The sequence below is a fragment of the Podarcis vaucheri genome (genome assembly GCF_965113315.1).
Source record: "Podarcis vaucheri genome assembly, chromosome: 12".
Lineage (NCBI taxonomy): Eukaryota > Metazoa > Chordata > Lepidosauria > Squamata > Lacertidae > Podarcis > Podarcis vaucheri.
In genome coordinates this window covers 53189119-53259315 of record NC_138750.1, presented here as the reverse complement: position 1 = coordinate 53259315, position 70197 = coordinate 53189119, and the positions used below count along the sequence as shown (strand labels likewise).

Genomic DNA, 70197 nt, shown 5'->3' with positions numbered 1-70197 from the left:
GGAGGAGGAAAAGGAAGCACCAGGAGGGTAACAGCTGACAGACACAGTGTCTTTAGAAAGCATTCCAGACACTCCCGAACCCGGCGAGCCTTGAAAGTAGGAGAGCAAAGAGCTCAGAAGCAAAGAGCCCTCAGTGCAACCCATAGGGGGAGATGATAACAATGACGAATGAGGAAGTGGGAGAAAAGAGCAGAACAACGCCATTATCCCAAGAGGCTTTGTTCCAAGCCTCTCTCTGTAAATATTGAATAAAAAGCAGAAGAACTTTTCCTTATCTTGTACATTCCTGGCAACTGGCCGTGGGAGTTGCTTACTGCCACCTGACCTAGCATAGCCTATTGCAGGAGGCCACATTGAGTGAGTTGAATATTGCATGGGCGCTATTACAGCATGCATCCATCACATTTTGGGGATCGGTGGAAGTTATGGGCACATGGTGATTGAATCCAGGAAAGAGCAGTCAATTGGCAGTTGAGTCTAGTGGTTCCAGGAAACCTTAAGGGAATAAATATAGACTCCTTCCAAGTATAGAAACTCAATTTAGCACCAAATCGAGATACGTTGTTGTTGTTGTATTACATATAGAAAGCTAATAGCTTTGTACTGAGAAAGCCATCTAAGCTGGGGGACACACTACAATCACATGCCAAAATGCCTGGCTTTGAATTAGGGGATGCAGTACCATCAATTTACTGGACACAACAATTTCAGAACGAAAGGAAGGAGTGACAGAACCTCCTGACCCAAATCCTGCCACAAGGCGGGTCCCGTCCACAGGATCAAAAAATGCAACCATTCCTCGTGTTGGTTTTGACCATTTGGCAAAACCCACAGCCTTTTTGATAAAGAGAAACACACTGAGTTGTTAAGCTGAAGAAGACAGTTAAAAATATCTAGCCAATCCCAACAGGAGGACTGGGGCCCTGTTACTGTAAAGCACGAGAGCCAGTGTGATATACTGGATGGGATACCAGACTCTAGGAATGGGGAGATCTAGGTTCCAACCACTGCTCAGCCATCACACTCACTAGGTACCCTCGGACCACTCACTCCATGGCACCCTAACTTAGCTCACAGGATAGTTGCAATGATAAAATGCAAGGGGAGAACCATCTATGCCACCTCAAGCATAGGAAGAGTTGCAAAGAAGCTACTTACGGCAGAGGTCAAAAAAGGCAACACCCACAGATGTTCCCTTTTCTGCCCTACTTCTCTTGGTCCTATCACAAGGCAGAGAGAAGCAACCTCCCCAGGCATCTGATTTGGGGCATCATGGTTTGCAAGGTTAAGTTAGTGCATATTTCTGCTGATCGGGAGGAGAGGTGGCTGTGGGGTTTCTGCTTCAGATGCCCAAATAAAGGTGGCTGACCTTAGACAGAAGGCACCTTGGAGGTTGGCACCATTTGCTACTCAGCCTCCAGCAGCAAAATGTCTGGAGATGCCCTGCTAGTCAGTCACCCTGCTTAGGAGAGGTAGAGAGGTGAGAAAACCTGGAATAACAGGCCTGTGGTTGTCAAACTGTGTTCAGGTGACACCCAGGGGGTGCCTGGCAGGGGGAAGCTTATCAGAGCCTGCAGTTCCTCAGTGAGAAGACAGTAGAAACAGATATGCTCCTGTGAAAGACAGGCCACCTGTTTATTACCGAACCGCTGCAATACACAGGTGCAGAGGACCGTTGGCTGTGCTGCAGGGTAGATTTATAATTCATACAGAGCAAGTCTGGTGCCCAGAGCAAACTGAGTGTGTGCTGAAGAAACACGTCCTCCAGAACCTCACCCTTGGCAACAGGCCACAAATTTTGTGGCAGATGCTGGAAGGGGCTCACTGGCAGAGCAGAAAGTGTTCCCCGAAATCAGAAGGTTTGAAAACTGGACTAGGCAAGTTGGCTTCCTTATTTACACACACACACACACACACACACACACACACACACACACACACCCCTTCTTTTGTTGCCAGTGGCACACAGACGTTCTCATAGCTTCTCTACGCAGATAGGCTGGAAAACTTTTGACTATCATTTAACATTTGTTCCAGTTTCTTCCCCAGCTCTCCCTCATCAGGAATATTTTCTCTTGGTTTCTTACCACATTTCCCCATCTCTTTTGTGACTCATTTCCTTCGGCTTTGCTTCTCTGCCCCACTGTCAGCAAATAGAAGCCTTCTTTATTTTAAAGCTATGTTTCACTGTGAGCATTGTTTCGTCTGCATTGTTTTCGACATCTGCCTCGAATTGCTTTGTTTAGCGGAAGCCCCCTCTCTCCCCGCACCCCTTCTAGCTTAGCTCTGTGCTCATCTCAAGGACCGATTCTTTAGGGATGTTCCCTCCTCCTGCCTCATATGCTTCGGCTTTCACGTGATTGCTCGTTATCTCTGCAATTCAGTTTTCCTCTGTGTGCATTTTCTGCAGCAGAACATCTTCCTCTATCATTTGTAGCTTTGTGGAGTACTTATCCCCCTGCCCATTTGCAGGAAAGTTTACATTGTGGTTGTCAATACCCGTTTTTTCTCCCCCATCATCTTCTGCTTTTTATTCATCTGCTCCCATCCTATTTTTGGTCTCTTCTTATCACTCTGGAGTTATTTGTTCTCTTATTATAGTGCATTTCCAATCCTCATTTCTCTTTCCTCTCATTTTGAATCTTTTCCCCCCCATATATATTTTTTGCAGCATTTCTGTGAGTTTCAGTACTGTATTCAATCTCTTTAGCTGGAACACATTTATCTTTGATTGCCATCACACCTGAAAGAAGACTAGAGACAAACTTATGGGGAAACAGGTTATGTTTATTAAACGTAACAAATAGAGCATCTGCAATGAGCCAAATTAACCAGATGAGCCAGTTAACTTTGTTTGGGCAGATGAATTGTAATAAATGGTAGCGGATTCTGTCCCTCCCATATCCTGCACAGGTTTACAGCTAGATGCTAAAGACAGGTTTAGGAAGAATCCTCCCTCTCTGCTACATTCATCCTGGGGGTGTGAGCCTGACACACCCTCCATGGCCCCACCAGCCAGCGTTCACCCCTGTGAGATTGCCAGGCCTAAAGGGCATGTCCAGGACCCGCAAAGGCATTGACCAATGGTAGGTGATTAAGGAGAACCCTTGACTCCAAATGGCTCAGGTATTCAACCAACCATTTCTGAAATCCTGTCACCTGCCTGGACAAAATGCCAACTGGGCCAAATTAAGAGAAGTGTGAACCAGGCAAAAATAAAAAAAATTCCTTCCAGTAGCACCTTAAAGACCAACTAAGTTAGTTCTTGGTATGAGCTTTCGTGTGCTTATCTGAAGAAGTGTGCATGCACACGAAAGCTCATACCAAGAACTAACTTAGTTGGTCTTTAAGGTGCTACTGGAAGGAATTTTTTATTTTGACTATGGCAAACCAACACGGCTACCTATCTGTAACAGGCAAAAAGAGGTATTTCTTACTTTTTCACACTCTAAAAAGGCAACTTTCTAGGATTTAAAAGTAATCTGTGCCTCCCATTTTTGTTCAGGGAGAAGAAAGGCCTCTAAGCTCTATGTGAGAACTTACTTTGGAAGCCCTGCTCTACTCCTTATGCACGCCTCTATTTTTGTTTGCCGTACTCTAGAAATCCGCCATCATTGCTACTTCAAATGTTGCTGCTTGAAGGATGGAAACTGTTATTTTTGCTTTCAGATTGTTCCCATTTCTCTCCCTTGCCTGCTCTGTAATTCCTTTGTGCAAGGTTGACTGCATAGTTAATCAGCATTTCCTTACACAGCTGTCAAAAAATCCAGGATAGTGATCATCTTTAATCAGCGTACCAGGCTGGTCTATGTGGCAATAGAAACTGGAGGGGTTTTTAAGCATTAAAGAGTTGCATTCATGTAACGCAGTCACTGTGTGTTGCTGGGAGGTCCTGTGCGGCAGGGATGTTGACAGAGGTGGCAAAAGAATGACTGGCTGAAGAGGAAAAGATTGACAGCTTTGTCCTGTGTTCCTGCTTATCGGCTGGTAGTTCCGCTATTGAGAGCCTGTGCCTTAGAATCAGCCTCTCTTTTAAAGGAAAAGGCCTGTGGCTAAATTGCAGATAAGATGAGCACATGGTTCGCCTGCATAAGGTCCGGGTTCTATCCCGGATATTTCCAGGCTTTGTCAACTTGGCAGCCTCTGGAGGTCTTGGACCACAAGGCTCATCTCCCCAGCCAGCAAAGAGGTAGAAAACATCTACAGGACATATGAAAAGTTTAGAGGCAGGTGATGGGTGAGCTAATGAGTCACCAGTAGCCAGGGGTGGAATATCCCTAGAGCAGGCATAGCCAACACAGTGCTCTTGTTGATAGGAATGGTAGCTGGAGCAAGGGAAACCAGTAATGATCTGTATCTCTGGAGCATCAGCTCTACTGATAGGAGCTCAGCAACATACGGAAGGTCACATGTTCCTCCTTCTTAGTCCAGGCTGAGAGCACTTGGCTGATCCAGCAGTGAGAATGTAAATGGGACTTCCGGGGTTGGCGCGATCTGGGAATGGCGGATTCCCTCCGAGCTCCGGAGGGAATCGGCTCAGCGGGGGACGGGTCTTTGCCGTGCCGGCGACACGGGGACCCTTAAAACCGCAGGCGCGGAAGCCTGCGGACTGAAGACTCGGTGGGTGCCTTAAGCGCCCCCCCTGATTCGCGAAGAGCCTTTTTAAAGGCTGCGGAGGGGATACGGGGGTGGCGTGGCACTGAGAGTCCATCGCTACCTCCGCTGAGCGAAGCCGCGAGCCATGACCGGAGAGCGCTGACTTCCTTCCTTGAAATTCGGCTGAAAAAATAACCCGTGAGTAGATTGGAATTGGACTTTAAGAATTTCCTATTTGAATTTGAGACGACCGGGGGGTGTGCTAAAAGGAAGTCCGCACCCCCCCTCTTGCAGACGAGCTAAAGCAACGACGTAAGAACTAAACTGGAGAGCCTACCCTGCAAAGGGTGAGTTTTTTAAAAAGACTGTAACTTCCAAGATTGGGCAAAAAACAAGCAATTTTGCGCAGGAGAGTGGAGTTTTGGAGGTTTCTTCTTTAGTAAACAACCCTCCCCCCTGGGCCCGGGAGCGACCTACTTTGGAGCCTCTAAGCATAGAATCTGACAGCTGTCAAAGCTGTTAAATATACAGTTTACAGGAAAAAAAAACTGCTAAGTAAGATCCCTCAGGAATGAAAGGTGTTACAATTGAACTTAAATTGTTGGAAACAAAGTAATAAAAATAAGAAAGAGGACTGTTGGAGAAAACAACGTTAAGTAACCAGATTCCCTCTAGGGGGAATTCTGTGGAATTACAATGGCTGTGGATGGAAAGATACTGGCGGAAGTCGAGAGGATGTTCTATTTGGTGGGAATTTTACAAGAGCATATTTCGGAAATGAGTAAACATATGATGACCTTGACTCCTGAAACAAATAGCTCTGCTGACTGCAAGGAGGATTGGAATGAGAAAGAACCCACAGCTGAACCTGAAATGATAATTAAAGAAAAGGAGACAAAACAAGAGAAAGAGAAAGTAAAGCTGGAAAATACTAACCAGAATCTGACATCTGTGGAATACAAGCAAGGAGACTATTGGATTAAATCTACTACAAATCTACAAAAGATGCAAAAGACGAAAGTGGAGGCCCTGGAAGCTTATGGAATGCAAGAATTTAAAATAAAGAAATACAATTGGGGCCTCCACATTGACTTTGACTTTGATTATGATTTGAAAGATCCATGCCTTGTGGAAATTCTTCAGCAGTTGTACTTAAGAGACTATGGATGGATTGTGATAGATCTCTTTCGAGATTTGATGACCGACATAAAGGACTACCAACAAGACCGGCGGAGAGGGACTGAAAGAGACTTGAGAGCCTCGGACGTGTGGGACCCAGGCTAAGAACTGATATTTTGGACATATATTGAGAAGGGACACAAATCGGGGATGGGAGGGAGGGAAGGATGTAACTTTTAACAACACTCAGGACAATGGAAATTAATTAATATGACCAATATTAAAGACAAAACGGGAAATCGATGGAAGGGAACTGAGGTCCAACTTAGAACAACTGTTTTTCTTTTTAAAAGGACTATTATTGAGAAGGCTAGGATTTTGAGAAACGACAATTTGCTGATACAACTTTGGGAATAGGGATGCAAGGGAGGGGGTGGGGGGAAGTCAGAGACCAGGGTTATGAAAATAAGTCTTTTTTGAAACTTTATACCTTTTGTTTTTTGTTTTTGTGTCTTTTTTGTCTGTTTGTTTTTCTGTTTGTTTGTCTATAAAAAATGTGAAAACCCAATAATTTTTTTTTTAAAAAAAGAGAATGTAAATGAGGCACAGATGCCTAAGACTCTCTGTCTGATAATTTTCATGGAATCATAGAAGTGTAGAGTTGGAAGGGACCTGAACTGGTCCAAACCCCTGCTGCAAAGCAGGAATCTCAGCTAAAGCAATCATTACAGATGGCTGTCCAGCCTCTGTTCAAAAAGCTCCAAGGAGGGAGAGTTTTGTTTGGTTGTTTGTTTAACAAGATTTATATGCCATTTAATTATATATATATATATTTTAAAAAACACCTCAAAGTGGTTTACATAAAGCAGTATCATTATTGTGGGCCTTGATTTATTAATTGCCTTCCTAAAGGCAGTTTCCGTATAAGATACAGTGGTGCCCCGCAAGACGAATGCCTCGCAAGACGGAAAACTCGCTAGACAAAAGGGTTTTCCCTTTTTTGAGCTGCTTCGCAAGACAAATTTCCCTATGGGCTTGCTTTGCAAGACGAAAACGTCTTGCAAGTTTGTTTCCTTTTTCTTAACACCGTTAATACAGTTGCGACTTGACTTCGAGGAGCAACTCATAGAACGCAGTATGGTAGCCTTTTTTTGAGGTTTTTGAAGACTGGTGATTTTTGAAGCTTTTCCAAAACTTCTTTTAAACTTTTAAAACTTTTTTTTTTGGGGGGGGGTTGGATTTTGGGTTGGGGTGTTTGGAATTCAAGGACTTGGTGTTGGGGAGGGGTTTGCAAGAATCTGGAAGCTTGTGTGTTTTTTTCTGCATTTTTATGATTTTCTGTGACCATTGGGCCACTCTGCTTTTTTAAAAAAAAAAAATTCTGGATTTGAATTTCTGTGTGGTGGGCGGCTGGGGGAACAGTTAGGGAGGGGGCTCTTCAGCAAGAAGCAAAGAGTGGAAGAGGAACCTTCTTCGAGTTGTCCCCCAGAGTCTTAGAAAATGTACTGTACACTTTGTTGATTTTTAAATGTTTTTCTGTCATGTTTAGAAACTTAATTTATTGTTCCTTCAATTTTTGAAATGCTCTTTACAGTATGTGTGACTTTAAAGAGCACTTAATAAACTCTTGTTGTACCAAATTTGGCTTTGTTTGGACTTTTTTTGACCATAGGAACGCATTAATTGAATTTCAATGCATTCCTATGGGATTTCGTGCTTCGCAAGACAAAAAATTCGCTAGACGAAAAAACTTGCGGAACGAATTAATTTCGTCTTGCGAGGCACCACTGTAACTAAAAACATACGAAACAACAAATACATTTAAAACAACACTACAAAAATAGTCATTATAAAATACAGTTTTTAAAAACAAGGGGTCATAAAATTCATCATAATGTAGATAAAATTGCAAATATATGTAATAAATGTTACACTTCTGTGTAGGCTTTCCTGTTTTATTTATTAATCACTTAATAAGCACCCATAAGGCAGGCCCAAGGCATGTTGCTGACCCCATAAGCCCATGGCTTCTTCCTCGGAATCCTTGCAATGTCACAGGATACAGGATAACTTGCTCCAGGGCAGATGCTTGGAGCTATAGAAATAGTCTGCCCCTCCCTGTCTGTGAGCAATGCCTTTCCCCCTTGCCACTAAATCACAAATAGAACTGGATAAAATGGATGAAGGATATCTATCAATATAAGATGTGGAGGGGGCGGATTTATGAGCGACGTATTGCAATTGATAACTAGCACCATCTGTAAATGTGAAAAGCCATGAGTGCTTGGAATAAGTCAGCTAATGATATAATGGGATCGGTCATTATACATCAGCCACTTTTGCTCTCCATAAGGGCAGCCCTTCTTTCACACGGTAGCATTTTCTATTGCATCACTAAGCAACCCCGTAAAAATAGATCAGTTAGCAGGCAGATCTAAGCACAATAGTACTATTATTAAAGGTAACCAGAGCTTCAGAAATTATTTATTGACAATGATGACTGTTCCTTATGGGGGCGGGGAGAGAAACAAATCTTTCTACAACGATGAAATATAAACTTTTTGTTGCATTTATTGGAGGGTTCAGAAAGAGGAGCTGGGTCATTTTAAAGTTTTAGTGGCCCCATAAAATGAACCTCTGAGATTTGACTGTTCTCATCCATCAGTAGCTTTACTATCAAACCTGTTAACCTTTCTTAATAGCAGCACGGCCCAATTTCTCATACACAGATCACATCATAGAATGAGTGAGGCCTTTGCTTCTCACCATAAAGACCCAAAGTACCTTCGGTATGCTAAACCAAATCATCTATGGCTCACATCAAAGACTTCCTGAGGGTTGCTGCCCAAGCCTAGAAATCTTTCAAAATTATTCTAATAATCAGATATTTTTGCAGGACAGGATGACATAGGAAGGAAGGAAGGTTTCCCTCCACACTAAAAGTTGAGTCTGGAATTGTCAATGTCAGGGAACTGACATCGGAGCCAGAGGCGGAGGCAAGGCTCTCAAGTGATGCTGGAGAGGGACCCAGCAGGGAGAGAGGCAGCTCATCAGCTGGGGAAGGAAATCAGCGTAACACCAGGGATAAAGGGGGGCAGATGGGGAAATCGGTAAGGGGGCTCCAGGACTCCTCGCCGGAGACTAGCGGGGAGAGCACGGGTCCTCCACTACCCACACCCTCCCTGCGCAGAAGACTTCCGCGCAGGGAGAGTAGGAGGAGACTTGGGGTCAAACAGCTTTTATGCTGGAAAAGGTTTAAGAAATGCCCACTGACAGATTCTGCTAGCGACTGAGGCAGCCACGAAGTGAAGGGCTGTCCAGACAGAAAAGGCTTAACAAGGCAACATAGCCAGGAGTGGCGGCAACTTACGCACGAGCAACCCCTATATTCATTACAGTCAACCTTTGATCAATTGGTTTTTAAAGAGAATCTAGTCCATTGCATTCTAGTGATTCTTTATCTTTCATCTTTTTTTTTGTCTATGTAGTTCAGCATTGTCTACTACACTGACTGGCAATGACTCTGCAGCATTTAAACAGGGCTTCCTTCCAGCCCTACCTAGAGAAGTCCTACTCTACCCCCGAGCTGCAGCCCCCATTAGCCCATCTAGAGGGCTGCAGGTTCCTCATCCTTGGCTTAGACCCTTAGTTTTTGTAGCCAATGCCTCATTGTCCTGGTGGGTTCCTCCTGCTGTTTATGTTTCTAAAGCTACTTTCTCCTTCTAATCTCACTGATTTCCCACTTCTTCCCTGGCAGTTCCTGATCTATGCAGGGATCAATTTCCCAGCACATTATTCAGGTCAGAGAGAGGAGAAATATACAGGTCTATGCAGCGCTGGATTTAGGGCAGTGAATTTGGTTCTGCTGCACAGGGTACCGAGCTGAGGAGTCGCAAAATTGAGAAGACCCATAATGGAAAAGATCCAATTAGAGGCACCAAATTTTGGCCTTGCACAGTGCGACATATTACGAAAGACTACCCAAGTCCGCCCCTGGTTTATGCATCTCTCTCTATATCCTGTAGATTATGGTAGTCTTCGGGGAAGTTTCTCCTGCAGATTTCAAAGACCTCAGAAGCCTGCTCTGCTATAAGTCAGAGCAGAGCTTTCAACGTGGCTGCTCCTGTTCTGTGGAACCGCATTCCTGTTGAGATGAAACAGGCACCCACTATTTCCACTTTCTGGAAGAGAGTACTTCTTCACCAGGGCCGTCTTTAGCATATGTGCCACTGGGGTGCAAAGATCCACCCAGCTCCCCCAAGTTTAGTTTAGCTGCCCCCAAATTTCTTAGGGGGGGACGACTCAAAGTTGTTGAACTTTTTTGGAAATAACCAGTCCTTGGCTCAGCATGAAACAGCGGCCTGCAGCTTCAGAAGCTGGAGCACGCTCTAATCAGCAGAGTAATTAACACACTACAGAAGAGCAGATAGAGGCTGTGTAAAGCATATTTACACAGGACAAAGGAAAAAAAAACATGTCTTCTCCCTTTCGTGTCCAAGAGCAAGCAGCATCAGCAATAGCTATACACACAACCGGAAGTTCCCAGCAAGCTGTGCTGGAGTGTAAACAGACATGTGACATACAGCAATTCCACACGTCTGTTAAGGTGGAACGGAACATCAATATCCTAACACCTTGCACGCCCAGGTAAAGACGGCCCTGTTCTTCACACAGAGCTTAGTTAAACTATAGAACTAGCTCCCACATGAGGCAGCAATGTCCACCAACTTGGATGGCTTTAGGATTAGTCAAATTCATGGAGGACAGAGGGCTCTCAAAGGCTACTAGCCATGATGTCTACACTCTGCTTCCACAGTAGGAGGCATCAATGCTTCTGAATATCAGTTGCTAGAAGCGGCAGCAGGGGAAAGTGTGCTTATGTTCAGGTCCTGCTTGTAGGTTTCCTACAGGTCTTCTGGCTGGCCACTGCGGGAAAAGGATGCTTCCCTCGATGGGCTACTGGCCTGATCCAGCAGACTCGTCTTATGGAAACAACTGAAGACATTTTTCTTCCAACAGGCTTTTCCAGAGGGATGAATGGGTCCTTGCCATGGGCAAGTTTAGTTTTTAATGTTTCAGCTGTGTGTGGTTGTGTTTAGCAGTTTTTATGGTACATTTACCTGAGACAATTGTATAGAAGGTGAGTAATAAAAAAATCATCAGAATACTTTACATATTCCCGTGCAAGATTGTGTGCCTGCATATATGAAAATGTGGTGTAGGAATCCGACCTTGGTGCGAAGTCTTTCCATCAACTGGCTGAAAAAGAAAATAATTTTCTGTACTACTCACCCTTAATAAGCCACACAGCACAATTCTTTCTATGATAACCTAAACTATTGTTTTGGGATAATCTCTGCAACTAGACAGAACAATTGTCCTGTACCTGAAAGGCTTGTTCCATTATATATACACACAAGGACAAAAGTGATGTCCTTGAATCCTTTGTCCCATAATTTAGATCCAATCTTTTAAAAGAGGCTGGGCACCATTATACTATTGAAATCCTATTAGTCTGCAATGTCAAGGGTGAGATGGCGCTTAGATAGATTGTACAAACACAAATCTCCATTTTACTTAGTGCAATTAACTCCCCTACACTCCACCTTGCTGTGAAGAAGGCAAACGCCTTGATGAAGTACCAAGAAAATGCAACATTATTTAGCAGCCTTCATTGGCACGGAGGCATGGTCTGAAGGTGCAAAGTATATGGCAGCGTTTCTGAAACTAAGCAGTGTGGTCAGTGCCTGGGTGGAAGCTCAATGTATGTCCTATGCCTCCGGCAGCAAAAATCTTAGGCTAACCTTGGCTAATACACTCCTAGTCTTGCAGGTGGACCACCTCAAATTCTCCAGTCTGAATAAATGGTGTAAAAATGAGTTTTTTCTTTTCTTTTCATGCTAATTTGTTCCAGTTTGAAGGGTGTGATTTTATGTGGAATTTGTCTTCACAAAATCGTAGAATTGAAGAGTGAAGGGACCCCAAGGGTCATCGAGTTCAATCCCTGCAATGCAGGAATCTCAGCTAGATCATACAGGACAGTCAACCTCTACTTAGAAACCTCCAATGAAGTCCACAACCTCCCAAAGTTGCTGACCAGTTCTTACTGTCTGAAAGTTTTTTCTGTATGTTTAGTCAGAATCTCCTTTCTTGTAACTTGAAGCCATTGGTTCGACTACCCTCCAGGGCAGGAGACAACAAACATGCTGCCTCCTCCATATAAAAGCCCTTGAGATATTTGAAGATGGCTATCATATCTCCCCTCAGCCTCCTCTTTTCCAGGCGAAACATACACAGCTCCTTCAACCATTCCTCATAAGGCTTGGTTTCCAGACCCTTGATCATCTTGCTTGCCCTCCTCTGCACCCATGCCAGCTTGTCAACATTCTTCTTAAATTGTGGTGCCCAGAATTGGAAACAGTATTCCAGGTGTGGATTGACCAAGGAATAATAGAGTGGGACTATTGCTTCCCTTGATCTGGACACTAAGCTTTGCCACCTTCTGCAGTAGCACTGGGACTCCCACCTTCAGCACAACTGGACAAGGACATTAATCACAAACCCTTAAGCAGTGAGTGTAGTGGTTATAACATAACAGAAAACAATGTTACGGAATATCAGAACTATTCCGCCCACATTTATCATTAGGAAAGGGCCATGGATCAGGGTTAGAGCATCTTTCTTCCAAGCAGAACATTGCAGGTTCAATCCCTGGCATCTCCAGGTACGGCTGGGAGAGAACTCTGTCTGAGATCCTGGAGGTCCGCTGTCAGCCAGTGTAAATAATACCAAACTATATGGACTTTTTTGGGGGGGCGCAGGTGGTGCTGTGGGTTAAACCACAGAGCCTAGGGCTTGCCGATCAGAAGGTCGGAGGTTCGAATCCCCGCGATGGGGTGAGCTCCCGTTGCTCGGTCCCAGCTCCTGCCAACCCAGCAGTTCGAAATCACGTCAAAGTGCAAGTAGATAAATAGGTACCGCTCCGGCGGGAAGGTAAATGGCATTTCCGTGCGCCGCTCTGGTTCCCCAGAAGTGGTTTAGTCATGCTGGTCACACGACCTGGAAGCTGTATGCCGGCTCCTTCAGCCAATAAAGCGAGATGAGTGTTGCAGCCCCAGAGTCGGTCACGACTGCACCTAATGGTCAGGGGTCCCTTTACCTTACTATATGGACTTTACTTGTGATGATTAGTCATAAGTGGGACTCAGTAACTTTAGAATCTGTGCTGAGTAATGGGGATTTGAGGCTAATTCTGCCTTCTGGAAATTATGACTTAAATGGATTAACAATGTAATTCTCTGACCTCAAGCAGCACGATCCCTTAGCTCCATTACTTTCCTGTCTATAACTAGATTACTACAGTTGCACATGGTTCTGACAGTTATTGAACAGAGCTTCTTGTCTAATCAGTGCATCTGTTGCTACCCAAATGGAGTGATGTTTCACTAATTCTGAAAATTTTGACTTAAACATCAGTCTTACCAAGCCAGCCAGGCTTACTTAAAAATCAATGGATCAACAAGCAGACAGCATATTAATTTATTTTGAGAAGTATTTAATCTTGTCGCTGTACTATTGCCAGTGCAGAAAAGAAAAATGAGCTGTGTATCTTGGCTCCCATGAATGAAAAATGAAATTAAAAAGCAGCACTATTAGCCAATGCCAGAGACAAGCAACCTAGGACCCTATAGTTTTTATTATGACGATGATGATGATGATGATGATGATGATGCCATTTTTCTATAAAATACTGGCTTTAAAAAAATGGTGTTTGGCAACAGTCTAAATTTTAAAAGTTTTCATTTTCAAACGGTCACAGTTTGTCATAAGGTTATTTTGAGCACAAGAAAGTCGCATCAATCTTTAGGCATGTATGAGAGGCAAGTTTTTTTATACTGAATATTAATTGCATGGTCTCTGATTATTTGTAAATAGGAGTTTCACATCTGCCTGCTTCCACTTGGTTCTGCTTGAATATTTACAAATAAAACAAATATTACATATATTTATAATACTACCATAAATCTCCAGTGCTGTCTCATTCAAAAAGCAATTCTATACACATCTTCTCAGTTCAGTTTAATAGGACTTACTTGCAGGTAAGTGTGTTTAAAATAGCAGCTTGAACCCTTAATGGTTGTTGTTGGAACTTATCAGTGCTCTGTGAAATACGAAGCCTATCAGTATTCAGTATCTGATTATTTTCAATAGCTGGCTTAGAATGGTATTTAATTTATTAGTATTCATTACCTGACAGGATCTGAAAGATGACATGCAGTGGTATATAGTATTTGACAACTAACAGTTGCTGAGATTACCTGTTTATTGCCCACCAAAATCAAAACAATCAAGAGATACCAGCCAGTCTAAATTGCTTAGGTTTCGAAGTTAAATATTACATTAAATTTTGAAAATGGAAATTTGGGAAGGTATTTTTAAAAGTGAATGTTCTTTTCTAGTGGACCTTGCTTCAGGTTTGGTGGTAGTTCAGCATCTCTGTCCCTCTGTCTGTGTCGCTGTTGTTCCCTGATTCATTAATGCAAACCTGTAAGAGTTGGGGCTACTCATGATTAGCTCTGGGTGGGGGCAGAGTCTGCACCTTCCCCCTGCTCTGTTGTAAACACTTTACAGTTTCTTGGAAGGAGAAGGAGAAGAAAAATACGTGTTTTCATGTTGTGCAGAATCTTCTATGAAGTGGCTATCACAACTTCAAAAGTTTTAAATGTTCATTTCATGTTCACACCTAACTGACTATATCGGGATGAAATTTATCTCTGTAAAAACTGTGCAGTGATAAGTTGAGTTAATGTAACTACTCAAATTGATATATCATCATGAAATGTTCCTCAGATTAGAGATGATAGATAGATAGATAGATAGATAGATTATAGATATATATACCCTCCATATCTACATACATTCTCTTTCTTGCTACAGACTTTCTGCAAAGAAAGCTTGCATCCCTTTACCTTGATATAGAATTTGTGCAGCTCTCACAGCCATCATGACCATAAATCTCAGAATTATAACATCATGAATTAATTTCAGTTCCTGTGTAGAATTCTGGAGCACAAAATATTATGAAATAGACAAAACACAAAACCAAAAAACTGCTAATTGAATCAAGTTCCAAAGTACAGCACAGCATAGAGAACAAGCGTCCCCTTTACATACAAATTTAATTACATCTTGGTATTCTGCATAAAGGAATAGCTATTCAGTGAGTCTCACCTTTATAGCTTTCTAATACAATGAATCTCCAGTGTGAAATACTGTTAATGATTTGTGTAAAATTTCAATATTTTTAGTGCAGCGGTAAATCAAATTTTATTTTTGTACTTGAATTTCAGGGAAATATATTATTAACGGGTTGTAAAGTAGGCAGGATTTGAAGAGTCATTTCATTGGTCCATAATGAATTTTTGTGTCCATGACAACCCTGGTCGAAACTTATTAGCCAAAGTTCCCTCCCTCTTATCAAGGTGCTCATTAAATATTTTTACAATTTACTGGTTGGAAAGCTGTTTTGATTATTTTGCAAACGGCCATTTGAAAGACTGCAAGGCTGCAAAGATCAGTTATAGCTTAAAGTGATGATGGATTCATCCTTTGGAGTGGTTTACGGTCACCCTAAAGGACAGTCTTCTCTTCTGAAGGTACCCTCTGTTGGGGAACTATCCAGTCCAAGTCTAGATTAAAGGTAAGGAACCATAAGGCGGCAGAGGAGGAGCCTTGAAGCTATCCCTAAACCATTATTTTGCAGCACCAGATCCTCAGACTGAAGAGGCACATAGCTCATGCCTTCCCCACTGTAATGGAATTGCTTTCATTTCTACTTGAATTATAGTCCTTATTTCTACATTTGCATCTATACATATAAATTGTCATATATTCAAATTTTATGCAACTTGGTGTCCCATTTTGTCCTAATGTTTTCGTAATGTATACCCTCTTTTTTTTTGGCAATGCCATATGGAAATATGGAAGTGAGAGCTGGACCATAAAGAAGGCTGATTGCCGAAGAATTGATGCTTTTGAATTATGGTACTGGAGGAGACTCTTGAGAGTCCCATGGACTGCAAGAAGATCAAACGCATCCATTCATAAGGAAATCAGCCCTGAGTGCTCCCTGGAAGGACAGATCCTGAAGCTGAGGCTCCAATACTTTGGCCACCTCATGAGAAGAGAAGACTCCCTGGAAAAGACCCTGATGCTGGGAAAGATGGAGGGCACAAGGAGAAGGGGACGACAGAGGACGAGATGGTGGGACAGTGTTCTCAAAGCTACCAGCATGAGTTTGACCAAATTGCGGGAGGCAGTGGAAGACAGGAGTGCCTGGTGTGCTTTGGTCCATGGGGTCACGAAGAGTCGGACACGACTAAACGACTAAACAACAACAACCAGACACCATTGGGGCAGACTTGAAGGGCAACCTGCTCTCATTTTGAGATGAATAAGGTTGCGTGAATTTGAGCAAAATGTCTGCAGACCAACATTTCCTGTACTGGCTGTTGCTCCTCTGTCATTCCTGATCTTGCCATAACATAGCTGTGGAAAAGGCTGTGTGATGCAAACATGCGAGTGTTGGTTCTGAATGTGAGAAATCCAGCTTCAAAACTATGCAATTGCCTTGGCCAAGCATCGTCTTTCATCCTACCCTACCTCATAGGGTTCTTGAGGGACTAAAACAGTTATCCTATCTCCTTGGCGAAAGGGTGGGCAGATATATGTTAAGCAAGCAGATTTTATTTTTCTTTTCAAAGGCATGAGTTCCTGGGCTGCCTGGACCCTAGGAAGGCCACTCTGCAGCTCTCTGTGCCCAAGTAAATGGGTAACAAAATGATAGTAAATAATGATGAACTAGCCCAAAGCACAATCTGTCTCCTACCCCAAAGCACACCCCTGCTTCTTCCATGCAGATAAATCAGCTTAAATGTTCTTGCCCATGGCACCTTCACTTTACACATCGCCTCTTGCATTTTTCTATCACCATATGCTGGCCTGGCATGTTGCCCACTCAGAAGCTCCTCATATACCCTTGCCCCTAGGTAAGCAGCGTCTTCATATCGTAAGAAACATTCTGGTAGCTAGAGGTTACCTTTCCTCTCTGCCTTGCTGTTTTACATGTGGCTGGTTTTGCTGTAGGGAATGGAGGCAGATGTAATAGCTCCCCCCACCATAAAAAGTAAAAAAAGAATTGGGAGGTCACTGGTTATTTTCAGCATATAACTATTCTGCTCTCCTAAATTAAAACAAGAGCCATGTAAACACAGGTAGGGAAAACCATTGCAGCGATATTCTGCAAGCACAGTACCTGAACAAGTATTACTGGTTGTTGTTGAAGCTGCATTGAACCATTTTACAGGTATTTTTAAAAAAGGATTGGGTTGGGGGCAGAATTGGATGAAATTCACAGGAATGGTCACCTCTTCTGGGCATAAAAATCCTTTTAAAAACCAGCAGGATAGTGGCAATGATAATTCCACAAAGGCAGTCATTGCAGTTTTGGCATGGATGAAAAAGGAAGCTCATGTTTTGTGGGCAAATGGTCAGAAAACTGCAAAGATTGCAGACAAATAGGTCCAGGGACTTTTGTGCCAGACATCTTTAACGTTGATTTGGTAGGGTGGGGGAGCCTCAAAAGGAATTTGCAAGAGGTTTCCCCCCCCCCGCCCTCTCCCCACCTTGTTCTTCCTCCCCCATCCCTCCGCTCTGGTTAAGTGCTGAGAAATTTAGTTCTACTTTCAGGAGATACTTTTGCAGATTTATGGGTGCATCTAGAACCCCAAGGCAGTACAAAATGGTTTAGGGGTCCCCAGTTTGACTTCTGCCACCTCATATAGCAGCAGCTTCTTCTTCTTCTTCTTCTTCTTCTTCTTCTTCTTCTTCTTCTTCTTCTTCTTCTTCTTCTTCATTTTGCCCAGACACTGAGGTCCAGCGCCAAGGGCCTTCTGGCGGCTCCCTCGCTGCGAGAAGCCAAGTTACAGGGAACCAGGCAGAGGGCCTTCTTGGTAGTGGCGCCCGCCCTGTGGAAGGCCCTCCCACCAGATGTCAAAGAGAAAAATAACTTACCAAACTTTGAGAAGACATCTGAAGGCAGCCCTGTTAAGGGACGCTTGTAATGTTTAATAGGTTATTGTATTTTAGTGTTTTTGTTGGAAGCTGCCCAGAGTGGCTAGGGAAACCCAGCCAGATGGGCGGGGTATAAATAATAATAATAATAATAATAATAATAATAATAATAATAATCTTCTTCTTCTTCTTCTTCTTCTTCTTCTTCTTCTTCTTCTTCTTCTTCTATCACTCATAGCCAAGTAAGAGTGTCTTCCATAAACACGGTTTTAACAATGAGTCTGTAGGTGGCTGTGGAGGCCAATTCTGGATCCACACGTCCTTCCATAGTGGGGACATCCTGCTTTGCCACTGACAAAACTCCCAGTCCAGCTCAGCATTCATTCGAGCCAGATGTAAAATCCTCCTATTAACTATCTGGGATCGCACATGCATACAGAGTTTTAAATCAGGGTTTCTGAATCTCTACCAGTTTCTGAAGATTATTTCTCACAGATTAACGGACTATCCAAGAATAATGCAACAATGAATCAAACTGAAGCCAGAGAAGAAAAGCACACCAATGTCATTGCACTGCTGCTAAAGCCAGCTGTGCAGGAGAGCATGAGCTGAGTGAAATAATGTTTATGCGCTTTGATACTATAAATCCTCCTCAAGCTCTCCGGGAAAAACTGAATGTCATCCTTCCCATCTGTTACGGTCTGGTACAGAATGACCCAGTCCTCTAAGGGCTCCTGATTATCTGCCCCCAGTTGCAGCTGCTTCCTAGGAGACCTCCTTGATTTTGGCTATTTAGGCTAAATGAAACAGCGTTTCCATGCGCTGCTCTGGTTTGCCAGAAGCGGCTTAGTCATGCTGGCCACATGACCCGGAAGCTGTACGCCGGCTCCCTTGGCCAATAAAGCGAGATGAGCGCCACAACCCCAGAGTCGGTCACGACTGGACCTAACGGTCAGGGTCCCTTTACCTTTTAGGCTAAAAGAACCTTAAGAACAGGGCAAAACAATGTTTTAAGATCAGTGATTTTGTAGAGCAGCCCCTATGCAACAACAGGCAGAGGATTAAGGCTGCCACCTTTTCTCCATCCCTTTAAGAGCAGTTTGAGCTCAGCAAATTTGGGAGATGTGGTTTCCGATCTAGGCACTGACCAGAGTCAGCAAGGTGACAGACTCATGTGCTGCCAGATCACATAGCATATGATAGAGAATTGTGGTCCCAGGGTAGTCAGATGCTGATCATTCAGGAAAGTACAGGATGAACATGGAATCCACCCGGGAGATATAAAGCTTTCAGGGCTTGAGACTACTACTACTACTACTACTACTACTACTATTATTATTATTATCACCATCACCATCATTGTCATTGTCATTATTATTCTACTGATCTATTTAAAACTAAATACATATATAACATGTTACTTTAAAACATACAAATAATTACAATAAAATCAGCATGACACCACTCCTTTACTTAAAAGCAGTCAGTTCCCAAAAGCTTAGTCCATGCATAGGCAAACTCGGCCCTCCAGATGTTTTGGGACTACAATTCCCATCATCCCTAGCTAACAGGACCAGTGGTCAGGGATGATGGGAATTGTAGTCTCAAAACATCTGGAGGGCCAAGTTTGCCTATGCCTGGCTTAGTCATTCTCAGAGGGCCAGCCCTACTGTTGGACAGAGGAAGGAAGCTGCTGCAAGCTGCTGATTCACCCAGCAGTGTCACAAAAGACCCAGCATTGTCACGAAAGAGTTCTTTATTTTATTTATTTATTTTTACTGCCAGGGAGGGGAAGAGTCTTTCTGCCTCAGGTGCAATAATAGCTTGACCACTTTAGCTACTATAACCTTGAGTGGGGTGGGCAGGCCGAATGGTCATTTGCTGCTCCACTTCAGGCAACAAAACGTAGTTCTTGAGGGTAGTTCTACACTTCCTGTATTTGTCTTTATGGAAACGACTCGCTTGGTAAATCCTGTTTGCTGAAGACACTTTCTCTTTCTGCGCACGCAGAAGGCAAAAGGCAAAGCTGGCATCAAAATGAATGGGTCAGCCAGGCAGGTAAGATTCAATATAAGTTGCTTGTCTTTAGGATCTAAACGAGCTTTGCTTACAAGGGCTCATCTTCTATTTCCCCACGGCTGTCTCTGAATCCTTCCAAGGATTAGCATTAGGAGTGAAGCCAGGCAAACAGGGAAGGATGCAAATGGCTTAGCTGGGATTTCTCAAGCACAGCTCAGTGTCACTCAAAAGTGCCTTTAACCATCTCTGTTACAGGACTGAGATTTCCTGATCATATAGTGCGGGTGAGATTTATTTCTCTTTGAAACAATCTCTCACTTTACTGCGGATGTATCATTATAGATCTGGATAAAACTATTGATGAAAGGAACAACAACTTGCAGGGACAGCATGACTACAGTCTGGAGTCAGATAAGCATGGTGACCATTCTCAGTTGAAGCAGCTGGTGACAGCACAATCATCCTAGTCTTGCTATGGTAATTGACTCCTCCTAACGTGACTACTCTTCTGAATTGTCATTGTGCTTATCTTGAATACAATTAGGCTTGATAAAGACTCACTGAAATAAATGGACATAAGTTATTTTATTTATTTATTAAATTTCTATACTGTCCTTCACCCGAAGATCACAGTGTGGTTTATGATTTAACCCCCCCAACCAATACATAACACAGTACAAACAAAACAATACTTAAAAGCCTACCCTAGAGACCCACCAGGAAACAGAATTAAATAAAACTTTGGTTTTTATGCTCATGGGATTGTAAGGGACAAGGAGCATATCAGCAGATGTGATGGGTGTGTAATTATGTATGCAAGTTCTTGGAAGCAGGTTGTAATGGAGATTGACATTATTGTTGGCAAACTGATGACCTTTGATGCTAAGCATCTTATACATTTTTGATGGTGCCAATGTTGACCTTACTTCTCAACAATTATTTCTATATCTGTTGGTTGCTGCTCATCTAGTGATCTCTCAAGTGTGGAAAAAGTTCACATATTTATTTATTTATTCTTGCAATCTGCAATTCAGACTAAGTTTAGCAAAGTTAACTTCCATTGAAATCAATGGGACTTCATTTAGTCTTGACTAACTTGCCCCATTGATTTCAGTGAAACCTTAGCTTAGCTTGGATCCAACCCGATGTTTCAAAATCCCTGCACTGTTTGACATCCCTACCAAAGTTGAATAATATGAACACACCCCTTTCCCAAATTCTGACTATTGTTTGGTAGTATTAGATGAAGCCTTGCAGCGGGATAATGGACAGCCTACTGAGAGTTTGTGTTATGCTTTCTTTACATTAGGGTTGATTGATAAAGTTGCATAAGAACTCCAGATATGCTGCCAATTGTTTTATTGCTGCTTTAAATTTGGCTAAAGGCATGGGAGAAAGATGCTTTGCATGACAAGCCATTAATCTAAGCCATCACTCACCATGCAGAAACTCTTATTCTTTTTACACCAGCCTGCTGCAAACTCTCCCAAAATTAGTCACAATCAATGACCATGGGTGGGTAATAGACATGTCATCAATCAATGATTCTCCCAGGGGTAGACTATTGATGAAACTTAGTACTGTGTACCAGGTAGAGTTCTCACTTCTCTGATTTACCAAGGAAGTAAAACAATCGTGATGAATGAAGCAGTGGGGAGGACATTAGTGGCATTTGTCTATATGAACCCTATGGGTTCTTGGAAGGCCTGAAAGAAACTGTGAGACTGATACCGCCGGTAAGATAGCAAACACATAACAAAGACTTGAATATATTATTCCCAGGTGCATTTGATAGTAGAAAGTAAGTGTGTGTGATGTGTACATATGTATAGATGTGTGTGTGTGTGTGTGTGTGTGTGTGTGTGTGTGTCAGAGTGTGTGTTGATGTTGCCCTGATTGCTTTTTGCAACCATCATCTGGCCCTTGGAATCATGGCCATGCAAGAATATGGCCCTCAAGCTGACAAGGCTCCCCATCTCTGTTTGTGATTGTGGTAATGTAGGGCCCTGACCACAATGCGTCTGTGGAAGGCAGCAAAAGCATTTTAACATTTGTGGGTGTCCCCACCCTTAGCCACTAAGTTGTTTTTCCTAACCTATAAAAACCAAGGGCAGGCCAATGCTTCTGGCAATGCATTTCAGTTCCTTTGTGTGCGAAAAAGCCTGCCTTGGCTTTGGGAGGTAATAAATAAACAAATTGATACTTTGTCCCCTAAGCCTCCTCAAATATTTCCTTGGGAAGAAAATTACTTCCATCTGTTCTGAGTAGGTTGTTCTAGTGAAAGATAGACCCATTTGCATGAAAATAAGTGTCCTTGTTGTTGTGGCTAACCCTACTGAGAATCTTGTCTAATGCCACAGTTGAAGCAAAGTTCACGAGCGATTCTATGCAATGGCAGGGTTATGATTATCTCCGTAGAATTACCTATTTATTTATGAGCTTGGGTTATTTCATCTTAAGTAAATATACTTGACAGTTGCTGTTGTTTGTTTGGATTATAAAAAATCAATTTCTGCTGGTAAGGTGGATTCTGAGTTAATCCTGGAAGCCCTCAGAAGTTAATATTCTTAGTGTATTCCTTTCTTCACCAACTGCGCTCCCGGTCTTCTTGACACAGAGCTCACCCAGACATTTATAATGAAAGTTGTGCTTGACTGTCACAATCCTGTGCAAGCACAGAAAAATCACAGAATGTGGCACTGGGTGCAGAATGGAACTCTGGGGACATGGCAACATTTCCAACATTTCTATACAAATAGTCCCAATTTTCCCACTGGTAGCAATAATGAATTCTTCGTGTCACACCTAGAGAACTCCACTCCACTTGTTGATGTTATTCTCGAAATATCATCACATTCTTCTCTGTGCATCATCACAGCATATGCCAGAGAGTCGGCTTTGTTTTTAGTTAAGTTTCCCCCACCTTTTTAATCCAGTCCTCCACCGCAGATTTCTGTTTCAAAATAGAGAACAAATGCAGGTGTTAGAATCAGCATAGTTTATTAAACGTAAATGTTATGTGTGATTCATCTGTATAAACAAAGCTTGCAAGGAAAAATGTGGAAGGCTCCTGTGGGTGTTTTCATTTGTGAGATGCTAAGCTCTGAAGTTGTTCATTGTTTTCTACCTAGAAAAAGAAAAATGTAGTCTTTTACTTTAGGGCCAGGATAGGGACTCTCCAGATGTTTTTGAACTTCCAGCCGGCATGTTCAGTAGTCAAGAATGATAGGGGATTGAGTCTGACAGACCACTGATTCTCCACTCCGTGTGTGTGTGTGTTTTAATTAGTAAAGGCTGGGGTCAGTACTTTAGCCAGCTTGGTTGTACAGCTTGGCTAATCATATTACAAAATTCAGGATGCAAACTTTATAGTTTTCTTCCAAATTTATTTTGCTTTTTCTAGAATTTACTATTTTACTGCTTGAATGCTTCAGAAAACAGCTTACCACCTCAAGCACTTGTAATTACTCTCTGTATTTTATCCGCTTCTCTTATGTTACTTTCATATTCTTATCCATCACAAGCTAGGTTCTGGGGAGTAAGGAAACAACTCACACTTGCAGAGACACCAACTGTGAAGTTGTATATATATCAGGGCTAGCCAATAGGGTTTCCTCCAGATGTTGTTGAATTACAACCCCACACCACCATCCGTGGCCATTGGCCATGCTAGCGGGGGCTGCTAGGACTACCATGAGGCTACCCCAGAGAGGACTACCATGAGCTGTAAATCCTACTAGGTTTATTAGGGCTAACTTCCTGATAAGTCTGCATACGACTGCAGCCTAAAGCAGATTATAGGATCATTAAGGACAGTCTCTCTGAAGATAAGAAGATCATTAATCTCCAGAAATGAAATGCTTGGCCATTTGACCATACATTGCAGTGGGACGGGAACACTAATGCTTTTTTTTTTTTAATGGACACCACAAATGTCTGGACAATATATTTTTCTATATTGTTGCATGCCACCCATGAAGGGACGCGGGTGGCGCTGTGGGTAAAAGCCTCAGCGCCTAGGGCTTGCCGATCGAAAGGTCGGCGGTTTGAATCCCCGCGGCGGGGTGCGCTCCTGCTGCTCGGTCCCAGCGCCTGCCAACCTAGCAGTTCGAAAGCACCCCCGGGTGCAAGTAGATAAATAGGTACCGCTTACCAGCGGGAAGGTAAACGGCGTTCCGTGTGCTGCGCTGGCTCGCCAGATGCAGCTTTGTCACGCTGGCCACGTGACCCGGAAGTGTCTCCGGACAGCGCTGGCCCCCGGCCTCTTGAGTGAGATGGGCGCACAAACCCCAGAGTCTGTCAAGACTGGCCCGAACGGGCAGGGGTACCTTTACCTTTACCTTTACCCCAGTCTCTGAGCATTGCGAGATTCCATGGGTTCCAGGCGCTTACCGTGTTTCCTTCAGCATGAGACACAATGGAGGCTGTGGTGTCTTTAGGATACATGGTTTATTTACATATACAGTCGTACCTTGGAAGTCAAACAGCTTAGTTCTCGAATGTTTTGGCTCCCAAATGCCGCAAACCCAGAAGTGACTGTTCTGGTTTGCGAACTATTTTTGGAAGCCGAATGTCTGACGGGGCTTCCGGGGCTTCCGAATGGCTACAGGAGCTTCCTGCAGCCAATCAGAAGCAATGCTTTGGTTTCTGAACGTTTTGGAAGTTCCGTTCGACTTCCAGAATGGATTCCATTCGACTTCCAAGGTGCAACTGTATACACAACTCGATCCTATGATAGAGAGGCTCACAATGCACCCCAGTGTTGTTGTTGTTGTTGTTTGGGGGGGAATGGTGTCTTGTGAAAGATTGTGAAATGTGATGAGGACACCCAGTGGTCTGATTAGTTGGGATCCTTCGTGTGACCAGGACAGTAGGTATGGCCCTCACACTCTCAGTCAGCTTTGTTGTCCCTCAGTAAAGTTTTTACACAGCCCAATCTGCGATGCAGTGCTGTGATATCATCGCTTCCTCTGTGTTCCCTGATTGCCTGGGATCACATCAGGAAAGCAACCTAACTAGACGTGGGGTTGCCATATTCTGAAGAGCAAAAAAAGAGGACACATTTGCTGACTTCTACTTTTAACTATAGATCTCTATGACAACTCTCATTTTACATACCCATGAAAGAGAGGGTGTGTCCTGGAAAAAGAGGACATATGGCAACCCTATAAGGAGGACAAACAAACAGGCAAAAACAAACAAACAAGCAGATCTCACCACCATTAGGGAAGGAATTTTAGGTGAACATTTTAACTCCTCAGCAGCATATTTTCAACTCAAAAGGGGAGAATATTCTACGCAGCCCCTAATTTCAAATGCTTCTGTAATGAAATGGAAAACTACAAAGTACTCAGATATCCATTAAGCTCCCAACACAATTCTTCAGTTGCTAATTAAAATAATAAGAAGACACAGTCATGGAGCTGAAACGCATTAGCAGAGATCTTTAAAAATTATCTAGAGCTTGAAACAGAAAATCCCTTCTGTGCCTGCTTGTAAAAGACAGGCTGATAAATGTTTACAAGGAATCAACATGGGATGGACACCTTTGTTGCCATTGTTCATGCCACCATCATGTACAATGATGCTGGAATCCAGGTTTTTCCAGGTTTGTAAATTATGCTGGGCCCCAGCAGATGAGTATGAGCTTCACAATGGGACTCCAAAGTCATATCTTATATGGCAAATATAATTAAGGATGCATAAACACAGTGCAATTGGTCCTGGAATGAAGTATTGAGAACACGAATCACAGAACAAATATGCACAGGTGCTGATTGCCAAGAAAAGAGAATTGGGAGGAGGCAATGAAATCAAATCCTGTCTAGTGCTGAAGAGAGTTTCTGAAGCTTTATTAACGAAAGCACACCATTGAGCTCACCTAATATGCACTAAATCAAAGGAGATTATAATAAGCAGCACTGCTGTATAAAGGCACCGGTTCTAGGTCACCTAGAAAAACTCTCGCTTCGCAACACCTTGGAAATAATATACCATATTTTTCGCTCTATAAGACGCACCAGACCACAAGACGCACCTAGTTTTTGGAGGAGGAAAACAAGAAAAAAAATATTCTGAATCTCAGAAGCCAGAACAGCAAGAGGGATCGCTGCGCAGTGAAAGCAGCGATCCCTCTTGCTGTTCTGGTTCCTGTGATAGCTGCGCAGCCTGCATTCGCTCCATAAGACGCACACACATTTCCCCTTACTTTTTAGGAGGGAAAAAGTGACTCTTATAGAGCAAAAAATACAGTAGTTCACAGTTTGGCACAAGCAGGCACCTGAAACACTTGTGAATGTTGAACAAAGCAATTGAAAGGGAGTTGTGTGTAAGTGGTTATTATTATTATTATATCTTAATTGCCCCAAGACTGCATGGTTAATAAAGTTGAAGGGCTCTCTCCTCAATCAGTATTGATGAAACACCTCAAAACCAACAGTCCCTGTGGGCTCAATAACAGACAGGGGAAACGCATTCCATTCAGGAAGCTCTACTTCAAAGAGAAGCCTGAATTGCAGGAGAAGAAGATGGTGGAATCACTGCAAATAAAGATACGTCAGTTCTGCATGTTGCGTGTGAGAGAAGTGTGCAACTGGAGGTTCCCAACAGGGGACAGCTGGCGGTCATGCAACTGTGAAAAGCACACACCAGTGGTTGACAAACCACTGGACAAGGGAGATCAGCAGTGTGGAGACCCCAGAAACAGGAGGCAGGAACTGTGGGTAGGCGGGCATAGGGGTTGTGTTTTACTATTTTATCCAGGGTGCCCCGAAGCCTTCTGTTAACAGAGTCCAGTGGTTGGCCTTGTCCCCATTGCGCCATCCCACCTCAGAATGGGCGAAATCCCATGGGAGAGGCACCATTGGCCTTCCCCTTTGACGTCAGGGGCTGGCAGGATGCTGAGGAATGTGTAATGGGGAAAGGGGGGGCTGGAGTCAGACTCAGAGAAAGGGGGGCAGTGGTTTGCAGGGGCCTGTACCAGCCAAGAAGCAAGAGTTGGAGGCAGGGGAAGGTCAGAGCTAGAGGGTGGAGCAGAGGATAGGTTGGAAGAAGAGGAGGAAGAGGCAGGTTGGGCAAGTGAAGGGCCAGGTAATACCCCTGCCTTCTGCATCACTGTATCCCAGATCTAGGAGGGAACTGAAAAAAGGAAGTTTCCACACAGATGCAGTTTCTAGTTGCCTGTGGCGATCACACACAGGGTCCCTGGATGTTTGACGGTCTATTGACCCTGTGCCGCCACTGTGATTGCTTTTTCCACTGCCACTACCCCGTATTTCACGGGGACACATGGAGTCCAGTCAGTTGTTAACATAAACAAATAATTAAGTTTATTTTTAAATGCAGGAACAAGCTTATGGTTTCAGTTAATTTTTCTCTTGTCAGTTTCTTATTCTTAGTTCACAACAACTTCAAACTGATTATTCCCAACTATCTATCTGACTCCACCTAACAATTCCTCTCACTCTCTCACAATACAAATCTACCAGCCCACTGCCTATTCCTCCCTCTTACTTCTCCAACTTCCAAACTTCAACTCTCAACTCCCAAACCTCAACTGACTTTCAAAACCTCACACTCTAACTTTTACTCCCCCCTTGCATTCTCACTGGCCAATCACATCTCACCTATTTTAACCCTTTCCTTATGACCCATCCTTGGGTGGCGCTGTGGGTAAAACCTCAGTGCCTAGGATCTGCAGATCGTATGGTCGGTGGTTCGAATCCCCATGGCGGGGTGAGCTCCCGTCGTTCGGTCCCAGCTCCTGCCCACCTAGCAGTTCGAAAGCACCCTTAAGTGCAAGTAGATAAATAGGTACCGCTTTATAGTGGGAAGGTAACGGCATTTCCGTGCGCTGCGCTGGTGCTGGCTTGCCGGAGCAGCTTCGTCACGCTGGCCACGTGACCCGGAAGTGTCTCCAGACAGCGCTGGCTCCCGGCCTCTTAAGCGAGATGAGCACACAACCCCAGAGTCGGTCACGACTGGCCCATATGGGCAGGGGTACCTTTACCTTTATGACCCATCCTAGGAGGCAAACGCCACACTGCCCATCGAGTAAACTGGTGGGGGTGGGAATGGTCCCCTGTGGCTGCAACTGCTCCATAGAGCGTGGACCTGGGAATAGCTGCCTAGCTGTCAGATTGATGCATGTAGATACCCAGAGCTGTAGAAGCGGCTGTGTTGTTTTTGACAGTAAATACTTAACTATCTGCTGTGCGCATTCCTTTGACTGAGAAGCACCCTTGACAGTTGGGCTCAGATCACACATCTCTCGTATTGCAAAGGAGCCACTCTGCCATCCAGGTATCCTAGGAGAGGGATGGGGGGGGGAGTCGCTGTGGAGCATTTTTGGAAAATGCCTTTATCTGGCCGCAAAAGAGTAAAGTGAAGGAGCCTGCCTGACGTCAGTAGGCAGTGGGTTCCAGTTGGTGCAGCCACACTAAAATATCAGTTTCTTATGAATCCAGAACGAGTCTTCTGTGTCACCTGCAACCGTGCCAACCTGCAAGGCAATCTTGCAGGTCAACTGGTCCCAAGCTGTTAAGGGCTTTATATACTGATTGTAAAGGGATGCGGGTGGCGCTGTGGGTTAAACCACAGAGCCTAGGACTTGCGAATCAGAAGGTCGGTGGTTCAAATCCCCGCGACAGCGTGAGCTCCCATTGCTCGGTCCCTGCTCCTGCCAACCTAGCAGTTCGAGAGCATGTCAAAGTGCAAGTAGATAAATAGGTACCGCTCTGGCGGGAAGGTAAACAGCGTTTCCGTGTGCTGCTCTGGTTCGCCAGAAGCGGCTTAGTCATGCTGGCCACATGACCCGGAAGCTGTACGCCGGCTCCCCCGGCCAATAAAGCGAGATGAGCGCCGCAACCCCAGAGTCGACCATGACTGGACCTAATGGTACAATTTATACTAATTGTAACACCTTGAGCTTGGCATGGTAGCATAGCATAGGCGCCGACTCCATGGGGCTTGAGGGGGCTTGAGCCCCCTCAAAAAAAATTTTGGGGGGGCTCAGCCCCCCCAATAATCTCGGGCGCCGCCGCCGTCCCCCGCCTCCTCCCCACCTGCTCCCTCGCCAGCCAGCCAGCAGCGCGCCCAAGCCGGAGAGCCCCGGCCGTCCCCCGCGAGATTAGGGAATCCCCGGGGGCGGGGGCTCCTGCCTCTAGCCCCAGGTTTCCCGCATATCAGCTGTTCCGGAGCTGATAAATAGGCAGCACCACGCTCTCCCCTATTCGCTCACGAGGGGGCGGTGCCACTTTATTTGCATATTCATGAGCTTATTTGCATATTCATGAGCTTATTTGCATTTCACGAGCTTTCCCGGCCCCCCCAATATTTTTTATAAGTCCGCGTCCCTGTAGCATAGTAAACTGCCCCATGTCTAGTCAGATCATTGGTCCATCTAACTCAGTACTCTCTGCACGAACTGGCAGTAGCTCTCTGGGGTTTAAAAGAGGCGTCTTTCGCATCCCTAACTGGAGACGCCAGGAATTGAACCTGCACTGTGTTGCTGAGCCAAAACCCTTTCCCCAGTTGCACACTCCCTCATTAAGGGACCTGACTCCTCTTCTCAACCTCAGCGATATGTTCAGAAAGCAGACAAGTCTATTTGCGGGCTCATTCCCTAAGTATTCCCCATTCTTACTTTCTGGGTTCTAATTGCGTTTCAGATTGTGTGTATACATCACTAATATTCTGTATCTTCATTTTCTGGCCTGTGTAGTAATTGAGCGTTCAGTCATTGTTCTGCCCTCTTTTCTGTCAACACTTATTAAAATGAAGCAATTAGCTATTGTCTTAAATGGAGTTTAGAGGTACGGCTCATTAGTTTTAGGCTCATTACAATTAACTGGGATGATAAATGTAAAATCCCTTTATTGCGGGCCCCTGTGCAGGAAAGTTGCAAGGCTTGATTATCTTGCATAAATGTTAATTCAGCACAGAGTGCGCTGGAAGTATCATTTTCGGCTGGGCCTGCTTGCTTTATTGGGGGGGGGGGAATGGTTCTGTAACACAAATGCTATTAAAAGTACTAAATCTCAGGTCCTCCTAGCCAGGGCTAATGTGCACATGGCAACCAAACTTCCATGCTCTGTACTTGGGGACTGGGGAGAAATTCAGTCTAGTTTTAATTTTATTGTGAACCTCCTCACTTTCTGAAACGAGGCATGGGCCAAAAACACAGCTATCCTTCGAAACATGAACTTTCTTGGCTTTTGCAATGCACCTCTCTGGCCAAAAAAATATGTGAGTGCAAATATGTACCGTATTTTTCGCTCTATAACACGCACCCGACCATAACACACACATAGTTTTTAGAGGAGGAAAATCCGTAGGCATGCCACCCGTAGGCATTCCCTCCATAACACACACAGACATTTCCCCTTACTTTTTAGGAGGGAAAAAGTGAGTGTTATGGTGCAAAAAATATGGTATATAAGGGGAAAGGGAGCATTTTAAAAGATTATATTTGTGCGGTGGGGGGCACAGAAAAAAGCATTGCATTAGGGTATGGTTGCCATATTTCAAAAAGTGAAAATCCGGAAACAAATTCCGGTATGCCTGGAAGATCCTAGAGGTATGGCAGCCCAACATTAGGGGAAATTGCTTTCAAAAATCTCTATGCTAGGAGATATGACCACTAAAATCCTGTTGAAAATTTGTGAGGACTTTTAAAAAATAAAACAAAATTACAAACTAGTGAGGAAATGTGGTCGATGGAATTAAGACTGGAGAAATGAGAAACTGAGACAAAAACGACGGGCACATTTGCCCATTCCTAACTGCTAAGACTTATATTTGAGTGTTCTGGTGGCATTCAGTCTTTTTCATCTCCCACTTTATTCTTTGCTCTTAAGTACTCTGCATTCTATTTTCTGTTATTTTATTTTTTAAAAAACTGAATTATTTTGTAGTGTTGTTTTTTTTTTTTGCACTGTTCTTGCATAATATTGCAGGTTATTCGTTTGTAGGATTAAACTGGTTCCTGGGTATACCAGTGTGAAATGTCTACCTTGATCTCCTGAGTTATTTGGAGCAGATTAGCAAGTCTTTTTTGTCTCAATATTTTAAGTACTTACTACCCATTTTTGGAGTCTTCATTGAAAGCCTTTCTGGCTGAAGGGTCAGGATATAAATCCTGAAAGGAGAGAGAGAGAGAGAGAGAGAGAGAGAGAGAGAGAGAGAGAGAGAGACCTGTTCTCACAGTGGCCAACCAGATGCCTATAGAAAATCAGAAAGTGAATTAGTAATACCAGGCTGCTTTCCCCCCCTTTTCTAAACCAGACTGCTGTTCAAATGTGGTTTCAGATCTTGGTTAGCAAAGTGACATTAAGCCACAGTTCCCCATTTCAGATATAAGGTGGAAACTTGGCTTTAAAAGTCCAGGACAGGAGTGCCAAAGCTGGCGAACAAGCGGAGGATGGGGTAGAAAGTACAGTGGTACCTCAGGTTAAGTACTTAATTCGTTCCGGAGGTCCGTTCTTAACCTGAAACTGTTCTTAACCTAAAGCACCACTTTAGCTAATGGGGCCTCCTGCTGCCGCCGCGCCGCCGGAGCAAGATTTCTGTTCTCATGCTGAAGCAAAGTTCTTAACCTGAAGCACTATTTCTGGGTTTGCGGAGTCTGTAACCTGAAGTGTTTGTAACCCAAGGTACCACTGTATAGGTCCAGAGCTCAGACATTATGTCTGAAACAGAAGGAAGCAGGTAACTGACGGTATGTAAAGGATGCATATATTGATTTGCATAATTTATAGGGCTGCAACTCGATTAACTGAATATTCATGTGAGTTTTAGCTGGTGAATCTAGCACACCGTTCCCATCCATTTGCATACAGATAAAAACAGTATTCCTGAAATGAAAACGCATAGGAACCTAGGAAGCTGACGTATACTGAGTCAGATGACTGGTCCATCTATCTTAGTATTGTCTACACTGACTGGCAGAAGCTCTTCAGAACTTTCAGGCAAGGATCTTTCCCAGACTTACCTAGAGATGCCTTGGGCCCCCTCAAAATTTTCAAGGAGGGGCCCCACAGCAACGTGTACATGCTGTGCGTTCACACCACCCAACATGCTCACTTTGCTCACAAACGCTGCACAAGCCACAGTGTGCACACAACACGCAAGCACGCCTTGTGGCGTGTGCACATGATGTGAGCAAGTCGCATGGCGCAAGCCCCCTCAATCATGGGGGCATGCTGGTTTGCTTGTGTGTGTCATAGCTGTCAACTTACAGATTTGAAAATAAGGGACCAGCAGCCTCGAAAATAAGGGATCGGCAGCCAAAATAAGGGATCAACAATTACTTTGATAAAATACATATTTTGTTGCATGCAAATGTTTTTAGATACCTATTAGGTCCATTAATTACCATATAGCATATATTCAACAAAAAAACCCAGCAACAATTTGTTGTTGACAAAGGACAACTGGACATAGAAAGGGCCCCATTACCTTCAGTAGCTTATTTAAGGGACATCATCAATAAGGGACAGCAGCGGGACATGGTGCTGGGATAAGGGACTGTCCCGCCAAATAAGGGACGCTTGACAGCTATGGTGTGTGTGTGTGTGTGTGTGTACACACACTCCAATTTAATAGTCTTTATACTTATACTTAAAGTACTCTATCCCAATGCAACAAAATAGGCCTCTTAACTTGATTTTCTGAAAGAACTAAGCAGTGCTGAAGATGTGAATGAGATTTGCATATTTCCACATTAACGTTTCTGGCTGCAATCTTGCCTACATTAAGGCTTCCTAAATCCCAGCAAAGTCTCTGAGATTTAAGCAGGCAAACTGTGCTCTGGGTTACAACCAATTCCTCATTTCTATGGCACTGGTACAGTGCAATTCCGCTGCAGCTCCATAACAATCTCTGTGTGGTGCATTAAACCAGGAACGACAGTCACAAGGCCACCCACAAAGTTTAATTGCTGAGCATGGATTAGAGCCTAAGGCTGCAATCCTAAACACACTGATGGGAAAGTCAGACCCATTTGCATCCCTTATACCAGCTCAGACTCTCGGTCCTTTTGCCCAGTATTGTCTATCTTGGCTGGCGTCAGCAGCTACCCAGAGGCTCCATTAGAGAATAGTCTTTCCCAGCACCTGCTCCCTGCCTCTTTTAACTAGAGATGCCAGGGCTTAAATTTCTGCATGTGAAGGATGTGCTCTACTACTGAGTGTTGGCTGCTTCCCCTAACATGGGGTCCTTTCCCCCTAGTGCCTGGATTTGTCTGGAAATTGAATCCAGGACTTCTCCTGGATGTAGTGTAGTGGTTAAGAGCGATGGACTCGTAATCTGGTGAACTGGGTTCGCGTCTCCGCTCCTCCACCTGCAGCTGCTGGGTGATCTTGGGCTACTCACACTTCTCTGAAGTCTCTCAGCCCCACTCACCTCACAGAGTGTTTGTTGTGGGGGAGGAAGGGAAAGGAGATTGTTAGCTGCTTTGAGACTCCTTAAAGGGAGTGAAAGGCGGGATATCAAGTCCAAACTCTTCTCTTCTTCACATCCATAGTGAGTAGCATGCCCCTAAATCAGCCTTTCTCAACCTGTGGTTGTTGAACTACAACTACAACTCCCATCACCCCTAGCTAGCAAGGCCAGAGCTCAGGAATGATGGGAGTTGTAGTCCAACAACATCTGGGGACCCATAGGTCTGCTCTAGATGAACAAATGGGATTTACTTCTGAGTAGTAGGGTGGCCATGTGTCCTACTTTGCAGAGGACAGCCCTCTGTTTGAAGCCCTCCTCTCACGAGCAGGAGCCTGGCAATTGGCCATCAGTATGGTGAGAGAGAGATGACAGCTATTATTTCCAGTGCTATTTTTCTAGGAAATAGGATGGTGGAACTCACTATGAACACCTCCCTTGTTCTCTTATAATGGCACCCACCTGAGAGGTTCCAGAACAGCTGGTGACTCCCAGCTGACAAAAGGCCCTGGTTATTTCTAAGTTTGCCCAAAAAGCACTGGTTATTTCTAAAGTACCATGTGCAAATTTCTTGCAAATTGGTGACATCTTTTGTCTGCTTTTCTTTTGGTGGTAATAATCCTTTTTTTTTTGGGGGGGGGAGGCAATACAAAACCAGCCACCTTACTGAGTAGACAAGTATTTGATAGTTGCAATTCTTCAGCCAACGAAAACCAACATCCTTTATGTTCCATGTGATTTGCAGAAGATTCTGATCATGCTTTTCCGGATGTAATATTTGAGCTGTATTGAATAGACTCCACTTCAGAGCAGATATTAGCCATTTGAGCTGGTCAGATATCCCCCCCCCCCAAAGACAACTCTGTACAAATATTTACCTTTCAAAAGGTAAATTGCGTTGAGCACAATTGCTTTTCCTGGCTGCTGCATTGCTGGCACTTTTTCAAATGAGTGTTCCCACCCAAACAGGACTCACATAGTGAATGGGGTATTAATTGCAATGCTATGGAGAGTTCACTTGCACCACTCAACGTGTCACTGAGAGCAAGTGATGGCAATTGAAAGCAGGTGTAAGTGAGGGCAAAGTGATTGAAGCAGTGCAGAAAGTTCAAAAAACAGTAGAGAATAGTCACAATTCCTGCTAATGATGAATACTGGCTCTGCCAGAATTTGACCTTCCGTACCTAGTGAAAAGGCAGATTTAGACATATTTAGAGCATCAAAGCATCGTTGCGCTGTTTCAATTATGCATTAGCCTCGACTTTCTACAGGGTCCATTCAAGCACTCAGTACTGAAGTGGACAGCCTGATAGCTTTGAATTGCTATGTGCTTTTGTGAACTCCTAAGAGCTTGTCCCATAGGTATGTGTGCACAACAGTCTTCTAACAACATGTCTGTTTAATGCAGGCCTATGCCTGGGTTTGTTGCATCATTATCAGATAATGCTGTTTCTTGAGATGTGTATTGTCCATTTCAGTATTCTGTAGGCAAGACTAATGGAATGTAGCCCTGATGATGGGGGGTGTCCCCACACACTGGAAAGGAACTGGAACATGGTGGACATTTTAGAAAAACACATAACCGAAAGGCCCTTTTTATAGCCTTAAGTACCAGAGGTACTGAAAAATGATCTTGGTTGCTGGGATCCAACTGCTGCATCCTCACTGGAAACAAGATCCTTGAGTCGTTTAAGACCAGTAGTAGAAGCTGAGCCTTTGGTCATTCCCAAAACCAAAGGCATCATCTACTGCTTCATCACCTCCACAGCTGCCATTGGCTCCCACTTCTTCTAATGATAATAATTTGTGATTGGATTTTGTATATTCCTTATCCTTCTGATAAGGATCCTTTCCCAAGCTCTTCTAGCTCAAGCCAGTCCCAATGCTGATCATTTATGCTGAGCAAGTATGGACATCTCAGCCCCGATTCATCTGATCCTGTCCACCATAAAAAAATTAATGAGTGCCCCATTCCTCCCCTTATATAAAATGCAGACTAAATTGTTGGTACCTCTTTGATCCAGGATCAACCTCTGAAGCAATGCAGAACCCTTTCCTCTTTGCTGGGAATCCTCTTTGTACCAAGTGAACGAAAGTCCCCAGAGCCAGTTCCACCTGTAAGCTTCCACCTGACATGTCCTGTGTTGACTATAGAATGCATTTCTGAATGCCCTGGGAGTTCCTCCCTTCCCTGCCTCTCGCACAAGGTGACTAAGGAATGTATTTCAACAGATATAAACAAGAGCCTTCTTTTTAATTTTTCATTTCCGAAATATAAAGACAAAAACACAACACAGACAAATTTACAACATGTAACCGCTAACAGAAGGTAATGTTCTGGAAAAGAGGAGCCCTTGGCTCTGTGTGGGTGGCAAGAGATTTCAGGAAAAAGACTTATTGCACTCCTTCCAGAAAGGGAGCTGTGTTACATCAGTTGCAGCAGAAGCAAGAACACATTTATTATGGCCCAAGCTTTTATGGACTAAAGTCCATTTCATCAGATGCACGAAGTATTATCAGATGCATGAAGCAGTATCCTTGGTTATCCCTCTGGAGCAGTTTTAGGGGAGAGGGGCTCCAGCGGGGAGGAATCACTGAAAACCCGCTTCCCTCTCTACTACACTGATGGAAGTCTTACTGTCAGCCAAGTGACACTCCGGCACACAGTTCTTTATCCCAATTCAAGCCACATTCATATTATCCCTGCATAATATTTGCATGCCGCTTTCCCACAAAACCAAATCATGCTCAAAGGAAACAGGAAAGCATTTCAAACAAACATTGGAAAAACAACTTTGTAATAACATAGCAAAACAATAGCAAATTTAATAATGTGCAAAAAACCCACCCCACATCGTAATACTATTGATATAAATAACATGCTACATTCAATTGCTAAAATAACAAGGGAGCTTCGCAGTTTCCCCTTAATCCAAGAAACACCCTTCTTAAGATGTTGCTCACAGTCCCTTTCCTGCAGCAGCTACAGGTGCAAGCACTGAACCACTTGATGAATTGCAATTTGGTAGTTTATGGACACAAGGTGCACAAACCTTATGTTCTGATATATTTCAAGGCTGGGGAATTTCAGGCTCAGAAGCCAAATGCTGCCATCCAGGCTTCTATGCCTGCCCCTTGGGACTCTTCCCAGGCCATTCCACACCTGTCATGGGCCAGGCTCCACCTGCTTCTCCTTGAAATGTGATCATGCCTCTTACTTGAGGTGGTGTAGTGGTTAAGAGCGGTGGACTCGTAATCTGGTGAACCGGGTTCGCTTCCCCGCTCCTCCACATGCAGCTGCTGGGTGACCTTGGGCTAGTCACACTTCTCTGAAGTCTCTCAGCCCCACTCACCTCACAGAGTGTTTGTTGTGGGGGAGGAAGGGAAAGGAGAATGTTAGCCACTTTGAAACTCCTTCAGGTAGTGATAAAGCGGGATATCAAATCCAAACTCCTCTTCTACTTGGCAGATGGAGAGAAGTGTGTACAGAAACCTCTGGATTAAACATGGGGCGAATGTAGGTTACGTACAAAGGGAAGAATTGCACCTGTTGCTCCAGCTACTTCTTGCCTCTGGCTATACCCACTACAGGTATGTGGCCCCTAGAAGCTTGCCTATGTTGGAATGTGGCCCTTGAGCTGAGAAAGATTCCCCCCTTGATACATCTGTTAGTCATAAGATGTCACAAGACTCTTGCCAGATTTGCTGCACCAGGGCAACCCCCTGGAGATAATTCCTATAGATATTTATTTCACTCCTGAGAGTTTCTTTTCCTCGCACGTCTGCCTTATTCTTTTCTAGATGCAGATGCCAGGAACTACTTTGTTATTATAATAGCCCACATGTGCTGTATTTACAATATATCCCCATACAAATGGGATCCACTGATTTGCAGGATTAGATGGTGACCCTGCTTCATATCCCCTTCTAAACCAAGCGAGTGAAAATCATTACCGACTATCCGTGAGATGTCCAAAGGGAATTGAGTCTTAGCAGCCTCATCCGAGTCCCTAATGTACTCTAATCCCTAAACAGGAAGGTTGAGTTGCATTGATATGACGCAACGCTCTGGATAAGTAGGGAGATCACAGCGGCAGAGGACTTGCAGAGCAAATCCTACATCTCTTGTGGAATATATTTAATCAAATGAAGGAGAAAAGAAGCAGCAATAATTCACTTTTCCTGCAATGTTTCTGCAAACGGCCGTGATTGAAATAGAAGGGAATGTTGGCTTCTCCCCCCTCCCTCTTTTCTGATCTGACTCTCACAGGGCCATTTCACACTTTGCATAGTGCAAACCCGGGTCTGCCACAGTCAGCCAATCCTCGTTTCATAACAATTGTGTTTACGTGGCTGCGTATATGTGGCTGCGTACACATCACACATTTAATGCATATTTAAAGCACAACCCACCCACCCCCATCCTGGAAACTGTAGTTTGTAATTGTACTCTGTGGGAGTTAAACTACAGTTCCCAGGTTTATTTGCATGGTTATGAGCTTTGAGTGTGCTGTACAGTGTGTACACAGTCTATGTTGGTCTATAGACCCTTGCAGGTTATCTATTTATTAAGCATTTATTCTGATTTGCTTACAAAAGCTTATGGAGAGGTGAGATTATGTCTGATCTATTTTTCTTCTTCTTGATCATTCATTCGGCTTTGTTTGCATGGTGTTTATTTGACTAAGAGGCTGCATTTATCCCGATTTGCCTGTGGGGGGTGTTCACATATCTTCCTGTTAGTCATTCGCTCACCCTATAACTTTTCAATGCATTTCCACATCACTTTCCAAACTGCAAAAAGTCCAGCTTTTTAAAATGTTGATTTGTTGTGCTAGGACAACAGAGCACCTTAATCCACTTCAAATGCACAAACTGAAAGCTCTGGTGTACACTATTGCAAATATTAATATTGCACAGCTTGAAGCAACTGGATGCATTAAAAACTCACCGCTTTTGGACTGAAGCATTGTGCAGACCCATTAGATATTATTCAAAACTTTACTTGCAGAACTTTCTTCAAAACAGAGCACAAACATCAAAGATGCATCCAAATAATTCCATACAATTTCTTGTGCTGTCCAGCATAGGCTCAGCATCTTAAAAATAAAATAAAATTCCAAACACACCTATAAGCAAAGGTGTCTCTCCTTACAGCCTCCATTTTGCCTGAAGTTGCATGCTCTTGGAGTGAGTTCAGTTATCACATCTTACTCTCAGAGAGGCTGAGAACAAAGACTAAAGGCAACTGGAGATTTGCAACCAAATACCCTTGTTCCCTGATCTAAGGTTAAACACTCACATGTTATCTACCAGAGAACAACAACAGTTAGTTATCAACCCATTAAGGAACTCAGAGACCACTTCTTGCTTTTCTTTAGTTTCAAGGGTGTTTTCCAATGCCAAATCTTTCAGCAATACACATATATATTCCCCTTTCAGTGTCAGTTAAATAATTACACTTAACATGCGCTCGGATCCCTCCTGCAAAATATTGACAGTCGGATGGCACTATATGTTTGTCAGGATCTTTCCCCACCAACTCCTCTTTTCCAGGACTTTTGATAAACTATGATGATGTTGTCTTGCTGTCTGTGTGCTGCAGAGGCTTCCTTCTGCTGTTCTTGGAGTGGAGGGGAGACTTTGGTGCATTTTTCTAAATTCCATATATGTTTATGTGAAAGTGTCCATGTTATAATCTAATATTTACTTACTCTTATTCTTTTAAGATATGCTGCAAGTCACTTGTGTAACAAGCAAATAACTAGTTTTATAAACATATAAATAAATTTCAATGTTTGCCTTTTAAGATGGGCATTACATGCCACGTTTTTCATTATTTTATATTGCTCCTTAAAATATTGCTGTAAGCTGCCCTGAGCAGTGTGCATGCCGTGGGAGGGGAGGACATAAATAGTCTGAAACAGGCATTAAATAGTCTGTGAAGAGGCTCAAAAGCTTAAATTGAAAGAGAGAAGATGGCAGCAAACTGATCTAAATTTTCCCAAGTAAGGCTAGCAAAATATCTCAGCAGGGAAGAGGGAGTTGTTCACATATCGCAATCTGGGACCCACTGAAAACATGGAGGTTCTTTCCATAGTCACGGCTAGGCTCTTATCATTCCCTTCCTCCTTCCTACCACCACTGGGTTTATATTTGAGAGTCCGCTGCTGGTGAAGAAATTATCCATATCGTGTGAACAGCTGGCGTGCCCTTCTGGAACTAGAGATGCTGCTAGCACCTAAAGGGGAATTTGGAAGCAAATTTAGATGCACCTGCTTAAGGAAAAACACCCCAGGATTTGCAGGGTTTGGGGCATTCCACTAAAATTAATGGAAATTTTCAGGAAGTTCTGCATATCTCTTTGACTATACAGGAACGCTCCAGCATTAATGATTTTTTCCCCTGCATTCTTTTCCTATAATTGTTGCCTGTTTCTCTTTTGTGGCAGGAGCAGGCTGCTGTTCCATGGCATGTATTGACACTTCAGCTGCTCCACTGCATGTTTGTTTGGGTTTATTTTATTTTTTTTTGCTCTGTATCAGATCCAAGATTATCTGCCTCCATCTGCTATCTGTCTATTTTGGCAACATGACCCGTGCATCACCCTGCTTTTCTTTTACTTCCTAGACCAGCTTTCTTCCATTCAGCGCCTGATGCTTCTCTCTCTTTCTAAAAGAAAAAAATAGTACACCATAAATTCCCCACATGCCATGGAAGAAGCATGCTAGAAAGGATTATGTGGAAGAGGGGAGGACCAGACTCTCCCATATAAGCAACAGGGTGGAATGTGTAATAAGTTACCTAAGGTGGACTTTGCAGAAATCTGGGAGAATACATGGGGTGGTGAAGGGCCTTTAGGGCAGACCATGCACATCTGAAACAAGAAAAATGTTTTAAAAAATTAAAAGAGGCAAATTTGCTCTGGATCTTAGTTACCAGGCCCCTAGCCTTGCTGAACTTTATTATATTTGTTTCATTAAATTTGTAGCCCACCCCTCTTCACAAATGTCTCCAGAACAGAAGACATAACGGTAATTTTTAAAAAATGCAGTTAAAACTAAAATACAGTAAAAACAATTATAGCATTTCTAAAACTGTTTAAAACATCTTTAAAACAATAAAACACAGCGGAAAATCTAAATCAAGTTTATGAACAAATGTAACCCAAACACTTGCTTATTTGGTCTGGCAAAATTCAGCAGGAATCATTGCAAACTGGGCCACTGAACGTCTTCCTAGACATGTGCACCAGCTCTCTTAAGTCCTGCTTATTTCAAAGAAATGAATATGCAACAAGCTGTCTCTGGCTTATCGTTTCTCTCCTTAAATATCTTTGCTCCTTTTGCTTGTGTCTTCTTTTGATGGCGGAGCTGAATAAGCGATCAGGCATCAACCGTAATCAGAAACAAATTGTCAAGTGTGTTTCTTGGAGCAGGGGGTGTATGTGTGTGCGTGCACGCATGTGAGCAATTTACCCCCCCTGCACATTCATGCAAACAGCATTGCAATGCTGCTTTGTGGGTACCTGCGCATCACTTGGGTGAAAACATTTTGCTTGGCTCTCTTGCTCTCTGGCTTTTCGTTTCACCTCCCACCAGCCTCTGCATTCTCTGAAAAGTTTGAAAGCGCAATTGTAGCTTCTCTCTCTCTCTCTCTCTCTGTGTGTGTGTGCAGATAAGAGGGAAGGATGTGCTAGAGAGAGGGAGGGAGAGAAGGTAAAGAGTGCTGTGACTTGTTCAGTCAGAAAACTCCCCCACTCCCCTTTCACAATACAAGGATAAATAAGTTATTTGTCATTACCTAGGAAGAAACATCTTTTGCACAGGGCCTCTCTCCTGCTTCTATTCATACAGAGCATCTTTTGCCAGAATGTGGAATATAACCTGTCACTGCTTTTCCTTTGTAGTATGAAAAGTATATTAATAAAAGGGAGCAATTCTCCAGACACAGCTGCTGTATACCCACCACTCGCTTGTGCTGGTGGCCTGTTTCATGGGAGGGCACTGGCATTCCCAGCAGACCAGCCGAGGCTTTCAATGACACTTACTGAACTGGGGACAGACTTTTCATGTCTGGAGGATCACAGCCCATGATCTCCATGCACCCTGCCCAAGTGTAGCAGCCTGCTTGTGGTTAACGCTTAGCTGGAATGAAATATTCAACGCAGCAATAGAGAAATTAAAATAATAATTTATTTGTCAGACAAATAAATGACAGGCACAGTGGTATATGGTTACCAAAGCTCTGCCCCCTCCAGCCCTTATGGCCAGCACTTATATTTCCTCAGCCCAGCGCCCTTGCTCCTCCTTTGGCTGCCTCTGTCCAATCAGCCTGGTTGAAATTCCTATTGGCTGTTTGCTAGAACCAGTCATAAAAGATACACCCATTTCCTATTACCTTTTATGGGAGACAAAGAGCTATATTTCCTTCTATCCATAAATGGCAGACAAGTAGCCATATATCTTACATTTGCCTCGACAAGGCACCTTAATTACCAGATCACCTTTTCCCCCTGTTGCCCCTGCATTCCAAAACAAATGGCTAAAACAAATGGCTCATGGTATTAAATTCTATCTAAACAGAGATCTTGGGTTCACATTCTCACACACCATCAATGAAATAAGAATCTAACATAAGAATCTAACATTTCTTACTTTCTAAATCCTTTGCATAATTACATTAAGCCAACAAATCTCATACATAACATAGATAGCTTTTTAGAAGAAAAGGCCTTTGCAAAGTAAAAAAGGAACTCAGTAAAAACAGCTTCAAAAGAATCCTCTTCAGTTTACACCCCCCTTTCCCAGCCAGCTGCTTTTCCCATTAGCTCTTCCCAAAATTTATTGCCCTTTAACTCTCTCAGTATACCTTAAACCTTAGGAAAATATGGCTAGAGTCTGATGGGAGGCACATAGTATTATTTTCTGTTAAACAATAAATCTTACTATTTACCAACTCTTAATTAGTGTTTTTGCAGCTTGATTGTATTCTGTAATATGTAGGGTCAGTGTAACATTTGCTCCCAGCCTGTAATTTCCTTTTACAACTTTGAGAAACTTGTCTCCTGCTACTGCTATAAATCAGGGGGGCCCTTGTTCAGGAGAGCAGGAAGATAAACAACTGCCAAAGTACTTAGCCAGCTGGTTTCTGCCTGGCATGAAACATACAAACATTTGCAAATATATCTTTAAGCTCATTTTAAAATACAGGCCTTGATCAGATGCCTCACAAGCTTGTGCCCCAGGAATGTCACTTAGGTGCTGCTAATGCAGATGGATGCCAACAGTTTCTCCCCTGGTCCTTATTTTAAGAGGGGTTAATCTCCTTTCTATTTCCCTGCTCCAATCTCTCTTGGTTGTTCGTTGTCTCTGTAGCTTCTTCTTGAATACTTATGGCTTTATCAAGGCTTTGTAGATGCACAAGAGAGCCTCTCAAGGATGATATTCAGTCAATTATTGCATATTGTGAACGATTAGGGAAAGGTAAGAAAGAGTTTAGATATCTTGTATCCTCCACAGCAGGAGAATTTTTCATCCTGCCTTTCCAACAATGAGCTCAAGGCAGCAGTGTTCAGTGGAAGTTTCTATTCTTTTCCTTTTGGAGAAATTTAAGGAGGGTGTGGTCTTGATTGGTGGTGATCTTCATCATACCTTCCAACATTTCTATGATGAAAATAGGGACATCCCATTCCATAATGATAATTTTACTATTTATACCCCCAACACCTTACCGTGTTGCCCCAGCCACTCGGGGCAAATTCCAACATATACAAAAACATAATAAAACATTAAACACTCAAAAAACTTCCCTATACAGGATTGCCTTCAAATGGCTCGGGGGGTTGGATAACTACATACCCTCCAACATTTCTCCAATGAAAATAGGGACATCCTAAGGAAAAGCGGGACATTCCAGAACCGAATCAGAAACTGGGACAGCTTCTGTAAATCAGGGACAGCCCTGGAAAATAGGGACGCTTTATATGTCATGAGGGTTTTGTAATGAGTATGGGTTGCTCATGCGTAAGTTACCACCACTCCTGGCTGTGTTGCCTTGTTAAACCTTTCTGTCTGGACAGCCCTTCACTTCGTGGCTGCCTCAGTCGCTAGCAGAATCCATCAGTGGGCGTTTCTTAAACATTTTCCAACATAAAAGTTGTTTGACGCCAAGTCTCCTCCTACGCTCCCTGCGCGGAAGTCTTCTGCGCAGGGAGGGCGTGGGTAGTGGAGGACCTGGGCTCTCCTCACTGATGTCCAGTGAAGAGTCCTGGAGCCCTCTCTCCGATTCCCCCATCTGCCCCCCTTTATTCCTGGTGTTGCACTGATTTGCTTCCCCATCTGCTGAGCTGCTTCTCTCCCTGCTGGGCCCTTCTCCAGCATCATTTGAGAGCCTTCCCTCCGCCTCTGGCTCCGATGTCAGTTCCCTGACAGGTTTGGACAGGAAGGGCCAGGAAGCTCCGATTTCTCCATCTAGGGAGTGCAAATTTGCAAATCTTTTAGTCTCTCATGGCAGAAGAGACAGCCTGATGGCCCTGGTTTCACTTTCTGTTCCTCTCACTATGGGTCCCTTTCCAGAAAGGATTATGTCCTATTCTTTCCAGGAGGGCTTGAAGGAGGCCTGGGTAGGCCTTAGGAAGATCTCAGACCATGCACTGGTAATAATTAACCTTTTGATTCTGGGCACTGTGGCCAGTGAACTATAACACTAGTGCATCCACACAAACAGCTCCATTTCTAGGGAAATAACCTTGCCTCTTTAAATTAATTACATAAATTTACAAGGCTGTAGAGCACAGGTGTCAAACACAAGGCCCGCGGGCCAAATCCGGCCCGCCAGACCTCGTCATGTGGCCCGTGTAGTCGCCGCCGGCCGCCAGCCTTCACCTTTTATTCTCGCTTTTTTTTTTGACACAAGAAAGCCATCTCTTCAGCGCATGTGCGGCAGCCTACAAGCCAGGGAACGTCTGCCCTCTAGCGGCGCTGGCTGTTCTACACAGGATAGCTCCACTTTACATGCATTCAGGAAACCTCCACCTGTAGGACCTACAGATACAAGCGGCCCTTTGAGGGCGACCAAACTGCTGATGTGGCCCCCGATGAATTTGAGTTTGACACCCCTGCTGTAGAGTATTTTCAGGTTTGAAGTTGTCAGGAGTTGATACACCTCAGCTGGATGTAGACTGGCAAGGATTAACAGCCATAATCTTTCTGGACAAATGAAAGTTCCCATAATTCTTTGGGATGATACTGTTTTTAAGGTATAGTGCAGATGAGGCCTATGGTTGTGTGTGTGTGTGTGGTGAGGTTTTTCATGTTCCCTCACATAAAAAGCTCCCTCTGTGTAAAAAAACCCAAAACCCCTAGCACCTCTGGGAGAGGATTACATTAACTTTCTCCATCCTTTTCCCATACATATGTGCTATGTTTACTAAAACGTTGATTTAATCATAATTATTATACATAATCATACATAATTAATCAGGATTATTGTACATAATTATACGTAAATCGTAACTACAACACATTAATTCCTACCACTATGTGTTAGAAAACTTACACTTATTAGAAATATAAATCTGAGGTAAGGAACAATTTCCAGGGCATAAAATGTTAAGACTTCTCTTAAATATTAAAACATGGTACCATTAAAAACGCAGATGCTTTTTAGACACATTAATATTTACCTATAATACACTAAACGTAAAATGCTGTCATTTGCATATCATACTAAGGACACCAGCAACTTATTTCTAATTCCATCTGTGAACTCTTGTAAAACCAACTACAAATGCAACTTCCAAATATATATTTTGTATTTCTTTAATTTAAAGACTACATTTCACATTATAATAAAGAGAATGGATTGCCACTTCCTACAGTTTTCTTAGCATTCCAAAACCACATAAAGGCATTCCAGTCCCATTCGGCTCGATTTATTCTGTCCATTTTCCTTTTTTTTTTACCCAAGGAGGTTGTGCAATTTTGCTCAACGTTACTAACATCAAGGGGGTCAAGGAGGGGCAACGGGAGGTGGGGGAAGGCAGATCTACTGAAATACCCCAAGCCCTGCTGGTTTGTGCCAACCAAGGCAGAAGTTGGGTGTGCGCCCCACCACCCTGTTTTCACACCAGCTTGGATTCAAAGAGCTTTGTACTCCAAGCCACCGGTAGGGTAAAGGTAAAGGGACCCCTGACCATTAGGACGAGTCGTGGCCGACTCTTGGGTTGTGGCGCTCATCTCACTTTACTGGCTGAGGGAGCCGGCGTACAGCTTCCGGGTCATGTGGCCAGCATGACTAAGCTGCTTCTGGCGAACCAGAGCAGCGCACGGAAACGCCGTTTACCTTCCCGCCAGAGCGGTGCCTATTTATCTACTTGCACTTTGATGTGCTTTCGAACTGCTAGGTTGGCAGGAGCAGGGACCGAGCAACGGGAGCTCACCCCGTCGCCGGGATCTGAACCGCCGACTTTCTGATTGGCAAGTCCTAGGCTCTGTGGTTTAACCCACAGCGCCACCCACATCCCAAGCCACCAGTACCCTGTTCTAAATGCCCCATTTTAGGGTTTCTTGCTTCCCTCCTTTGGCTTCCAGGTAGCAAAGTTAGGACAGAAGCATTGGGATCTTAAGGGATGTGCTAGTTTTCTGCATGTCAGGAAGCAGGAGCGTAGGAAGGAGGGTGCGGCCCGCCCCGGGTGTCATCCCTGAGGGGGTGAGAAAACAGTGCGCCCGAGCCACACGTTTTTCCTGTGAGGAGAACCAGAACTTATTGAGTTAATAGCTCAGAGTGTGTGTCCTGCCCACTGCAGGGTGTGCCCACATATCTTTGTTATGTGAGAATACCTTTGGTTTTGGCTGATGAAAGGGAAAGAGCAATGCCTGCTCGTTCTCCCGGAATGCTGATTTATTGCTGCTGTACAATAAACGCTTCGTAGATTAGGAAAGAAGCTGCGTACAGAGTCTTTTCTGCATGCCTCCACATAGAACACACACCTCTGTGCACAATCTCTGCTAAACGCCAGGAAAACACTGAGTCGCAGTGGAAGCGTACCAGACGTTGAAATTCCACAGGTTATGGCTATGGCCTGCATAACCCCACATCTCCTAGGAGTGACGCAGTGGCTCGGGGCCCAGCGCTGCCCAAAACAGCAGCGTGGGGCTTGCGTCCACCAGGCGGACTCTGAGGGCAGCTCGCTGCGGCGTCCCCCTGGGCGGATAGCCCTGCAACAGCCGCTCCAGGTGCTGGAGCAGCTAGCTACGCCTCTGCTAAGAAGGCCTCTTTCAATTAAAAAACAGAAATTTATTTATTTATTTATTTATTTATTTATTTATTTATTTATTTATTTATTTATTTATTTCCTGCCCTCCCCATCATACAAGTAAGACAATGCATAAAAACAAGCGATCTATAAATTAAGATACATCCCACAATTAATTCAAACAAATTAAAATTAAAACTGGACAAGTGGCAATCTTCAGGTTAAAATTGAAGGCGGTTACCAACTGTTTCCACTGATATTATAAGCATTCTGGGAACCTCCTTCGTGCTTGTTCTTATACAAGGAGAAAATGAGTCAGACTGAACCCTGACCAAAGGCCCGGCGGAACAGCTTCGTCTTGCAGGCCCTGCGGAAAGATGTCAAATCCCGCAGGGCCCTAGTCTCTTGTGATAGAGCGTTCCACCAGGCTGGGGCCACGGCCAAAAAGGCCCTGGCTCTGGCCAAGGCACGATGGAACATTCACTTGATACTCCCGCCTATAGATCTAAATGGTATCTAAGTCCAGGACTCTTCTGCCTGAGCCTACCACTGCATTCTGCCTCCTTTCTTGATCAACAGTATTTGTTGTTCCACAGAACCTGCGTGCACAGACATGGTAGATTCATGAAGGGAAGATGCTGCAAAGAAATAGCAGGGGAGGCCCATCACCATACTTCATCAGCTTCCAGAGGCATCACCACCAGAAACAGAATGGTAGACTGGCTTGCTCCTTCTCAGTGGTGCCAGGCTGTTGGTAACAGGGGGTTACTGGAAGTTCTGACATGGCTGTGGGAGATCTATGAAATTATCCCACTAGAAGGTTTCAGGATCTGTAAGAATCCTGGGAGCTGCTTCCTCTGACAAGAAACACCCTGGATAACTTCTACATCTGACTGTTGAACTGGCAGAGCACATACTATCATTTGCTTGTGGCGGGTATATGGCAGATAACCATTTTAACAGGCAACAATTTCCATTGCCACTAATGAAACCACACACACATTACGTATTAATTTTTAAGTATCAGTTGGGTGATTGGTTGCTTTGTTACCAAGGAATATTGCCGCTATTACTTCCAAATAAACATGCGTAGAATCAAGCTTTCAACTAGCTAGCAACCTCACATTGTCTTGCAAGACCAACTCTGCATGTGGCTGCTGTAAAGGGGTATTATTAAGTCCCTGGAGCATTTTAAAAATTAACAGTTTTTTGCCTATTTAAGATAGAATTTTTAAGATAGCATTATAAAGCTTAAAACACAACAAGGTTTAGTTTTAGTAGCATAATAGCAAAGACTAACTCAAAGTATTATTATTATTATTTCAATTTATATACCGCCTGAAACCCCTTTGCATCAGCATCATCATTCTTTTTTGCTATGCTGCCATATCATAAAATATCAGGACAGTATATAGTGTTAAAAACAGAACACAATAAAAAATTATAAAATAAAAAATATAATATAAAAATACAGTGGTACATTGGGTTAAGAACTTAATTCATTCTGGAGGACTGTTCTTAACCTGAAACTGTTCTTAGGCTGAGACACCACTTTAGCTAATGGGGCCTCCTGCTGCCACCGCCGCGCGATTTCTGTTCTCAACCTGAGGTAAAGTTCTTAACATGAGGTACTATTTCTGGGTTAGCAGAGTCTGTAACCTGAAGAGTCTGTAACCTGAAGCATCTGTAACCCGAGGTACCACTGTACATAAAATGTTTAAGGTGACTGGCTAATCAAATTGAAAATTAACAGCTAAAAGTGCTTATTGGGGTAAAAAGGTATTTAAGAGATGCCTGAAAGTCCACAGCAAGGATGCCTGCCAAATCTCTGCTGGAAGAGTGCGTCCCACAGAAGGGACCAGCGACAATAAATGCCCAACTTCTAATTGAGGCCCTGCAATGTGGGGAACAACTGACAGCACTCCTCTGGATGATCTCAGTGATTGTGTTAGATTATAAGGGCTCAGGTGGTCGGTAAGATATGGTAGGCCTAAGTTGTTCAAGGCTTTGTATATCAACACAAAGACATTGAATTTGGCCTGGTAGCATATGCAGATGTTTTAGCAGAGGTGTGCCATGCTGCCGGCTGTTTGCTCCTGACAGCAGTCTAGCCCAGAGCTTTCCAAACTTTTCACGTTAGTGACACACTTTTTTAGACATGCATCATTTCACGACACAGTAATTCAGTTTTGCTAGCAAACCGGAGGTTAAACTGACCCCTTTCCAGCCACAGGAGGACTGCAGGGATTGTTTGCAGCCAACACACTAACGTGCTGCGACATACAGTTTGGAAAGCTCTGGTCTAGCCACTGAATTCTGCACCAGCTGGAGTTTCCAGACCAGGCACAAGGGTATCTCCACGTAAATGGGACTGACCTATGTGAAGTGCTGTAAATGCTCTGAACCTATTTTATAGATGTCAAATATTTTTGCCCCCAGTTATTCTACAAAGCATTCGCAAATGAAGCTGCAAATCAAAAGGGCAGCTGTCTACATCACGCAGCAGCTAAAATCAAGATACTGTAGGTTTCAGCCTTTGCAGAATAGGGCCCAGTCGCTGAAGGACTAATGAATTGCAGAGGCACGATTTCTGAAAGTTCAGCAATATGATATTCATAAATAGTGTTATTAATTTGTCTAAACCCCTCAAGGACTCCATGCAGAAAAGAATAGGCAGAGTAGGAATAAATTTGATTAATTAAGCAAGTGGGACTACAGGAATTGGAGGCATAAACAATTCAAAACTACTATTGTAATTGTAACGGTTACAGTGACAATTTTAGTGCAATGAACTCTTACACAGAATTGCAATTACAGTGTCATCAATCTTTTTAAAAATAATAAAATAAAATAAAATAAGTGAACCACCTTTTTAGCCCTATGTGACTAAACTCCACTCCCCACACAGGGTGGAATTCTGATGTCACTTTTCAAAATACAGAGATAGAGGGCAAAGATCCATGTAGGACAAAACTAAGAAACAAGGAGAGTCCTGGTGGAACAGGCCAAATGCTTATCTAGTCCATTAACCTGTTCTCACATTGGGAGCCTGCAAGAAGGAACTGAGAACAGCAGCACTCTCCCTATTTGTTCTACCCGGAAACTGGCCTTCAGAAGGAGACCATAGCTCTCGTGGCTAGTAGCTGTTAAAAGCCTTATTCTCCATTAATCTGTCAAATATCCTTTTAAAGTGATCCAAGTCGGTGGCCATCGATACATCCTGTGGGAGAAAATCCCATAGTCTGCACTGTGTGAAGGCCACGTTTGTTGGCTAAGAAATGTAACATTTCAGCAAATTACATGAGAACACAGAAAGGACTCTGCTGGGTGAGGCCAAAGGACTTTCTAGGAGTTTCCCCACTGTTATCTGCCTGCGAATTGTATCCTAGTTTCATATTGCATGTAGCCATTCAAGATTAGCAACCATTATTGGACTTTGTTGTTGTTGTTGTTGTTGTTTAGTCGTTTAGTCGTGTCCGACTCTTTGTGACCCCCATGGACCAGAGCACGCCAGGCACTCCTATCTTCCACTGCCTCCCGCAGTTTGGCCAAACTCATGCTGGTAGCTTCAAGAACACTATCCAACCATCTCGTCCTCTGTCGTCTCCTTCTCCTTGTGCCCTCCATCTTTCCCAACATCAGGGAGTCTCTTCTCATGAGGTGGCCAGAGTATTGGAGCCTCAGCTTCAGGATCTGTCCTTCCAGTGAGCACTCAGGGCTGATTTCCTGAAGAATGGATACGTTTGATCTTCTTGCAGTCCATGGGACTCTCAAAAATCACCTCCAGCACCATAATTCAAAAGCATCAATTCTTCGGCCATCAGCCTTCTTTATGGTCCAGCTCTCACTTCCATATATCACTACTGGGAAAACCATGGCTTTAAACATATGGACCTTTGTTACCTTCCATTAATGAAGAGGGTGGTCCTCCATTCTGACGTGTTGCCTTCACAGTGAGACTCAGGATCCCATCCTTCTGTCACTGGGTTAGAGAAAAGGAAAGATGCAGTTTCCATACTCCATATAAAGCATATTACTTGTTGGGTCCCCTGCTAGGTTTTTTTTAAAAAATAAAATCTTTAGAGCTATCATCTAATTATGCCTAATTCAACATTTTGAGGAAAATGCTGAGATTTTGCCTTGGGCAAAGTAGGTAATGAAGGGAAGGGGGGGGAGGGGGGACCGAGAAGGCTAGCCCATACACCTCTAAGGGAATGTTCACATTTTCACCTTAGAAAGCAATGTCTGATTTTCCCTCCTCCTCCCCCAAAATCACCACAGGTTCCCCAATGCAGGGAGCATTTATTTCTTTATTTAAATACCTATACTGCCTTTCATCCGAGGATAACAGAGTGGTGCTGTTTTTAACTCATCCGTAGTGGATGTGTGCTTGCACCATGGAACTCACCTGTGTGCACTTAATTGTTCAACAGTAACCGTGGTTACCTGGATATGACATTGCAGGGAAATACTAGTGTGCATCAGGTACATATCTGAGCATGCGCAGTCTGGCCGCTCTTCTTGTGCCTGTGCTCAGGAGAGGCTTTTTGAATTTGGTCCTTTCACTCCTACAATGACATCATCACTATAGGACCCCCCACAGCAGAAGAGGTGGCTTTGGTAAAGGGGCTCACAAGGCTTAATAATAATAATAATAATAATAATAATAATAATAATAATAATTTATACCCTGCCCATCTGGCAGGGTTTCCCCAGCCACTCTGGGCAGCTTCCAACAAAAGATTAAAAATACATTAAAACAGGGCCGGATTTAGGTTTGATGAGGCCCCAAGCTACTGAAGGTAATGGGGCCCTTTATAGGTCCAGCTGTCCTTTGTCAACAACAAATTGTCGCTGTTTTGTGTGTTGAATATGTGCTATATGGTAATTTATGGACCTAATAGATATCTAAAGCCATTTGCACATAACAAATAGGAGCCTACACAACACAAAACACTGTTACTGTACGTAGGTTTTATTTTAATTTTTTTATCTTATATTTTGGAAATGTACATCCAGGTTTTTTTGCCTTTAATTTTTTTTTTGGGGGGGGCAGCCAAGAGAGTGGGGCCCTAAGTTATAGCTTGTTTAGCTTATAAATAAATCCGGCGCTGCATTAAAACGTCAGTCATAAAAAACTTATCTAAACAGGGCTGCCTTCAGATGTCTTCTAAACGTCAGATAGTTGTTTATTTCCTTGACATCTGATGGGAGGGTGTTTCACAGGGCGGGTGCCACTACCAAGAAGGCCCTCTGCCTGGTTCCTTGTAACTTTGCTTCTCGCAATGAGGGAACCGCCAGAAGGCCCTCGGCGCTGGACCTCAGTGTCCAGGTAGAACAATGGGGGGGGGAAGACGCTCCTTCAGGTATACTAAAAGGTGTAGGGTTGCCATATTTTGAAGAGCAAAAAAGAGGACATATTTGCCGACTTCTACTCTTAACTATAGATTGGTCTGATGACTCTACCCATGAAAAAGAGAACGTGTTCAGGGGGGAAAAATGACACATGGCAACCTAAATTGCATGGGCTCATGGTTCCAATTGCTGTAAAGTTGGTTTGAAAGGAGGGGCAGAAACAGGATGGGAGCACACATTACTAAGAACGCTGTGTGAACATGGCTTTAAAATGCAACACTAGAAACATGAAGAATGCACATTAAATGTAAGTGTGAACATACTCTAAGTAAGGAGGCAACTATTTCAAAACCCTCAGTCAAGGGCTGGGGGCTGGGGGGATAACTGAAGAATTTGAGCTAAAAGGGAAGTGGTCCAAAGCTTCAGATTAATTAGAACTTGCACAGGAGTTAGTAGTTAGTTCTCATTACCTATTGCATATCCTTTGCTTTGTATTTAATCAAATTTCTTGCTCAGCTTAAATCCCCAACTGTTGTTTCGTCTCTTCATTGTGGGCGTCGCGGTGCAGAGCGCTAATTGAGAACACTCATGCCCATTCCATGCATCATCTAAAGCAGCTTATGAAAAATATGTTTCCGAATAAAGCAATTAGTGTGTTGCTGGAGCTCTACCTCAGCTTTCTTTGTTGTCTCGAATTGCCAATGACAATTTTAGCTATGGAAAATGTTATATGAAAATTTTTAAGGCTGGAAGCTGGGGCCATTTCCTTTTTAATATTAATTAGAATTAGATACTATCTGCTCCTTTCCCACACCATCATTTGGATGTGTTCCCCTGAATGCTTTATACATCTTAATGCAAATTAGTCTTTATTGATCTCTGGTGCCTGGGAAGAAATCAAGATTGAATTTTGTGTAAAGCAGCTGCTGTTTAGGGAGCTGATACTCTGAAATCAGCAAGTGTTATGGATAAGGATGCAGATGAACCAAACCTGATCTTCTACAGAATGCACCTGCAAGGGGTTGCTTTCCTTTAATGCACAGGAATAGATGAACAGATGAGAGAGAAAGTGCAAATGAATCTCTTCTTTCCATTTCGAAATAGCAAGTAACAATGCGACACTTGATTAATTCCACTGATAATATAATGGACTTTTCAGAGATGATCACTACATTTAACTCACCAGGAAGGGGAGGCACTGTCTGCATTTCTTATAATAGCTTCCATTCTCTGTTCCAGTTCTTTGCAACTTAATGCTGAACACCTTTATAAAATACCCTTAACCCTCCCACAGTCCACAGAAAGGCTCCATCTTCCAGGTGCCTTTGAATTAGTCAAGAAATGTTGTTTCTGAATTGCTGCAATTCTGAACTTTGTGAGCTTTTGCAAAATGGGTTTAGTGAATCGTGAAGCGTTACAATGCATATATAATAAACACAAGCACAATAAAGAACCAGGCCAATGACAGAATTCATTCACACAATAATACCTCCATAGGTCTTAAATAATTTGTAGAGAAACATTTGCATGCATACCTGCAGAGCATGCATACCTATGAATATTAGCAATGATAATTGCAAATGCATACCTACAGAAATTGGAGCAAATTCCACATGCACAATGTTCTAAACAAATGAGATAAAAGCCAGAACAATTCTTAGTGTATCATTATTATTTTTCTTCCATTTCAGAAATGAGACCATTCAGGAATCCAACACCCAGGGAGAAATTTGGATGTGAAGAACTTTGAAAGCATCCCTGTTAAGGTTGAATGGCGGATTTTCTGTTGTGTTTACAAAGGCTACCTAAAATGAAATGAGAAATGCACTGGTTTGCAGTTTTTTTTTTTAAAAAGCTACTGGGTTTTGGGGTCAATTACAATTCTTAATGTCAAAATCTTGTCTTCTGTCATCTTTTAAAAAGCCTCAGTGGTAAGCCACACTTCTTGTTGCTTTCTGCACTACAGAAGAAAAAAGTCAATAGTATCTCTTAAGATAATTATGAGATAAATTATGTACAACCCAATGCAATTTGTACCACACTCTGCAGAGTAAAATACTTAAGATACACGGAAGGCAATGTATTTCTCTGCAATTATTGCATGCATTATGTGGTAGCATATAGGATATTGCAGCTAGAAGGGAATCTAAAAGGCCAAAGGTTATTGCTCCTACCCAGTATATGAAAAAAAAAGAGGATTAATTATAGCCCAACAGATTTGTATTGGGAATCCATTCCTGAGTGAGTGCTATTGCTTATGGAACCAAAATGGTGCCACCCATTGACCAGATGGAGGGATCAGGCTTGGGGGAGCCCCCAGATTTTCAGAAGTACATACCTATTTAGGGGAGAGAGCTATAGGAGCCCCCACCTCAACAGTCCAGTGAAGACTGAGCATGCCCAGTGGCTTAGCAGCAAAAGTGCTGCTCTGTATTTAAATGATGAAGAAGTGTGCTTCCCTGGCTAGAGAAGCTGAGTCAGACATGTCTGGAAGGGAGGTAATGGGAGGTGAGAGCCTGAGTCTCCTTTGGAGAGTGGGTCTCTATATTTTAACCAGCTGGCACCTGCCTGGGATAAAGCATGTATTGGAGCTCAGAATCTGCTACCACCATCTTGCTGAGACCCTCCACAGGGTCCTCAAGGTCTCAAGTGTGGTGTAGTGGTTAAGAGTGGTGGACTCGTAATCTGGTGAACCAGGTTTGCTTCCCTGCTCCTCCACATGCAGCTGCTGGGTGACCTTGGGCTAGTCACACTTCTCTGAAGTCTCTCAGCCCCACTCACCTCACAGAATGTTTGTTGTGGGGGAGGAAGGGAAAGGAGAATGTTAGCCGCTTTGAGACTCCTTTGCGTAGTGATAAAAAAGGATATCAAATCCAAACTTTTCTTCTTCTTCTTCCAAGCTTCTCTGACCATCCCTCCAAGACAGGACTCAAGACATGCTGGCAAAGATATGTTAGCAAAACAGCTAAAACCTGGTGTGGTCATGGGGATGTGGGCAGCATGAAGGAAGAAGACAGTTGCACTGTATCTTACGGCCTCCATGGCTGTGCCCCTGTCAATGGTAGCTTGAAACCTGATGCAAAAAGAAGTCCCTCCCACTGACTTTTTAAAAAGCTGCCCTACCCACATTGCCACATAGTCAGCATTCAATCACAGTGCACCACTGCCACAACTCAATATGATAGTCTGTGCTACATGAGACTATAGGTTGTACCCAAACCAGCAAGAAGTCATGGTTTTGTCGGCACAAGGTTTTCCACTTGTGCAACAGTGCAAATCTGTTCTGTCCCCAAACCCCCTGGGACAGTGTTGAGGAGAGTGGGCAAGTCCTGTTGCACAAATGAAAATCCTTGTGCTAATGAGATACATACTGTCAGGGGTTCAGGAGCAGAGGCGAGGGCAAGGGAGGAAACAGAGAGCGAGGGGGAGGAGGCAGAAGAAAAGATGAGTGATGACGACGACCCGAGATCTCCGAGTCTTTCCAGTGAATCAGAAGATTCACAGGAAGGAGCGCCAGTGGCCAGAACAAGGGGGGAGCTTAGGGGGACACCCCAGGAAGAAGGGTCCAGAGGGGGCTCAGAGAGCAGCAGTTGGAAATCGGGGCCAGCATCACCAACAGAACGCAGTGGAGAGGAAGGGCGCCAGGTACCGAGCTCTGGCAGCTCGCAGCAGGAGGGAGGGCATGAGTCAGGAGTGGCCACACCTCCATCGGGGAGCGAGGAAACGGTCAGGCGGAAAGTGGAAGGTTGGGCGCGCGCGCCAAGTTCAAATACACAGGAAGGTGGCACAGTAAGCAGCCCGGAAAGGGAGCCAGGTCCTAAAGCCCGATGCAAGGAGACAGAAGGGTCCGGGGGGTCAGCGTCAGAAGCGTCCCGAAAGGAAGAGACCACGGGTGGCAGAGGGACCCAGAGAAGAACGGTCAGGCGGAAAAGGTGGAGTAAGGCTAGGGTACTTAGCTGGTGTACAGGGGGCGGAGACTCAGACGGAGCTTCGCCGGTCTAACCCATAAGACGTAGAGCTGCACGCAGCAGCTTGAGAATGGAAACTGTAACTCAATAAAGACTTTACAAAGTGACCGCTGGCTAGCGTGATCCTCTGTGAGCTAGGATCTGGAGCAGCTCTGACACATACGTTAGCTGGATACTGCCCAACACCATTCTTCTCAAGGTTGCATTTTGGTGATATGTGTTTTTTTTTAAAAAAAGCAAGCAAGCAAATATACAAAATACATTCTGCACAGAATAGCCTGACCTTAACAACAAAGGAAACTGAATGCACTGCACACACCTCTCTGCCTAGGATGCTAACAGGTACCTGGACACACCCAACTCTTCCCTATTTAAGTTGCCCAGCTAAGTATATTTATACTCCACCTTTCAGCCAATTAGCTCCTGGAGCAGCTTACAATAAAGGTAATTCCACAAGATGTGTATATGTGTGGCATGGTGTGGTTAGGTAAGCAGTAGGGGTGATCATTCTAAGGCACTTTCCCAGCTATTTATGCTCTTATATTTGTGATCAAGTTGATTTTTCTATAGTGACATGCCCTAGCAGTTGCATTGCATTTTGATCTTCTTTCCAGGCAACAAATGATATAATTGTGGTTTTTTGCTTTTTTTTTTTTGTTTAAAAAAGACAGCATCTACAATGATAAAATACAGTCTCCAGCAGATGGCAGGATTAGGACTCTCAAATTTTATGACCGACTTTTTCATATCTTCTTGTGTCATATTCATGACACACACAGGATCCAGAGTTCCCAACTGCTTTTTACTTTCCATCAGAGATTAAGATTTCTAGTCTCAGAAGCAGAGAACCCCACTTCATAAATACCCCAATCCAGCTAGAAACAATATATGTGTTTTCTGTGCATGTGCCCCAAACTCAGCGGAGGGCCCTGCATGCGCACAAACACCATGCAAATGGATCCTTCCTGATATAGCAGCTAGAGCTGTGCATATGGAGCCCTTTCAAGGAGGTTGAACCATACCAGAGATCAGGTGTTTGAGAGGAAGAGATTGCATCTAGATCCTCCTGCTCCCTGTCTGACAGCTGATCAAAAGGACTTCAGTCTTTTTCCAAAGGGCTATTTATGCATTCTTTTGGACTGAAACGCTAATGTTCCTTTATGTGCCTCCAATCGCTCCTTGCCAGCTGTGACTAACCTGGAGAGGTTTTATGTGCCCTGTACGTGCTATCAAGTGAGGGACAGAGTTTGGTCATCAGCAGCGCTTTTTTCTGGGGGTACTCAAGGGTTCACAGTACCGGCACCTCCCCCCCCCAAAATGTTAAAAGTGTGGCGCTCACTGTAACAACTTTATGGTGAGTACCGGAACCTTGCTTTCTTTAAAAGAAAAGCATTGGTCAGCAGAAAACAGTCACATGGTCTTTATTGGTTGCTGGGGTTGGTCTAATTTGTCCCACGGGCTAGTTAAGCTAGTTGGTAGATTTTTTACGATTACATGTCAGTAAATTTGCGTGAGCCTTGGGATTGAGGCGACTGAGCATTAATCCCCAGGAAAGGGTTTATAAAGTGAAAGGTATTTTATTAGCAAAATATATTACACTATGAACATCAGCTAAATTTAGTACAAACCGCTGGGAATGTTTCTTGTGCAAACCTTACTAAAGTAAATCAAAGTTGAGCAATAACATTATTGCAATACAGTGGGGCTTGCTCGAGATAAATTCCAGGTGGCGCCTGAGATCACTGGTCTGTGTGGTTCAGTGCTGTCGTCTCTAACTGCCAGTAATTTTTGTCATATATGTGGCAGAGGGTTTTCCATAGCCATCTCTATAGGAGCCTTTAAGTGAAAGTACCAACCAGCAACTTTATACGTGCAAAAGCTTGTGCTCTTGCAGTAGTACTTCACACAATTTAAACATGATTAAACTATGGAAGTTTCTCCCACAAGATGTGGTGTTGGCCACCAACTGGCTTTAAGCAAGAGAATGAGAGAAATTCATAGAGGATGTGGCTGCTCATCATGATGGCTACAAGGCCAGCTCACAAGGCAAGGGGGAGGTGACGGCCTTAGGCAGAAGGATCCACAGGGGCAGCAGATACCAACGTAAATCTTTATTCCCCCCTTGTGATAGTTTTTTCACAGTAGATCTTCACTCACCCCTTCTTACCTGGCATGGATGGAGGGTGCCATTTTGTGGTTCACATCAGATGCCAAAATGTCTTGGGCTGGCCCTGGATGGCTATATACTACTTCAGCTAACAGAGACCTACTAATCGCTGTGAGAACTCACTCTTGGCTCTGGGCACACCCACCTCTGGCATGCAGCCCCCAACGGATTGCTCTTGCAGAAATGGATTCCTTAGCTGAAAAGGGGGAAGAAAAATAACATTTTGGATAATGATGAAAAAGAAAAGAATCCAAAACCTGCTCCATATTTTTGAATAACACTAATGCAAAACATCAAAGCTAGGTTTTCATCAAAAGGCTTTAAATAATTCTTTATAAGGGCATTGCTTTGGAACTCTGGTGCTTTATTTATCTGTGTATAGTATTTAGATTTATTACTCACCCTATCACTGGGGCTCAGGATGAATTACTACATTTTAAAAAGGTTAGACATCAAATATTCAAAAACGAAATGATCTTGCATGCATTCAATTCTCTGTGCAAGCAATAGATGGAAAAGAAAATGCTCAGACTTTAGTGAATCTTCTGGGTTTCAAAACTGTTGAGGGACGAATGAGAATATCCATGTCTATGACAGGGGTGTGCATCAGTTCTATACGGGGGCCAAATAATTAGGTGAATCAGGATAATTCAGGGGTCTTATCCACCTTGTGCAATGTCAATACTCCACCACCAGCCAGATCAGGACTCCTCTAAAGCCTTGTCTTTCTGTTGCTGTGGGGTTCTTCACTGTATGTTTTGTACCTTATAGTGCAAAATAGCTGGGATAGCTCACGAGACTTTTAATCTTAGGTCGTGGGTTCGAGCCCCACCTTGAGCAAAAAATCCCTGCATTGCGTGGGGTTGGACTAGATGACCTGCGTGGTCCCTTCCTTCCAACTCCAAAAGGACCTGTGTGTCATTCATCATCCATTAGTTGGATGATCCTAAAATGGTCGCCACCTGTACAATAAAATAAAATAAAATCCCTAGAGCTTTCCAGCTCTCTGTAGGAAACATTCTAGACCAGACCTTACCAAACTTTTCAAGTTGGTGACACATTTTTTGGTCATGCATCCTTTTAAGACACAGCAATTCAGTTTTATTGAAGGTTAAACTAACTGGAGGCTAAACTAACCCTTTCCAGCCCCAGGAGGAGCGCAGGGAGCGTTTGTGCGATACATCTACACACTGCAGCCTACACACTGTGTCGCAACACACAGTTTGGAAAGTTGTGTTCTAGACAGTCTCACATTGTAAACTCTATTGGAAGCCTGTAAGGCCTAGTACTGGAAAAGCTGGTGTGAAACAGCAAAGGTTTTTTTAATGCACAAGCAAGAATTTACATGACTTGGCCACTTAATAATTATTAAGGTAAGAAAGAGCAAGGGATGAACCCCCTCTTCCTCAAAGATATGAAACAATGATGGATAAGGGAGGAAAGTGAATCTCCTGAAAAATCTTCTGTACCTACTTGTCTGAAATTCTAGATCAGCTCTCCTGCCTGCAAATTTCATACATTTTGGGCAACGGGGGGTGGGTGGGTTACAACCATTTTTAGATTCCCTGTTATAGTGAATGGGAATACAGACTGAGGTGGAGAAGGCAGAGGGTGATTCAGAAGCAAACTGGACCTCACAGATAGAAGAAAAATATTGGGGCCTGTGCCCACTCTTGGTAAATGCCATCATTATTTGGTCACAGCAGTCACGAAATTAAAAGACGCCTGCTTCTTGGGAGAAAGGCAATGGCAAACCTAGACAGTATCTTAAAAAGCAGAGACATCACCTTGCCAACAAAGGTCCGTATAGTTAAAGCCATGGTTTTCCCAGTAGTGATGTATGGAAGTGAGAGCTGGACCATAAAGAAGGCTGATCGCCGAAGAATTGATGCTTTTGAATTATGGTGCTGGAGGAGACTCTTGAGAGTCCCATGGACTGCAAGAAGATCAAACCTATCCATTCTTCAGGAAATCAGCCCTGAGTGCTCACTGGAAGGACAGATCCTGAAGCTGAGACTCCAGTACTTTGGCCACCTCATGAGAAGAGAAGACTCCCTGGAAAAGACCCTGATGTTGGGAAAGATTGAGGGCACAAGGAGAAGGGGACGACAGAGGATGAGATGGATGGACGGTGTCCTCGAAGCTACAAACATGAGTCTGACCAAACTGTGGGAGGCAGTGGAAGACAGGAGTGCCTGGCATGCTCTGGTCCATGGGGTCACGAAGAGTCGGACTCGACTAAACACACATTTGGTCACAGTTCACCAAATATACTGGAACAGCATCTAACAAGAATGAAGTTTTATGGCAGGTAGGTCTGAAACAGGACTAACCATAATTTCTAAACACTATGGACATGATTCTATGAAATGTGTTCTGATGGCATTCCTGAACAAATCCTGAACAAATATCAAGGCCAACACCTAAAACTTCTCCATAGGTATTTTTTTAATAAAATATTTGTAGGCTGACTTTATAGGTGCCTATACTTTATAGGTACATCTCATGGAAGCCAGTTCAAATAATAATAATTCAATACAATATTTATAATACATGATATATAAACACAACATAATTCTACAACAGCCTCAAAGTTACTAAGCCCTCAGGAATAAAAAAACACCCAGATCCAGCTCAGCTATGCCATAGCTCAAGCCTGAGTTACTAGTTGCTCAGAAATTCTTGATTTATAGATCATACCTGCTGTTAAAAAAAATCACCCAAAGCAGCACAGAAGCAACAATAAAACAGGATTAGACTAGACCAGTTGTACAGGAATTTAACATGTCCAGGGGCACATTAATCTGCAGCAGCGTAAGAACGTATCCCCCCAAAGAGATGTGGGACTAGATGTGGGGCTAGCTGACATGACAATTACCAACAAATTTTAGACTATTTGGCTATGGTTCGAAGTCATAGACTTGAGGCCATCAGCCAGATATACTCTCTCTCCCTGTTTGTCTTCAGAAAGCAGGGTGACAATGGATTCAGGCAGCACCTGATGTTGTGTATCTGGGATTCCTTCCAACTATGGGCAATATAAATGGGAACTAAGTTATAAAAACAGGAAATATCTGAAGTCCTCTGTGACTCGTATTCAACAGGCAAGCTAGCTGTTTTGGTTTGGGATGTAAATGCCACCCCAGGTATTATACAGGTTATTTGGACATTCAAAGAATGTGGGTAGGAATAATGTTCAGAGCAGGTGTGGAGAACCTTTACCACTCCAGATGATGCTAAATGACAACTCCTGTCATCCCTGGCCGTGCTTGCTGGGGAAATGGGAGTTGTAAGAATCCGAGACCAGGGAGAAGAGTTGGTGGAAGAAGATTGGAAGAAATTTAAAGACTATTTGCAGAAATATTACAAAATTAATGAATGTCAAAATGATGTTGGATTGAAATAAAACGGCTTTAGCAATAAGGTTAAAAAGAATATGTAAACATGGATTGATAACTAGATGAAAATGCGAAGTTATAATATGTTAAGATATAGAATTAAGATAAAAACAAAGAGGGAAGGGATTTGCTGAATTAACCATCTGAACTGGAATACAAAAAAGGGAGGTGTGAGGAGGTCAGGAAACAAGTAAATGAAATTTATAGATCATGAAAATATTGATTTGTTTTTAATTGTTTTTTACTTTTTATGTATTTTGTCTTTGTATCTTTGTATCTTTTTTCTCTTTTATTATTGTTATTTTTTCTTTTTCTTTTTTCTTTTTAATTCTGTAATTTTTTACTGTCTGTAAAATTTCAATCAATATCATTAAAAAAAAAGGAAATGGGAGTTGTAGGCTAACAACATCTGGAGGGTCAAAGGCTCCCCACACCTGGTGAAGAGGGAACATGTGGAGCACACACCAGCCTTGCTCCCAGTGTTCCCATTGGCTCAATCCCCTCACTCTCAATTGGAGGGGGGATTATTTGTGCCTGGGATCCTCCCCATAGTCAGGGTTCTCAATGTGTTTAGCTAAAAGTGCAATTAATTTTCGTCCTGCTCCTCCCAAAGAATGAGCAAAGGTCAGAGGTGAAGCTGTGGTGGGGATACTGAGGGCTGCTGACATGCTTTCACACTCGGTTTCTAAACCCTTGATTAGGGATCATATTTCTCTTTAAAAATATATGAAAGACAGCAGCCTACATTTAGCAGGCCGTTCAGCACCTGGGACAGTTCCAGCAGCAGCAGAGGTGAAAGCTAGCATTTTAAACCCAGGGGTCAGCAAACCTTTTCAGCAGGGGGCCAGTCCACTGTCCCTCAGACCTTGTGGGGGACCGGACTAGATTTTGGAAAAAAATAATAATGAATGAATTCCTATGCCCCACAAATAACCCAGAGATGCATTTTAAATAAAAGGGCACATTCTACTCATGTAAAAACATATTGATTCCCTTGAGCATCCACGGGCCGGATTTAGAGGGTGATTGGGCCACATCCGGCCCCCAGGCCTTAGTTTGCCTGCCCATGTTTTAAACAAATCTGTGTAGGATTTTTAAAGCTTTCATATAGGCTGAGTTTAGCTTATGCTCTAGCCATTGTGCCACTGTATTCTGCCACTGTATTCTGCTCTGGTCAGACCTCACCTAGAGTACTGTGTCCAGTTCTGGGCACCACAATTCAAGAAGGACACTGACAAACTGGAACGTGTCCAGAGGAGGGCAACCAAAATGGTCAAAGGCCTGGAAACGATGCCTTACGAGGAACGGCTAAGGGAGCTGGGCATGTTTAGCCTGGAGAAGAGGAGGTTAAGGGGTGATATGATAGCCATGTTCAAATATATAAAATATATAGAGGAGGGAGAAAGGTTGTTTTCTGCTGCTCCAGAGAAGCAGACACGGAGCAATGGATCCAAACTACAAGAAAGAAGATTCCACCTAAACATTAGGAAGAACTTCCTGACAGTAAGAGCTGTTCGACAGTGGAATTTGCTGCCAAGGAGTGTGGTGGAGTCTCCTACTTTGGAGGTCTTTAAGCAGAGGCTTGACAACCATATGTCAGGAGTGCTCTGATGGTGTTTCCTGCTTGGCAGGGGGTTGGACTCGATGGCCCTTGTGGTCCCTTCCAACTCTATGATTCTATGATTCTATGATTCATTGATCCTGTTGCTCCATTCTTGTTGGGTTCCAGTGGGGTATGCATTTCCTTACTGGTGAGAGATGAAGCTTTGGTGCCATTATACCCACCACCAAGGAACAGTATGCTTCTGAACACAATTCAGAGTGTTGGTGCTGACCTTTAAAGCCCTAAAGGACCTTGGTCCAGTATACCTGAAGGAGCATCTCCGCCATCGTTCAGCCAGGATGCTGAGGTCCAGCTCCAAGGACCTTCTGGTGGTTCCCTCACTGCGAGAAGTGAGGTTACAGGGAACCAGGCAGAGGGCCTTCTTGGTAGTGGCGCTCGCCCTGTGGAACGCCCTCCCATCAGATGTCAAAGAAATAAACAACTACCTGACATTTAGGATACATCTGAAGGCAGCCCTGTTTAGGGAAAATTTTAATGTTTGATCTTTTATCGTGCTTTTAATAGTCTGTTGGGAGCCACCCAGAGTGGCTGGTGAAACCTAGTCAGATGGGCAGGGTATAAATGATAAATTTATCATCATCATCATCATCATTATACTACCTGATGTCAAGTCTAGTCCCTGACAATACCACAACAGCTATAGACTATTGAGAAAGTTCGCTCAGAAAGTTCACTCATTATATTTCCCTAAGGAAGTCATCTTGTTCCATGAGGTTCTGGAAGTTACCCAGCTAAACTGAAACCTAAATGATAAATAATATGACTTTTCCAGTCTAACACAAACCATGGAACAGATTTGCTTTTCCTTTAAAGTTTTATGATTGTGTAATAATTTATGCTATTATTTCATCCTTTTAAATTATATAGTGCTAAGGACTCATCACTTGTAAAATTATACTAAAAAAACACAAAAACCCCACACTCAAATGACTCGAGAGCTAGAAACTATACTAACAGCTAACATGTTATTTTCTAAAATATTTAAAGAAATGGGCATTTTCTTCAGAAATCTTTCAAGGTTTTGGAATACGTGCTCTTTTATGATATGATTTATTTATATGTTCCTCCTTTGGCCCCCAGGCCAGGTGGTGAGCAATATATTCAAACAAAAGAAAGATGCATTAAGAATGCAACACACATAATCAATCAATCCAAACCATAAATGATAGCAAAATCACCAAATACCCACCAGTCACATTGGACATGTGTACATGAGGTCCATGCGTGTTCATAACATAATTGCAGCTCACCAGGATCCCATGAAACAGGCAGCTCTGCTTTTATATAAGTTCTGAGTTTTCTTGGGGCTGTTATATATAATTCTAGCTGATCCTTGAACTCTCTCTTGTAAAATGTTCCTTGCCTCTGCTTTAATATTGCTTTTAGCTGAGCCGATGTAAAACCCTTTTCACAAAATATAATGCCTTAGGATGTTTGCAAGACAAGGTATTCTAGAGAGCACTTTTCTGCTCTGCTCTCTTGCACTTTGCTGTTCAGCCAGCCTGTGATAATTGATAAATTATTCTACTACTTCTTCTCCTTTTGCCTGTATGGGCTGATCCAAACAACAGCCAGTTTTTCAAGCAACCTGTGAGTGATATTTATGTGATAGGAACTAAGGAAGACCATTTGCCCATCTAAATCAATATTGTCTGCCATAATTGACAGCAGTTCTCCCAAGTGTTCAGAGAGGAGTTTTTTCCAGCCCTACCCAGAAAAGCTGGGAATTGCAGCTGCAACTTCAGATTCTTCTTCTTCCTAATAATAATAGCAATAGTAATGATAATGATAATAATTCCATTTATGAATTGCTTCCCACAAGACATGTCAAAGCATTTCACAATATAATATACAAAACAGTTACAGTTAAAACAATTATATATAAAACCATTTTTAAAAACCACACACACACGCACTAAAACAACAACAGCACAGACATAAAATCAATTCATATTCAATCCAGAAACCAACTGGAATAAAGATTGCCATTTACAAGGCTTGTTAAAAGAGAAATGTTTTCAGCACAGGCACCCAAAAAGCAATGGGGAATGTGCCTGGATGATATATAATAGAAGGGAGTTCTTTCTACATGTGAAGTTGTTGCTCTGCCACTGAGCTAAAAAGCTCATGAGAAAGCTCGGTCATTTTGGGATCTGCCTCATCTCCTTAGATTCCTTACCCTGAAAATATTGAACCTTGTTGAAGAGGGACAAGCTTGGAAGACTGAGCTGAACAAAAACCTCCTCATACTGCTCTGAAGATGTCTGATACTTCCTAAAGTTATATAATGGTTTGTAGCACTTGCTTTATACTTAATCTGCATATATATTTTAATAGCAATCCTATACATCAGGGGTATCAAACTTCCAAGAGACTGCAATCTACCCCCACTATAAATAAATTGTCAGTGATCTACCCATTGGATTGACCAAAGTTGTTGATTTTTTTCAATTATTTTTTTTAGGAGACTGACCAGAGTTGATCAAGGAAGATCACCAGGGGCACCCCACGATCGACTAGTTTGACAGGCCTGCTATACATGATTATTCAGAATTAGACCCCAGTGCGTTGAGTGAGGCCTGTTCCTAGGAAATTGTGTATAGGATTAAAGTCATTACTCATTGGCTATTATTTGAAGGTATTGCTAGATTGCATTTGTCTTCCTGGAGCCACTGATGTCAGAACGGTAGGATTAGCCATGAGGGAACATTGCTGTTGCCAACAGGATTTTGCCTGTTGGTCAATGGTATGTTTGAACCCCATGCACACCATGTCTTGTTAAAAGCAGGGTTTTTCCCTATAAAATAATTAGCTTCTACCATAATTAAGCCTGTGGGGAGAAAGAGGGCAGTGAGGACAGGAGAGGTGGCATTGAGACTTACACTGCAAGACTTTGGGACATTGTCTAGCCTGAAGCCTCATGAGACCCAAGACTTGCCTTTGAGCTTTGTGACGAAAAGTGTGAAAGGGCCTGTGCCTAAGCTAAACAGCGCTCTGGGCAGACTTCTGCCATGTGCACAAGCATGTGGTCTGATTGTCATGATGCCCTGCAGTCTAGCATCACTGGCTTTCCTAATAAAAGGCAACTCTCCAGTTTCCAAAGCTCCCTAGTTTTCTAAATACAAAGTCAAAGCTAAAGAACCTTGTCAGAAAATCAAAGTCAAATACAAACCTGTAAAAGGATGTGCTTGTGTAAGCAAGGGAGCCTGCAGACAGGAGGATAACGTGATCCCTGGTTGCACCTGCCTTTTTTATAGGAGTTGTTAACTATAGATAAAGAAAATGGGTGATTTTAAAAAGCAGGTGCCCATGATAAATATGGGAGAGACACACGCCCCGCCCCGAGTATTGGAGGTGGTACGATAAAAACATCACTACTTGTAGTGTATTCCCTCATTCTACTATCACACAGGTTTTGATAGTAGGGTTTCGAAGTGTTTCAAAAACACCTGTCTGACCGGAAATCACAGCAGGGTTCTTTTACCCAGTGTTTGTGTTGCTCGGCCTGCACCAAGGTTAAAAATGCCTCTCGTGCAATTTCCAGCTCTTTTAAAAGCATTTTCTGTCTCCAGCTTATATTGTGCTGTGATCAATATTATGACTATTTGGGAGGATTGGAGAACCGTTATGTACTCTCAAGGCATGGATATATTTAATTATGCCTGAGCCTTAAGTACGACACCAGCCAATTAATGTTTATTCCATTCAGGAAGGGGTGTGGGGGACCCTTTTGAGTCTGCATTCTCTCGTGGGCAACCATCCAGAGGCTGCATGCTGGTGACGGGAAGAGCTAGCGTGAAAAGTAGGCAGAGCAATGGATACAGCTCTTGACTTGTACAGCAGGCTATCCAGTCACAGAAAAGCCAGAAGTTTCTGGACACAAGCCCCTCCATCCATTTAAGAAAGAGCCATTGTCACAGTTCACAGACACATTCCTGTCTAGCAAAAGAAAGACCCGGGTAGAGCTAGTGGGGTATGTTGCCTCAGCACAGTCCTGAGGACCACATTTGGCTGCTGAGGTTCATTACCTCTGTCTTTCACTGTCCCAACTCACATTGCAGAGTTAAGGCTACTATTCTAAAAGACAAGGGCAGGGACTTGTTCAGCTTCTCATTTCCTATTGTGATTGTTGTAGCCTTATGACTAAATCCAGAGTGCACAACAGACATGGGGGATCCTTCGCTGTCCAGAAAACGCTGGACTACAACTCTAACCATCCCTGGCTGGATTTGATGGGTGTTGCTGTCCAACAACACCAGGAGGCCACGGGATCCCCTACCACTGATGTACCGCCTGATTCCATAAATACCTACTCAGAAGCAAACCCCGTTTAGTTGAAAGTAGGCCACAGAGCTCTAAGCACGAATTTATTTTCTCAGCCATAATGGCTATCCTGCCCGCCCTTGAAGGCATATTGTATTTGCTTCTCCATGGTCAACAGCCTCAACCAAATAATATTTTTTTAAAGATATGCTGCTCACAAAGTCCTGTGGCTTGATTTACTGTCACGTAACCACCTTGCTCAGTAAAGTATGGATACCAAGCCACTAAACTATGAGTCCAGAGCAGCATACTTTAAATCTTGGCTGATGGCAGATAACTAAGATCCGACAACACTGTGTACAAAGGAGGGAGGAACCGCCAAATTTATGGCACAGTCTTTCAGTTTGTGTATCCCACCACTGGATTTATTGGTCAAAGTGTAGTTGCTCAGGTATTACTGAGACTAATAATACTTTCCCAGAAGAGATTGACAGTCATGGAAGGCTTTGACAAAGCCCCCTTGTTTATGAATAGTTCCTCTGTTGAATATTCTCATAATCACTATTGTCTCCAGAGATGTTTGGGAATATGAAGTGGTGGATGTTGTGAAGATATAGTAATTTGAATATACATTTTTAAGTGTGTAATAGACTGTTCACAAAAAAGAGGATGGCCCATCACGGGCCCATCACTCAAACTATGGTGAATAAATGAGGTGGGGCAGATTCTGTTTGGATGGAGAATCAAGCCCCAATTGTGTGAATTGACCAAGGCTTTCATGTGAAACTTACCTGTTTTCTTTTAACAAGTTATAGCAGGCATGGAAACATAAAACTGTAGAGTTGGAAGGGACCCTGAGGATCATCTAGTCCAAGCCACTGCAATGCAGTAATATGCAGCTGTCCCATATGGGGATCAAACCTGAAACCTTGACGTTACCAGCACCCTGCTCTAACCAATTGAGCTATCCAGGCATAGCTAAATATTTCCAGCCTTTCATGCCATACCCAGTGGTTTTACCTTACAAAGAGATAATTTCAAGTTGAACAATATCTTATTTATTTAGAAGTAAATTTCACCAAGCTGGATGCAATTTTGCTCACTAGTAAGTGTGCTTAGTGCAGTCTAGAGAGAACTTTCCAACTGTAAAAGCACTTTCTGCCCATGCCCCCAAGCTATCAACGGACTTTTGAGTCAGGCAACTGATGAGTTAAGTTGGCATCTGTCTGTCTTGGGGGACAATGGCACCTTGAATGTTTTAGTTATGGGAAGTCAAGGCCAAATCTGGGCTTTTGGAAGGTATTCTTTTCAACTCAACTTTTCAACTCTACTCTGCAAATTTACACCTATTCTTCTCATCTGGAAAAAAAGCATTTTGTGGGCAGTTCAGAGCAGGCATTACCAACCTGGTGTCCATAGATGCATATATTTGCTACAAAGGCCTTCTCCCTTCCCCTTGCAAAAATCATGCTTAAAAGAAGCCTACTACTGCAGCTAGTAGAATAGGTTGTGGTATGTGCTTGGTTGTTATGTGTATGTGACATAACAGTTTTCCTGCTTTACAAATTTGCCTATGGGCCCCAAAAGATTGACAACCCCTTGCTTACTCTCAAAAAAAGGGAAAAGATTCAATGTTTTGTGGTGTTGGCGGGGTTGGAAAGGGTTCTATGCTCTCATGGTAAGGGAACCCAAAGGAGAATGGGATTCCCATGCAGGTGTACTAAACAGGGCATTTCAGCAGATGCAGTTTGTCATCTAGCTTTTAGAAAATCTGCTACCATTAGGGCAACCATTTGGGAAAAGAGGATTTCTGTTCTTTCAGTGGTTGCACAGAAGATGCAGCTTTTCCTCAAGAATCATCCACAGAGTATGATATACATCAAGGGGCAGACTAACAAAATCATGACAAGTTAAAAATGTGGGCACTGGCTAGAATGGGGCACAGTGTGACCTGGTGTGTGTGTTTGTGTGTATTAGGGGTCACAAGGGTATTTAGCAATAAGATATTATGCACACATACTTGGAAATAAGACCCACCATTGCCCCATTAATCAGAATTACTCCTAAATAAGTGTGCAGGCAAAAAAATGTGATGTACCTTACGAAACATTGCTAAACCTGGCACCAGGAGGGAAAACTCTTGCTCGTGACAGGATGTGCCTACCTGCATCTCATATTCTGCATAATGCTTGTGACAGGAGCCTTCTCTCTCTTTCACAACTGATCACCCTGCAGTACCATCACCAGGCCTTGCAAGATGCATCTGCATGGACATGGGAAGTCAGTGAGGAGATGCAAAAGAGCCTCTGGGCAATACTGAGTGAATGGAGAACCTGCCAATCTTGATAACTGCCACACAGCTGTTAAAAGCACAGGACCCCCTATTTGGGTGCAATATTGGTATTCCCGCCCCCCCCCCCGCATTTTTTAAATGGCAGGGACCTTCTGGAACAATATACATAGAAAGCTGCCTTTTACAGAGTCCATCTAGTTAAGTCTTGTCTTCACGGGCTGGCAGTGACTCTCCAGGGTTTCAGGTAGGGGAGATGCCAGGGATCGAACCTCTAGGACCTTCTGCATACAAAGCAGGTGTTCTACCCCTTCGTTGTTGTTGTTGTTTAGTCGTGTCCGACTCTTCGTGACCCCATGGACCAGAGCACGCCAGGCACTCCTGTCTTCCACTGCCTCCTGCAGTTTGGTCAAACTCATGCTGGTAGCTTCGAGAACACTGTCCAGCCATCTCGTCCTCTGTCGTTCCCTTCTCCTTGTGCCCTCCATCTTTCCCAACATCAGGGTCTTTTCCAGGGAGTCTTCTCTTCTCATGAGGTGGCCAAAGTCTTGGAGCCTCAGCTTCAGGATCTGTCCTTCCAGTGAGCACTCAGGGCTGATTTCCTTCAGAATGGAGAGGTTTGATCTTCTTG

The 70197-nt window shown here is 43.4% G+C and overlaps 1 long non-coding RNA gene across 1 annotated transcript; it reads left to right on the top strand.

Moving 5' to 3' along the window:
- The first annotated feature begins 19658 nt into the window (after positions 1-19658).
- Positions 19659-53677, top strand: LOC309515127. The gene is made up of 3 exons (XR_014212301.1): positions 19659-19845; positions 36713-36834; positions 53548-53677. It is a non-coding gene; the product is annotated as an uncharacterized lncRNA (long non-coding RNA).
- The last annotated feature ends 16520 nt before the right edge of the window (positions 53678-70197 follow it).